Source organism: Lytechinus variegatus, chromosome 15 (assembly GCF_018143015.1).
Source record: "Lytechinus variegatus isolate NC3 chromosome 15, Lvar_3.0, whole genome shotgun sequence".
NCBI lineage: Eukaryota > Metazoa > Echinodermata > Echinoidea > Temnopleuroida > Toxopneustidae > Lytechinus > Lytechinus variegatus.
The window spans coordinates 5210522-5271410 of NC_054754.1; the positions used below are offsets into that span (position 1 = coordinate 5210522).

General features: G+C 36.3%; 1 protein-coding gene and 1 long non-coding RNA gene across 3 annotated transcripts; both read right to left on the minus strand.

Moving 5' to 3' along the window:
* Positions 1-2744: 2744 nt before the first annotated feature.
* On the minus strand, positions 2745-33300 carry LOC121428834. Of its 2 annotated transcripts, none has more exons than XM_041625700.1 (14): positions 33069-33300; positions 28057-28166; positions 27172-27289; positions 25917-26017; positions 24638-24729; positions 23303-23435; positions 22109-22181; positions 14850-15053; positions 12529-12592; positions 11651-11843; positions 8823-8952; positions 6727-6871; positions 5513-5596; positions 2745-3224 (listed from the first exon to the last, which is right to left on the minus strand). In XM_041625700.1, exons 1-14 carry the CDS (start codon positions 33182-33184, stop codon positions 2973-2975), a joined length of 1815 nt encoding a protein of 604 aa, XP_041481634.1. In that variant the 5' UTR covers positions 33185-33300; the 3' UTR covers positions 2745-2972. The 2 variants fall into 2 exon arrangements, with proteins under 2 accessions (XP_041481634.1, XP_041481633.1); XM_041625699.1 differs by having other exon boundaries at positions 14850-15128.
* Positions 33301-51091: 17791 nt separating this feature from the next.
* On the minus strand, positions 51092-54226 carry LOC121428305. Its single transcript, XR_005971765.1, has 3 exons — positions 54131-54226; positions 53156-53258; positions 51092-52629 (listed from the first exon to the last, which is right to left on the minus strand). It is a non-coding gene; the product is annotated as an uncharacterized LOC121428305 (long non-coding RNA).
* Positions 54227-60889: the final 6663 nt, after the last annotated feature.

Genomic DNA, 60889 nt, shown 5'->3' on the forward strand with positions numbered 1-60889 from the left:
AGAATCTATATAAAATAGGCACCGGTGTCTTACTGTAGAAATTCATAGGTATTTGATTGATCAAAATAAATGGAGGTGCTCTTTACAATAGAGATACACGTGTATGTATATTGTCCAAAAGTGAGGTCCAGTTAGGATTAGTTTTATGACAAACAGGTCACACAAATTAATCAACATCAAGGCCCGAATTCACAAAGTTGGTTTTGAAAACCAATGGTTGAATCCGTGGTTTATGCAGATTTCCTGTATAACTCAAGCTTAATTTAACGTGTATCGGGCGTGTGTATAAAAAATGTCCAATGCTAATGCGCACTTTTGTCACAGTGCGCCACATGAAGCCTATTACCATGGTTAGATACGCTCTTTTATTCATGAGTCTACTGATTGAAGATGCTTCATAATGATTTCATACAAAATACTTTGAATTGCATAAAACAAATGAATATTTCAATAAATATTTCAAATAATCATTTCTTTTCTTTATATTTGGTTGGGTTTTCTTAATGTTATTATATACATTCTGTTGTTATTTGAGAATGGAATATCATGTTATTGTATGTTATGTGTTCTTGGAAATTAACATAAACATTCAATTGCCCACCATCCTTCCAGTCCAAAATCTAACACTGAGCTTCAGACCCGAGCACAGAAAGGAACTTAGTAAATATTCCCTTCCCTAATATTGCTTCGAAATATGTCATCTATTGGAAACTCAACATCAAATTCAACTTTTGCGACCTTTGGCATCTATCTAATTATCCATATCGTTTATGCTCTTTATGTAAATAGCACTATATGAATGCAAACTATTTCAACTTTAATATCTCCTTGTACTTTTTTCATTTTCCTACATCATAAATGTAATCATTGTTATTACTATTTGTCATGTCTTATCATGATAACTATCTCTGTATCACATAATCATTTTGTCATTGCTATACTTATATACTTTTCTGACAAACAAGGGTAAAAATAAGCAAATTATCTCATGGTATTTCTATATATATTTCGACATTATAAAAACTACTTTTCAAAAATGAAAATTTACAACGTTAAATACTACTTATAGTATATTTCCACTCATGTTTTACATATTTTCTAGTATTCATGTGCATGCATACTATCAGCAAAAAGTTAATATTTCATATGAGACTGTACATGACGGCTTACATCTAAAGAGCTAAAATACAGAGATAAAAATCTAATTTGTATATCTTTATTTCAAATGAATTGTTTTCTTAAATTATTCCAAAAAGATGCTACTCAATCCAAAAAAAAATCAGAATTGTTATTTAACCCTATCTTAACTAGGCTATTTCAGACAAAGCATTTACAGGGGGGGGGGGTTCAATACCCCCCCCCCTTTCAGGTCAAATAAGGGTTAATATTTTCCATGACTTAAATTTGGTTTCTGCTACAATTTTCATACACAATAAAAATGTCCTTCATTCAAAACATGAAAGAGCGAAAGTTAACACGACCTTTAAAACCTAAAGATGCAAAAAAAAAAAAATTAACCTACTCTTTGGTACTGAAAGGTGCATATCTTTAGGCAAAAGCTATGTGAGGACAGGAGTATGCAGTAAAAAAATCTTCAGTTATAGGGATCGTTTCACCTTGTTAGGAGCTGATTTTTAAAAAATTCTCAAACTAAGATGAAACATGTGTATGAGGGCCTGCATTTATTCTCAAAACCCTGAAACAGACCAAAATATAGGATGAAACACTCTAATTTAGAAACAAGTAGCAATTTATTAGCCTGACTTTGAGAACCGTCTGTAAGACGCATTCAACTATATGCCCAGTTTTCTAAAATTGAAAAAGTCAGTTGGCTGTGATGACTCCCTTCTGCTGTGTGTATCTCCTATACACACACTATTATTAGCTGCACTGAACATTCAGTTTACATGTAGCTTGTACACACTGTATGTATAATGTAGGTCATGCTGGTTTCATCTAGAGTTTATGTGTTGTGTTGCACAGATTCGCTCTATACATATAGTAATTGAAACCAACCCCCAATTATTTTCAAACTTTGGTTTATATCTCAAAAGTTTTCAAATATTTAGATATGACACTTAGAAACTTTTGGGATTGTATTTTTACACTAAAAGCCCACCTTCAAAAACTAAAATAAGAATTTTCTGAATCAGAACAAAGTGAAACAATCACTTTAAATGTGAATTGAGAAAAATCAAACGCAGCTTAACTTTCATCCAATCAGAAGTTTACATTCTGTTTTGTGTTCAAACACAAGTTTTTGCGCAACAGGCCCTGCAGGTCACTTCAAAGATGAAGGCAAGAATTCCAATTCGCAGAGAAGGGATAATGGATACAAGACTCACCAGGTACGCTTCTAAAACACCGCATCGCACCTAGCAAGAGAATCAGAGAATGGCCAGCAAAAAAACTAAGGAAGCTTCAGTGCTTGGCTCTTCAAACCTTGTATCCCAAAATTTAAAACATTTTTAGGGCAGCTCTGAAAAGGATGGGTTTTAGCAATATGGAGTGGTGGCAACATCATATTGTCTGAAAACAAGTCTCCTAATTCTTGTAGAGAGCTCTTCTTAGGCAAAGGGGTGTTGCTACTTATGTCAAATCTCTAAAATCAAGCTATATCTGAGGTGTCCTAAAGGAGAATTTAACTCTGAAATACAGTGCAGCCTGTCTGTAGTGACAATCCAGGGAAACGCTACATTTGGCCTTTATAGACAGGTAACTGCTATTGGCAGACTTTTCTCCAAACATTCTGCCCCAAGGGAATCACTTGAAGTGGTCACTATAGGCAGGTGGCTGCTTTGGAGGGAGGTCTACTAACACAGGTTTGACTGTATGAGGTTTTATGACCCCAGCAACGACTTGTACTTTTGCCTCAATCAAAGACAAAAGGGATTATTTCATATTACAGGTACAGTACTCCCTAGAGGACTTTGGCAAGTGAGTCAGCATCGGCTCCATCAGCTGCGGTAGGGTCATAGTCCAAGGCAGGAGGACATGGGTGACCGAGGTTCCGCTGGGTTCTGTGGAGCGGAAGGGACGTAGCAGGCCCGATGGGAAGGGGACGGATTCTCCCTCATCACCTTCTCCTGGTCTCTCCTGATCCTCTCCACGAGGGCATGCGTTGCCTCCTCCACGTCATTGAATATCGGGACGCGCTCGCGGCTGGCGACGTCGGCAAGGTACTGGCGCCCTCTATTGTAGTCCTTGACCGCTCTAGGAGTAAGCTGGTGTTGGATAGACAGAAGGTAAAATAGAAGGTAAGACTCAATGGAAATTACACTGCTATGAAGATACTGGATTAAGTCTTCACTGAAATAATGGAATCTTAAAAAAAAAAACATGAGTCACAGCTAGATGTTTGAATATAACTACGATGAATGGAATAGTATATATTCTCTGATATATCATCATCATAATACATTATCCTGTAATTATTACGCTATGACTATCCACTAATTCTTTGAAATAAAAAAAAATATTACATCACTGGGGGAACAAGACATTGTATTCCAAATGTCTGGGAAATCCTTTTCAATTTAAATCCATCCATATTTTATTGCTAGAAAACAGATATCAAACACATAAATCCAATCAATCACGGGCCCAACAACCACTGTGCAGCGCCAGATCAACGTACATGTAGCTCTATCGCATGTATTGTTGAACGCCATTGGAGTTGAGTAGAAGCAACCCCAATCTTTTAGCGTCTTTTGGTCTGAGGCGTCCGGGGTTAGAACTCTCGACATCCCGGTTGTGAGATGGACGATCTACCAACTAAGCCAACACACCAAACAAAACATTGAATGACTGATACCTTGTACAAATCTTAATACTCTGCCTCAAGAAGATAATCCATTATACAATTCCAAAGGGAAGGTTATCAGAGATGCCAAGTTCAAAAAAAAGTTATGCGTGAGATTTTCATGACTCGGCGTCTCTGCGCGTGGCCAGTACTTACACTTGTACATTTTGAAAAGGCGCGCGCGAGAGATATAGGCTTCATCACGATATTGATCCATACTACAAAACCCTGCGATGCACGCATGTGATTTGTCGCATCATGTACTAGCTGTGCGCTGACTGCACTCTCGATTCTTCTCACATGCCCACAGGGGTAGACGCGATGGCGTGCGAAGGCGGTCGGCCAGTGTGTATAATCTAGCGAATAATGCTACTTTTTCTCTTTTGCGTCCCGATGCGTTGGAAAAATGGGTGTCATGCATGAGATCGTGAGACAGACCCTGGATGCGTGAGTCTCACGCACAAAGCATGAGACTTGGTAGCTCTGGGCTATCTCACTAGACACAGCGTCATGGCAGCCAGTAAATATTTTAATTTTGAGATGCAACTGTAAGGTAAAGGGTCTCAAAGCTACGCACCACTCTTGGCGCATGCAATTACATTGGCAAAATACACACTCTCAACACAGAACCTGTGACTGCAGTGTTACAAATGATTCCTATTCATACATGCATTTTGTACATAGGCTGCAATAAATCCCAAAATGCAGAGAAAACCCACAACTGACAGTAGTTTGGGAGAAATTGAGGCACAGGAAATACAATTTATTTACAAGATAAGTAGAATATGTAGCCTTAGGATACTTCCTAATCTGGTGCCAAAAAAAAAAGGTGTTTGGAAAACTTGGCAGGATTTTCATTTTTTAGTTTTGCAACATTTTCTTCTTGGGTTATGATCTTTATAATATTTCCCACAATTTAGAGTAAGACAACCTGTTCAAATATTAAAATTGTCATATGATGAAAACCTCCGTTTTGGAACACTATACCCCAGTTTTTCCATGGACCTACTCCATGGTTTTTCTCAATCAATTACTGCCCCAAGTAAGTATCAAAACACCTGTTTCTTGACCTCGGTCCGAAGATAACAAAATAGCCAGAGCGCGGTCCCCGGCAAAGGATGCCGCCATTTTTTATTCACTTACTTTCCTTATTTCGAGGTCGATTTCTTCGTTCAAAATTGAAAATGGACTAACATTGAATTTCTGAATACAATATGCCTTTGAAAATGTGATTAAATATCGAATACAATAATTTCATTCCGAAGGTCCTACAGGCAGAGAAGTCTTACGTACAGCTGTTGTTTATCATTTCGTCCCTGGCCCAACGCTCATAATCTGGCCTGTGGAGATAGCGGGGATTACCTGGCCAAGCAGGGTTGATCAGGCGGGTGTTTCAAAAAGCTGTTAGTATGTAAAGAACAACTGGTGATCCTGTCTTGCGGTAAATGGTACACACCATTGGCGATGATCACCAGTCATTTTTAAAGTCAGTCTTAACTTACGAACAGCTTTATGAAACAGCCCCATGATCTCAAACACGATTTGGGGTCTAATACCGCAGTTTGCAGTCTGAACTGCGGTCTTTCTCTAAACGGGGGTTTGACGTAATGATAGTTTTTATTGCTGTAAAACAAAGTGAAAAATTCCCACCCCCATCAAATACAAAGTTTTGTCACCCAATAATCAATAAAAAAACAGAAACATAATCACCTCCTCTCCATTGATGACCACTCCATCTTCGAGGTCCTGTATGCACAAAATCACATTTCGATCTTGGCCAATATAGTGAGCGACCTGAAATTTAAAACAGACAATCATAAGTAGGCTCGAGTCATACCAGTCACCAATACAGTACCCTAACAGATCAATAAAATAAATAGATAAATACATAAGTTCACAGTCAAAAACTTTGACAATTAACCTGTTCAAGAACTAATTTCCTAAAAGGTTATTATCGTTGGTGGGCTGATCAAATCTTGTATCTCAGAATTTAAATATTTTTATGACAGCTCAGAATAAGCTAGATTTTAGAGTTATAACATGGGTAGCAACCTTCTTTTGCCTTGAGAGTTATTCACAGTTATTGGGAGACTTTTTTCAGACAATAAGAGACTGCCACCATTGGTATAATTTTAAAATACAGCCTTTTTTTAAGCAGACCTCCAAAGTTCTAAATTTTGAGATTTTGTTTTATCAGCCTGCCAGTGTCTATAACATATACAAGCTTTATATAATGATATCTAACTTTCTTTACTGTCTCCTTTATCATTTGATTAATATGTTCCTTTGCATTTTAATTAAATTTATATGTATCATGCAATACAATAAAATATTGCACAGGTAGATCATGCATACCAAAATGTGTGTTTTTAACGTACAGCTAAAAGATCATGCATATATTACTGATATCCTATTCTGAACAATTCAATATAACAAATTTCATTTGATTTGATTTGATTCATTTATTTCCACATACCAATAACCAAAGAATATACAAGAGTAATCATTTTTTTCTTAGCATAACGTAACAATAAGCAAATGACATAATGACATAATGACTAACATATGCATATATACATTCTAACAATCCTATTGAAATACATTTATACCTGATAAATTTCTTCTTTTTTTATTATTAAAACAAATAGCAGAAAAAAAATATATATATACATATATGACAAAATACATTTTGAAATGTGAGAGCTCCATCTTAAGCTTAGAGCTTGAAATTGGGGGATTTGTATTCTGGTGACCCGGGTTCGATTCCCATTTGGTGCGCTAGTGCCCTTTGGTAAGGCATTAATCCTCAGTACCAGGTCCTTCGGAGAGGACCTTAAGCCATCAGTCCTCTGGTTGCTTGCTTACAAGCATTCATGATTTCTTAGCATCAGGTAAAAAAATCATCACCACCACCAAATATTTACCTCGACCATGGAAGCAGATGATCTGGATAGATTATTGATGACAAAGAAGAGGTAGTTACAGTTGTCCTTGGCTTGAGCCTCTAGAGGGAGGTACCTGAGATTCCAGTTGGGTACCACAGGATTAAAATAGGTCATGCCATTGTTCCTGGAGGTTGGAAAATCCAATCCATATTATATTGGTCAAAAAAAGAAATCTGAGAATAGAAATTCCGAAAAATTCATTTTGCCCATTTGATCATACGGGCCCGGCAGCCACTGTGCAGCACCAGACCGACGAGGCTCTGCCTCTTAAGATGTTGAACGCCAAACAGGGTAGCAGCAACTCCCATCATTTTATGTCTTTTGGTATGACGCGGCCAAGGTTCAAACTTCTGACCTCACGATTGTGTGACAGACGCTCTACCAACTGAGCCAACACACCGGTTGAAAACAGTTAATATCATTAGGTACCTGTCCAAAGACAGTGCTGTGTATTTTAGCAGGAATCCTGTACTAAAGGCACCAATGCGTCTTTTCATGGCAACTTTCCTGCATTCCCAAGTGCTTTATCCATGATGAAATAAAGAATAGGTGATGAAAGGCCCCTTGCAGGCTTCCTGCGGGGAAAAACACTGCTCTGACTTTTTGGCAAGGTACATTAGCTTGGCATCACCCGTGCATGGGAGGCAAAAAGAGGACTGAATCACTGTGACCCGCAGGTCTCTACTCCCGATATAACTCAAGTTGCGGGTGTTCAAGAAACTGTTTCTTTAAAAATTTATCATCCAACAAGTGGTCAGAGATGACTTTCCTTGATTTTGACTCGTTGAAAAGCATTGTTATTATATGGTAACTCTCAGATAACACATCTAACAAATCCTATCATGAAACACTCCCCGGATAGACTACTAGACCGGGGTTTCCCCCTCTCATACGAATCATAAAATAGGTTCTTAAGGTACAAAGGTTGCGACTCTTCTCAATCTGGGGCCTCCCCCTAACATCCTGAAGGACATGTTACAGTATATTAGTGTTTTCCACTGTAACATAGCCAATATCTATGAAACAGGAGGGCCATTTTAACCCTAAAATGCCTAGGGGGCAGAATCCATCCCCTCTACATTTTTCACGATAAATCCACCGCGCAAAATTTTTCAACAACACCGTTCGGAGGCTTTTTACATTCAAATCTCGTGCAACTTAAGAGACCAAATTTGCGATGCCCAGATGCGCGATTACGAAATTACTTAACATTTATATGTAGGTGCATGTCAGACCCAAAACTGCGCAAAAGCATGAATTCATGTACACATACAATGCAAATTGTGTATCTAGACAAAATTCATAAATGTATCATTATTTCTATTTTTTCACTGATTGAATTTAATAAATTTTGTCTTGTTTATGATCAAAATTAAGTCTGCAACAATTTCCATCGAAAAAACACTAAAAATCAAGTTGAAAAACAAAGTAACACATAAGAAATTTAAAAAACAATAAAATACATAAGAAAAAGATTGCAATACCAAATTGTTTTTTTTAAGTACATTTGATCGGGGTCCTACAAAGAGTCTGTGAATAAAAATTAGCAGTTTTGAGGCAGCATAATAGTTGATAGAGCAAATGTTTTATTTGATGAATAAATTAGCATAATTAATTCATTGAATGAAAAATCTTACTATTTCCAAAAAATTAACCATACAGCCTTGTAGACTATATCGTACACTATTACTGTACAAATTTTCGCGGCGCTTGCGGGATCGAGGGCCGAGATCTCAGGGCACAGCCCAAACATCAGAGACATTGTACAAACCCACTGTCAAGATTCATGCAAGACACTAGAATTAATTATGGCTTTTTCTAAGAACTCAAATTTGAAGTTCAAGCATTTAGTTCTCCTGTGCCAAATAAAAAGATACAATATAACAAAATCATTTTGAGACATACTGCAATAAATCTTTGATAAAATCTATAGATTGATTACACATGATAAAGAATACCTGAGTGTGAGGTACAAAAGTATTAAAAAAGCAGCGCTTGTAAAAAAAATGTAGTGCCTCTGTGATTGAATACAATTTGTAAGCCATGAATTTTGAAAGACGTACGGCAATACACACCTAAGGATTGGAATGACGATCTTTTCCCTCCAATGACTATCTCGACAGGATCCACCGAGGAAGACATCTCGCTGGACCTCAACCTCCTCCTCCTCCTCGGCATCGCTCCGCCCAAACTGACGGAAGAACCCTGAACAGTGACGTGGGAAAGTAAAAAGTAGAAGATAAAGACTTCTGTGATAGTTGGTTTTAATGTTTGTACCTTCATAAACAAATGCCATTTCTGGAGCACATTTCCAGAGCTGCCAACCTGTGCCGGCCACACAGAAACGTTGTTAGCCTACCAGGGCGCTTACAGTAAATCCAGTCACATCTTTCGGATTGTGAAGTCAAGACATTAATTTCAATGTGTAAGTAATGCATTTTTGTAACATGTAGGCATTGCTGCCACATTACCGCTTGCAACAGAGCCTCTGCTGTCAATATTTTCAATGCTGAAAATCAGTATTTTGCATGAAACCATCTGTATTCTTCTCATTCCTTAATACAAAATAGGAAAATCTGTACTACTTGGCAGCTCTGCATTTCATAAAGAATTTAAACTATTGTAACTTTGCCATGGTAACCAGTCTCAGAAGCCAATCATATTCAAGGTTTACGGTATATGATTGATACAATAATGGCCATGTTATCGTAGTTGAAATTATTTACAGCGCCCCACATGTGTCCTCGCATGCAATAAGCCCTTTTCAGAAAAGAGGCTCACGGATGTAGCATTAAAAATAGAATAAAAATAATAAAATAAAACAAATAATGTCAGATAGTGGTAAGTTTATTGAATATCAGGGATGTAGTCAAGGCTGGCACTTCTAGGTCAAAATAAAACAAATAATGTCAGATAGTGGTAAGTTTCTTGAATATCAGCGATGTAGTCAAGGCTGGCACTTCCAAGTAAAAAAAAACAAATAATGTCAGATAGTGGTAAGTTTATTGAATATCAGCGATGTAGTCAAGGCTGGCACTTCCAGGTCAAAATAAAACAAATAATGTCAGATAGTGGTAAGCTTATTGAATACCAGGGATGTAGTCAAGGCTGGCACTTCCAGGTCAAAATAAAACAAATAATGTCAGATAGTGGTAAGCTTATTGAATACCAGGGATGTAGTCAAGGCTAGCACTTCTAGGTCAAAATAAAACAAATAATGTCAGATAGTGGTAAGCTTATTGAATACCAGGGATGTAGTCAAGGCTGGCACTTCCAAGTAAAAAAAAAAACAAATAATGTCAGATAGTGGTAAGTTTATTGAATATCAGCGATGTAGTCAAGGCTGGCACTTCCAGGTCAAAATAAAACAAATAATGTCAGATAGTGGTAAGCTTATTGAATACCAGGGATGTAGTCAAGGCTGGCACTTCCAGGTCAAAATAAAACAAATGTCAGATAGTGGTAAGCTTATTGAATACCAGGGATGTAGTCAAGGCTGGCACTTCCAGGTCAAAATAAAACAAATAATGTCAGACAGTGGTAAGTTTATTGAATATCAGGGATGTAGTCAAGGCTGGCACTTCCGGGTCAAAATAAAACAAATAATGTCAGATAGTGGTAAGCTTATTGAATACCAGGGATGTAGTCAAGGCTGGCACTTCTAGGTCAAAATAAAACAAATAATGTCAGATAGTGGTAAGTTTCTTGAATATCAGCGATGTAGTCAAGGCTGGCACTTCCAGGTCAAAATAAAACAAATAATGTCAGATAGTGGTAAGCTTATTGAATACCAGGGATGTAGTCAAGGCTGGCACTTCTAGGTCAAAATAAAACAAATAATGTCAGATAGTGGTAAGTTTCTTGAATATCAGCGATGTAGTCAAGGCTGGCACTTCCAAGTAAAACAAAAAACAAATAATGTCAGATAGTGGTAAGTTTATTGAATATCAGCGATGTAGTCAAGGCTGGCACTTCCAGGTCAAAATAAAACAAATAATGTCAGATAGTGGTAAGCTTATTGAATACCAGGGATGTAGTCAAGGCTGGCACTTCCAGGTCAAAATAAAACAAATAATGTCAGACAGTGGTAAGTTTATTGAATATCAGGGATGTAGTCAAGGCTGGCACTTCCAGGTCAAAATAAAACAAATAATGTCAGATAGTGGTAAAGCTTTTTAAATATCAGCGATGTAGTCAAGGCTGGCACTCTCAGGTTACAAGGCTACAGGTAAAAGCCTTCTCACAATCTGCACTTCAAAAATTGACTGTTCACGTGTATGTTACTCAGGCGAGACCAAGGCCAAGGCTTGCAAAATGAGGGCTCGAGGCCGGTTCCAAGGCATGTGCTCCACTGCAAATTCCACACACTAATGGAATGACCAACCAACAATCCTGGATTTATCACTATACCATATCATAAACCTAATACTAAACCTAACATAAAGGTGTAGGGTCTAGCACCGTGGTGTTGCAGTTCTCATTCTCGCCTTGTAATCAAAGGGTCGTGTGTTCGAATCCCACCATGGCCTAGCGTCCATTAGCAAGGCGTCAATCCACAATTTGCCACTCTCCGCCCAGCTGTTATTTGGGTACCCGGTAGGATGCGAAAGCCTATGTAGTATGCCTAGAAATTGAGTCTTGGAACTCTCGTTGGAATGCTCCCCAGGGAGTAGAGAAGGTGCATACAATGTATGCGGGCATGACCGAGGTAATAATATATCTGTAAAGTGCTTTGAGACATCATTCTGATGTGTTTAGTTAAGCGCTATATAAATGCGGAATATTATTATTATTATAAAACCCTTTTGCAACCTTAACCCTATATTTTAGACGAAATAAAGCCCGGAGCAAATGCTGTGTCACCTGAAGGCCAGCCTCGACTACATCCCTGTTCAATACTCACTGTAAGTTGACTGGAAGAACTTTGAAAGGCCACTGCGGGCGGGTTGATAGAAAAGATACTCCGTCACAAGGCAACAGAACTCGTTGTAGTCAAATTCTGGTTTGTCCCCGGACTTGCTACAACTCCTGACGATCTGATCGTAGGCCGGGAAAGACAGGTCTTTCTGGGTCAGTGACCTCATTGCTAGCAGGGCCTAGTTGAGAGAAATAAAGAGGATTTAAGAACAAATTAAGAATTTGGATATTATAAATAATAATACATACATGTAAAGGCATTGGCACATCTAGCTTTGTTTAGTGCATGCAATATTATTACAAATTCTCTTTTAATCTCACGAGAAAAAAAGGTCAATCTCCACTTCAAAAACTTAAAATTCATATCACAGGGAACAATTTTTCTGGTATCGCATCTCATTTTGCTCCATGTTTGAAAGACTGCAATGCATTAAGTCTATTGTACAGCATATTTTTACATGGGACTGTATATTGTTGAGTTGAGAGCTTTTCTCTTATGACCAAAAATGATAATCAAATTTGCAAAGCAAAATTATTCCCTTTATCATACTAAATGAATAAATATCAAATCACATTTGTAAAATATCTATGGAAAAACAAATAATGCAGCAGCCACAGTACCATTACCATTTCATTGTACAACACAAAATTTTTCCTCCAAAACAAAATGATTTTGTTGCTCTTTAAGCTCCTTACACATGTTGGGTTTTTACACTAACCCTATGAAATAAGCTAAAATCTGATGTATTAAACTTAGGGCAAAATCCAGTCATTGTGTCTTCATTCTGACAGTTACAGGACATACATGTATAAAAAACAAGTAAGCCAAACAAATATTGTCATACATTGGGTTGATCAACTTACATCGGTCAATGCTATGTGGCCAGTCTTTTGAAGATCATATGTCCGGAAAGTCTCTTTCAAGTTTCTACAAATAAAACAACAACAACATTCAACAAATATTGCAGAATTATCAATTAAGGATACAAAGGGGAATAAAGACAAGGTTTTGACAGGCATATACAATAATAATAATGATAACGGTATATGTACCCAGAATAGCCACTCCAGGGGCCCGTTGCAGAAAGAGTTGCAATCAATCGCAACTCTAAAAATCATTTGCAACTTGATTTTCAACCAATCAACAGCGTGCATTTGAGACTTGCGATTGATTTTTTGACTTGCGTTTAAACGCAACTCTTTCTGCAAGGGACCCCAGTTCCGATAACTGTTCTCCCAGCGGGCCCTCCTATAATTACTACCCGGCTTTAGCTTGACTACCTAGGCACTCTGAGCATTCGAGGAATTTCTTCCTACCATTCACCTCGCATAGGTCAAGTTCTTGAAGGAAAAAACGCCAAAGGCTAGAAATCGAACCCACATCCCTTAGGAGAGAGAAAAACGAGAGTGATAAGAGAGGAAATATTGCCTTCCCACATACACAAACAATAATTATATTATGGTATATTGGATGGCTCAAAATGAAATACCAGAAATATTCCAAGAGTTTGGGAAAATATTGACCCTAATGAGTAGAATATTTCTGATATATCAATGAAATATAGCCATCCGATATAATTATTGTCATCTACACAACCCCCCCCCTCCAAAAGAAAAAAGAGGGAAAATTTGATCTGATAAGTCATATCACTTATCACCACTTTAGGGTCAATTTTTTAGTCATTGACTTGTAACTTAAATGTAATTCATTATGACGTACATGTAATTGAGTGCAATTGTGATCTATGCTGCGCATCACATTGCTTTCATTGTGGTATTCACGCATTCACACTTGACTGTAACCCAGGGAGCTTACCGTGTAATTGACCATACTTACGGGACAAGGGTAGATTATGGTCAAAATATCTAGCAAGATAAATTATGAAAACAGAATTGTAACAAAATGGCCGATCGAAACGGGGGTAGGAGCGAACTTTTCGTTTTTTGAGGTTCCAGTATGTGCCCAGATGTCAGGAAAACTGCCACTCGTTAGACCTTCATCCATATAATCGTGGTAAGTGCATAATTTCTGTTTTCATAATTTATCTTGCTAGATATTTTGACCATAATCTACCCTTGTCCCGTGAGTATGGGTAAATACACGGTGAGCTCCTGGGTTAACTTGACTGTTGAATATGGTCTTATGCTCAACGGTAAGCACGAACCCATGGGATATTCATCGGATTTCGGTAATTTTTAGGGATACGCTCTGACACTGCACAGGCAATTGATGCAGACCAAAATACGCATTTTTAATATATGGCTAAAACACTCTATATAGATGATACTATATAATGACCCTAAAATCAATGGAATTTGAAAGACTCAAACTGTCTAAAAGTAAGTCGACTTTATGAAAGTTTATTTCAAACAAGTATAAAAGGAATCAAGGATACCAACTGATCTAACCAGTTTTTAAGACCTCAAGAGTTCAGTGAAGACATCAGTTGCTAGCACTGGCATAAATCCAAGCTGTCAACATATTGTTCATGGGAGGGGTGAACTCTTGTTGCATCCCCACTATTGAATCCTATAGTAGTATGACGTCATGGATTTACACCCATGGTTGCAAGCACACGTACATGTACATGTACGGTGCAATCCCTTATCCCTCAGGGCCTCGTTGAATAAGAGTTACTATTATGGTAACTTTGCTCTCCAGTGGTTACTACCAATCAAAACCAAGGATTCCATGAAAGTTACCATTGCATGGTAAAGCCACCATAATGGTAACTTTTACGCAATGGCGCCCTGATCTTACTTAGAAGCACTTTTCTAAAACAAAAGAACATATAAAATCACAAAAGGCAAACTCATTTCCTTGTGACATTAGAAAATACAATAACTGCTACTAATAAAATTCAAATAAATTAATTTCATCAGTTATTCCCACAATAAAGTTATTAGCTCCATATTAGATCTGCCATTCTTTCCTACTGAACATAAGGCTCTGTCACATCTTTCCATGCAAGACTTGCATGGACTTGTGGGTGACAGTATCTGGCACGTATCTCACACGTGGCACAGTTGCCCAAAGGAGCGCTGTCAAATCTGATTTGCATGCAGATAAGTTTTGAACATAATCAAATCTTGTTGCAGGTGAACTGTGGGTGATTGCCCACAACTCAATCACCTGCAAGGCTTGCATGTGACAGGGCCTATAACACTGATATAAAGCCACTTACATCAGTCTAAGTCCTATTCTGACATCCGGGTACTTGACTGGCTGGGCCCCGTCGCTCAGGCCCAACTCCGGGATCGACACACCCTGGTTCAGCACCTTCGCCGTGCAATGGAGCGCGGTCTCCAGGTCGTCAAAGATCGGCAGACACTGTCTCTCCACCAGGTCGCAGAGGAAGGCGTGGGCCGTCCCCATGTCGGCCAGTTCCCTGTCGGGGTCATAGGGGTCATCATCATTACTGAGGTCAAAGGTTAAGGCAGCGGAGGAGGTGGAAGAAGTAGTGCTGTGATGGAGGCATGAAAGTTAGTTTTGGGTGCTGTGATTTCTATTCTAGTTACCATGGCGACAACAAAAAGGTCAAAGCAAATAATAGTTGGTTACCGTGCACGGTGAAAGAGAGCGTAAGAAAACAAAGGAGATCGAAGTACAGAAATAGGAAAAGAAATTGTTAGCCCAACACATTGATCAGAACAAATGCAATATAAATACAATAGCCTGATTGGCAGAATAATAATTTCTAAGCAAATGTTTGACAAAGAAACATGAAATAAATGTTTAATACATCGACCCATATTCTGAAGTCAGGTTTAACTTCGACCACAGTGTAACTCTGTGCTAGAATTATGGGAAGCCAATAATTCAACAATTTTTTTATAATGTATATCTCTTACGTTTACTATTTTGTTTCCTGTAGCATTCATTGGCCCATATTCTGAAGTCGAGTTTAACTTAAACTCAGGTTTAAAGTTGTGGTTTAAGTATGGACAGCCAAGAGTATCAAAATTTTTATTAAGTTGTATGTTTCTTATGTTTACTGTGCTCTTTCCTGATTATCGATGGTGAAGACAATCATCTATTTATAATTCCCACACAATTATGAATGATTTGAGAGCCAGATGAGTTCAAAAATGATATCTCTGCTGTTAGTGATTTATGTAGCAACTGGCTGTCCATACTTAAACCACTTTAAACCTGAGTCTAAGTTAAACCCGACTTCAGAATACGCGCCATTATGAAGAAAAATACTTCAGAATGCAATTTGAGTGTCAAATGAGTTAACAAATAGGATATTATTCTGGATTTGTACCCCAATTGGCTCTCCATAGTTAAACCACAACTTTAAACCAGGGTTTAATTTAAACCAGAGTTCAGAATATGGGCCATCAAATACAAATGATTTTTTACCCAAGTTTAGCAAATGAAAAATACGAGTGAATTTTCTCAGAAATTTGTTAATTGTGCACAATATTTAATATTGTTTTATCAAGTGAGTGGATAATCTCATATGAATATACATGTATAGTGTTAATTTTATTAATCATAATAATGATGGCTTAAAATAAAGAGAAGCTGAGGTTAATAAGGTGCTCAATAAGTTGAAACAAATAATACAGATTAGTTTCTTCCCCAAAATGTTAAGGTGGAGTTATGAAGAAATAATGGCAACAATTGTTTAGTGATGTTAAGAGCATATGTAAAAAAAATACTGTTAATTATGTGTGACAAGGTATACATGTAAATGGCAATCTTGACTAATAGAGGGTATGAAAGTCTAGGGGGGGTTCATGAAACAGTGGTTTTTACTGACAAATTTGCTCTGGGCAAATCAGATGCCAGGATTTTGGTAGCTTAGTCACTTAAAATAAATAACTTTTTGTTTCATGAGATGTTTCAGGATGTTAAGTAAACATTGAATAAACAGGACAACATTTAGGATTCAATAGTAATAATGAGTAAATTCACAGAGGCGGTTTGAAGACAATGGACTCTTCAAAGTCTGTGGCATAGGTAACCTTAACTAAGCGTACACTGAATAACAACATTTGGTAGAATTAATAAGCATAAACCATGATAGCTGTGTAGGAGTATATCTAGAAAAAATCCACATGTACCTTTTTCAGAAGTTATTGGATCTTTCCCAGTGTAAAGGATACCTATGTCACAAAACTGTAATAGCCCAAGGACTTCATTCAAACCACAGTTGTCAAATCCTCCTAATGGGTATCATTGTCCCTTCTATAATTAAAAGGCAAATTCATTACAGAATGACAATAATATTTATCAAACTGAATGCAGTTCTTATTATTTTTTTCTTTGCATGAACAGCAAAACAAGAAATACATAAATATACAAGAACACATCAATATGGGTGACACAAAATACATGTACATGTATGCTACTGTGAAATTTGACATAAAAAGTATATAAAAAAAGCATTTGAGAGTGATTATCCCTTCTTTTTGTAACACATCATTTCATGATCGTAAGCTAGTGTACATGTATATCAACAAAGCACTTTAGGCACATAATTTCTGTAAGAAAAACTGATGTTCAAGGTAAGATCTATTTCGACCATGTTATGCAGTCAGCAAGAGTAGGGCAGGATATCAAACATTCAAAGTTGTGGACGCAAAAGAAAGGTGTAACTCCCCATTATCATGTAATCATAGCTTTTAATATGGTACAGGTAAAGGAATTTATAAAACTAACCAACATGCACTTTATAGTTTCTATGTAGTTTTCCTTGTATTCTTTTATGCATTGTATCAGCATTACACTCACTGGCAGGGATTTTTGTGAGAATAAAACACTGGTTTTGTGTATTTACATGTAGGTTTTGTTTGGTTTTCAAAGTTGGGGGTCTCTTTGAGGACTGCACACCATCCGCGTTTACGGTATATGAAAACATTTTATCGTTCCCGTCACTAATTGCAATACCACACGTGTCACAACAACGGTACCAAAAATATGAAATAGGAGTACACCACTGCTTAGGTCTGAAATCCTGAAATATAAAGTGGACTTCACTGGATAGGGTACCATACATGTAGCTCGGTAGTATAAGCCTCTGGACTTTTAACCACAAGGTATTGGGTTAGAATCCTACGACAGAATTGTCATCCTTTGACAAGGCATTTATCTACATTTGCCACCCTCCACCCTGGTGAAGTAATTGGGTACTACATGTAATTCCTTGAATGCATGTTGAGTGTCCAATTAGGGAAGACATGCTAAAGCAGTGGTTATAGAGTACAAATTTCTTTATAGGAACATTGTATAAAGCTCTGTGTAAACGTTGCATATTATCATTAGTATTCATTTCTTTGTTTAGCATACCTTCTAGAGAGGAAAGTGATATATGGATGATGTTCAGTCCTAATTTCAACTCCCCCCCCCCCCTCCACACCCCCTCTATCCCAGAGGGTTCCATGGCAGACATTTGCATAGCATGAAGATTTTATATACAAGCAGGATTTTATATTTTTAAAGCAGGCTTGTTGAATAGCTGTATTCTGAAAATAATGTCATCTCTATATGCAAACTTGCCACAATGATAGCAATAATTATCTTAATTGAGTACAATGATACCAATAAACTGTATATGAATTGGCTACAACAATAGCAATAATAATTTCACCTCTAAATCTAAATATATACATTGATAACAATGATAGCAATAATCTATAATGATACAAAATACCATCTGAACTAGCTACAATGATAGCAATAATAATTTGGTTCCTATATTTTCTCGGAATTGGCTACAATGAGAGGGATAATATTTTTATCTCAGTATCCTATTCTGCTATTAATGAAAGTGATACTCTCACCTCAAAACCTGAATTGACAATTCTGAAAATATTTTCATCGACTAGTTTCTCTCTGCATCGGCTACAATGAAAGTAATCATAATTTTGCCTCTACATCTAAATTGCTTACAAAGATAGCAATGACATTTTTATCTCTGTATCTCTTTCACCTACATGTACAATGAAAGTGATACTTTCACCTCAAAATCTGAATTGCATACAATAATTTATAAAACAATTTCATCGTCTGGTTTTTTTCCGCCTCGGATACAATGAAGGCAATCATAATTTTGCCTCTACATCTGAATTGTTGAAAATTATAGCGATAACATTTTTATCTCTGTATCCCATTCGCTTCCAAAGAAAGTGATACTTTCACCTAAAAATCTGAATAGATTACAATAATGAATTCATCTAATATTTAATATCGGAATTAGCTACAATGATAGCAATGAAACTTCAAACTTGAAATATGAAATGGCTACAAAGATAGCAATGATATTTTCACCTCTAAATCTAAGTTGGCTATAATATTTATTTTTCTTTACAGTGTAATATGTCATTAATACAATAGCTGAGATGTCTACAAATATATGACCAGCCACCACAAACCAACAATAAGTTGACAGAGGGTTCTCTGTAAATAGCTAAAAGAATAATTTGATCTCCTAAACGTAATAAAATAGAATATCATCTTATCTGAAAGAGTAACTCTTCTTCTCCGTTTCTGTCAAAATTTGTCATTGAAGCTGAACAATCTACAGGAGTTTTTTATTACACCATTTTACCTGACTGATTGGAAATTTCAATGAGAGTGTACAGTGTTCACATCTCGTGCTTGAATGAACCCAGCTTTCACACCTTGCTTTCTCCTTGTTTTTGTTAGCTTTTGTAAGCTGTCACTGAGTATGTTTATTATTGTACTTTTATGTTTGATCAAAACTTCTGTAAATATTTTCCTTTATAGCATTTGTTTCTACATTATGTATTTTGTTACGGAAAAATGAAGAAATCTCAATTCAACTCTTATACCCCTTTCACGCTGCCCTCTTCATTTTTCACCGGCGAACTTCTCCGCCTCGCATTCCTCACTTCACCGGCGAAAAAAAAAATGTACCCTTTCGCACTGACATTTTTTCACCGGCGAAAGTTCAATGGGCGATTCGAGGGTATCTACTTGGCCACAGCATTCAGCTGAGCTTGCAAGTAGTTGCGCGCGGAATCTCGGTGCAGGGGACTTCGGGAGAGAAAAAATTTGACCTCTGACGTCATTAAAGAGGAGAAGTTCTCCGGTTTGCTTTCATACTGGCTGTTTCACCGGCAAAGTTCGCCGGTGAAAAGTTTCACCGGCGAAGTTCTCCACCTCTAGAGGTGGAGAAGTTCGCCGGCGAACTTCACCGGTGAAGTTTTCCTGTGTACCTTTCATACTGGACACTTTCCCCTTCGCTGGAGAACTTCGCCGGTGTAGTTCGCCGGTGAAAAGCGCACTGTGAAAGGGGTATTATTCAGTGAATTTCTTCTACATTCAACCAAGTACTTGCATGGATAATTTTTGTTCAATTTGGCAAAGCTATATATCATTTCAAAGCTTAGGATTTAATTTTTCAAGCTCACTTATAACCTAAAAATTCATTATGGATGACTTTTATTGGTTTGCGGGTTGCAGGTCACATACATGTATGAAAGCTATCTTATTTTATTTTGGGGGAGGCATGGAGCCTACCTCTGACTAAGAACTTCGTCCCCACACGGTTGACGTCTGCAAAAACACAAAAGTGACCACCCACATAAAAAATAACTACTTCTCCATTTAAAGCATACATTAATATTGATTTGACTTTCAAACATCTGAGCTGCGAGGTCCCACATGTCACCTGATATGTTATGAAAATGAAGCCCAGAAAAAATAGTGCCCGAAAGAAGGTGAAATGTTAAGTTTAATACCGGAAACACCATCTTCATTCCATCCCATACCTTGACATACATGTATCCTCTCTGGGCTGATAAAACCTTGTACCTCAGAATTTACATGTTTTGATGAGAGCTCAGAATAAGCTAGATTTTAGAGTTATAACATGGGTAGCAACCTTCTTTTTTCTCAAAAGAGTTCTTCACAGGTATCAGGAGACTGCCACCAATGCTATTTTTTTTAATACAGCCCTTTCTTTATAGCTTGCCCTTAATTTTTTTTCTTTTATATTTTGAGTTACAAAGATTTATCAGCCCAGCTAGGATATACAACAAATAATCTCCCCAGGAGATTTAGTAAATGATGATTTTTTTTTAGTCACAGATATCTTGAAAGTGTGTGGACAATTTTCTTTTTCTTCCTTGATGTTTTTTCATCCATACACTGTATGAACAATGTTACAGACAAGTCAGGCGCAGATCCAGGGGGCACAGAGGGTGAACTATGAACTATGGAGTGCGCTCTTTAGTGTGACTTACTGGCAAACATAATGTAAGCAAACCATAATATTTCACCAATATGGTGAGATTGTGTACAAGAAGCAACAAGGAACTTATGTGGAATTTATTCCTTAAGGGTTTTTTTAGTGCAATAATTCTCGCTTAGCTTTTGCAGCACTAATTACATGTACGGCTCACTACGGAACAGGGCCCCGTCTTACAAAGAGTTACATGTACGCGTGATCTGATCAACCACAACTATGGAAAGCCAGTAACATCAACATCTAAAATGCATGTTTGTTCAGAATATTTTCTGGATGTGAATTGTGATGTATAATCATACATACATTGCTCTCTTGAAAATTCAGTGTGCTTCTCTTTGTTTACAAAGGACATCATGCACATTTCCTGGAGAAAAATTATGACGTTGCTGGACTTCCATATAATTTATGATGATCAGATCGACAGTAACTCTTTGTAAGACGGGACCCTGATTTACAATCCCCTGAACTAGGCGACACAGATAGTATACAGATAGTGACGACATTAGAAAGAATTACATACATGGTCTACTTTTGAAACGTTGACTAGTTCAAAAGTAATGAGTGTAGGTAATTTTTCTAATGCCAGTACAAAATTATGTGCATTATTTGCTTTATAAGAAAAGGATGCGAAAACTTGTCATCAAGCCATCCCTTTCTCACCACCGTGACCAGTCACCAGTCATCATTCCTGACTTTACCTGTATGACTGGTCCATGATCCAATTTTGAAACAAAAAATATTTTGCTTTTTTATTTTTTTTTTCTGAGAATGTGAACAAAAGGTAATTTTTCTAATGCAGGTTCAAATTAAATGTGAGAATACTAACTGACATAACAATTTTGGATGATTGCAAGCTTTTATTTTGGAGTAAGGCTCAACTGGTTTCTAATCGTCGCCGATTTGAATACGATCGCCATGACACTGTTACGACTAGATATTCTATTCACTTTTGTTTTAATAATGATGGCTGCATGGTCACAGAATTGAACACGTTCCATGTTCCATGTCTCAATATTGGCATCAAATTTTATGTTTTATTCCACAATCGGGTCGCAGACCTATCGTAAAGTGTGCGGTGGCCTTTAATATGCAAATTAACATATACAAGTAGTCACGTCTGCCTATGCAAAGAATTGGTAAGGATCTACTTCCTTTATCAAAACTTATAAAATGAAAATGCGATGGCTACTGAACAGTTTCAAATAATTTCACAAACTTACTTTTCTGTTAATCTCTCATTCTCAACAACGGAAGGCAATCCTTTTAGCACCAAAATGAGTGGCCTCTGAGCACCTGAAAAAATGGGAATACAACGGAAAATGTCGATTGGGCGAAAGAAATCAGAAAATCTCAAGAACATGGACATTCTAGAAATTCCTGAACCTTTTGAGAATACAATAAATTACACAGGAGCTCGGGAAATTTTTGCCCCAGAAAGGCTCCACAGAGTCTAGGAAACTCAAAATAGGGGCTATAGAAAATCCTCATTTGTTGAAATGTTAAAGCTTATCTAATGTCGCCAGATTCAGGTAAGTCTGCAAGTACAGACTCATATTTGACACTTTACCCAAGAGCAGGTCTGGAGTAAAGACTAGACTCCAAAGACTCTGTCTGTGTCAGCCACAGTGCATAGTGATTCTAGTCTCACTACTTCAGACTTTTGCACAAAATACCAATTGCGAAAACCAAGGGTTTGTGCCTACAGTCTAGATTAAATTGCTGATGTGGTTTACGGTACACCATGTGGAGTGTCACAGAAAACAGTGGATAGAAGAAGAGAAGAAGTGGATAGGCGAGAAAGTGGAGATTGAGAGTAGAGTATTCTTTCTTGGAAGTAGTCCTGAAAAGGACTGTACACCAGAAGAAATGTTGAGCGAGAACAGCTTGAGTCGTAGAACTGATGAGGAGATGCTGGCTTAAGTCGGCGAGTAGAGATGATGGGTAGTAGAGAGACTCTCTACTCGCCGACTCAAGCCAGCATCTCCTCATCAGCTCTACTACTCAAGCTGTTCTCACTCAACATTTCTTCTGGTTTACAGTCCTTTCCAGGACTACTTCCAAGAAAGAATACTCTACTCTCAATCTCCACTTTCTTGCCTATCCACTTCTTCTCTTCTTCTATCCACTGTTTTCTATAACACTCCACATGGTGTACCGTAAACCACATCAGCAATTGTACATGCCACCATGGAAACCTTCAAACAACATCTGAGTCTAGATTCAGTTAGTACATGTAAAGGTAAGTTGTGAAAAGTACATGTAGCACCCTAAAATTAAAACTCAAATTTTTGCCTGGACTACATCAGGGTTGAATTGATTTTATTGATTTTATTTTCCATCAATTTTAAAAGAATTTTCAGTGTTTTGATTGTCTGATTCTGTTACAATCATATTGTTTTCATCCTGGAACAAACCTGCAAGAAATGAAGCTTCCACCATGGAGGCTATGCTACGGGTAGAATTATCGATGACAAACAGGAGGAGGTCAGCAAGTCTCTTGGCCTTGTCTTCAATCTCTATCAGGTCAGGACTCCAAGATTCTACTTGCTGGGAAGACAAGTGGCAGAGAAGTAAGGGGATGGAAAACAATATTTTATTTATTTTCCACTTTAAGATATAAACATTTCATACCTACACGAACAAGGTAATACATATCTCTGGTGGGAGGATCACGAAAAGTACATAGATATACAGTAGATGATGTAGATGGAAGGATGGTTGGATGGATAAAAGGATGGATGGATGGATGGATGGACTGATGGATTGATGGAAGGATTGAAGGATGAATGGATTAATGGATGGATGGATGGATGGACGGATGGTTGGATGGATGGATAGAAGGATGGATGGATGGATCGATCGATGGATGGATGGAAAGATAGATAGATAGATAGATAGACAGATATATAGATGGATGGATAGATAGATAGATAGGTAGGTAGATAGATAGATAGATAGATAGATAGACCAATACATAAAAATAAATAAATTAATATATAAATAAATAAATAAATATATAAATGAATAAATAAATAAATAAAACTGAAAAAATGAGAGAGAGAGAGAGATAGACAGACAGATTGAGACATAAATGGATGAATGGAATAGATAGAACAGAAACAGCAAAGGAGAAAAGTTACACAAAGATTCAGGATTATATACACATAACAATGGTTTTCCGAGTTGGGATTTACTCTATCAACTGAAAATGAATGCAAAAGGAAGTGATGTCACATTTGACCTTAGTACTCAGTCAACATCGATGAGTATGTATCCAGTATATTTGCAGAGATCAGCCCATTTGTGAAGTTTCCTTACAAAATTATACACTAAAAAAACAGACAATTTTCCAAAAGCAATAATATGAAGAACTTGAATCAACTGTTGCAATGCCAAGAGATGTTACCCTTCACCACACACACTGAAGTAAAATATATATATATTAAGTGTAAAAGTGACAGACTAAAAAAATGACAATTTTTAGTCAGAAAAATAATTTTTGTAACAGCAATATGTGAAAAATGTGTATCACTCTACTACATCACTGATAATGATATAAAGTATTATGAATTGAATACCACCATATCAAAAGATAACACTTCAATTCACGAAAATAAATTTCATCATATAGAAATTTAACATTAAAAAAATCCCATTGTCGCTCGTATCAAATAAAAAAAAAACCGACTGTTGCCAATTTGATGAATGAGTCCCTTAAATGATACGCAAAGATGGAAAGTATCACTTACTGGGTTGTAGTAGGTAAGGCTATACTCTTTAAGCAGAGGAATAGCTACATCTCTCCTCCACGTAGTAGGATTGCACGAGCCACCTAAAAATACTAGAACAGAAAGAGGGCAAATTTTACTTTTATTTTTTCGGAGGCTACTTTCACAATCCTACATGCATTTCTTAAATCTGCAACATAGGATAAAGCTTTAACGTTGCAGTGAAATGAGTGAATGCAGATTTGGGGGCTCTTTTGAGGGGTGAAATTGCCCCAAACCACTGTGCAAGTTTTTCTCTCTGCCACCAGACCATGACTGGTCCATGGCAGAGTCACGATGATATAAGAACACATACCTCAGACTTTTATTCTGACTTGTAATCGGTAGGACATTGTCAAAGAGCGGTTTGAATCCCGCTGGTTCCAAGATTATTCTGACTTATGTTTCAGATTGAGTATACGATCATATTTACTGGCTTGGTGCAAGCCAGAGATTTGAACCTTCAAGAAGAATGAGTTAGGATATTTCTTTTTTAATGTGTGACGTCATATGCGAGCAACTCTCCCATATATCTGGTAATATAAATTCCATAAATTTAAGTTATTTGATGGAACGTCATGAGGAATAGTAATAAAGGGAGTACTGCATGATGAGTCAAATGATATATCCATTGCAAAATTAACTTTCTATTTTAAGAAAATTGCATTTTTTTTTTATTTATATCACATGGCATAAGGAGGAGCAGCTCGTCTGTGAAGTCACAAAATAAAAAACTTAATGAATTTGTTTTTTTAAATCATGAATCTGTCGCTTTTTTACAGTTTTTCATCAAAACCCATCACCAATATATTTCCATATCTTTTTAATTCTTTTTGCAAAACAAATTAATTGTCTGGGTGATCTTCCCCTTTAAAATGAAAATTGTGGTTTTTATAGCAGAGTTGGCAAATTTCATAGAAATGTAGATATTTCCTGCAAGGGGAGAAATACTGGGAAATACTTGTAAATGCTGAAAAGTACTTTAGAAGTATCTATATCTAGGAAGGAACAGGGAAATGATAGGGTATGCTTGAGAAACACCTGGGCAATACCTAAAAATATCCAAGAAGTATATTTTATTGTACTTCCTTGCATTTCCAACTATTTCCCATTTTCCAAAAAAAGTTATTGTGAGCGGTATTTACCAGTATTTCTCTGGCCAACACTGTTTAGAATAGAGACAGGTGACCTTTTATATTCACTGAAGCAGGTTTTACTGTATAAATAATGTTCAATTAGTACATATTTGACAGATACTTACCATTGAAATTTGAAATCACTGATGAGCTTTGCTTCTTGGAAGGACTAGGAGGGATGGGTCTATATCTGGAATGTGAGGGTGAGGTAAGGCTAGGAAGAATACTGTAGGAAAGAACAAAAAATATTAATAATAATAGGCATTTGTATAGTGCCATAGTCTATTCCAAGGCGCATTGTTATCATTATCATCAAAAAATAAAGGGTGTGTTCAATATCCCCCATTCCCGGTCATAAAAGTAAACGTCTTTCAGATCGTGATTTGGAGGAAATTTAAACGCCAAAGAAGGGGTGTTGGAAACACGATCAGCTCAGATTTTACGACCTTCAGCATCTCAAATACAACATTGAAACGTCTTTAAATGTGCTCTCACAGTGGAATCCTACACAAGCTCATGCCAGAATTGACCTTTCTTATGATTGGTCAAACTGCGCTGTCCCATCGAGAGCGGGAAATTAAAAAACAATGTATAATCAGCTTTATCTTTTGACAATGAACGGTGAACCGCTGATTGTGTTTGTGTTCTGTGTTTTCTATTGCGTTTTCAATCATGATTCATGTTGCTGTTTCAATTTGGAAATCAACATTGAACACACCCTTAGAAGTCTAAAGGTAATGCATGGAGGAAGCTATGTGGACTAGCTAGGGATCAAATGGGATTTCTTAAGCTATCACATTAATTGTCTCACAATATCATGAACATGTGAGGTACACCACAAACGACTAGTACATAATACATGGACACCATTTTCGAATGTTCACATTAGCATCGACTCCTACTATTTACTCTTCCAATAATGCAAGCACTGAGCAGCCATTGAATATTTCTTCAATTGTTATCATTTTAAGTGAAAAATGTAAACTTTTATATATTAATGTATTAAGTGCCCTTCCTTGTTAATGACTTCATTATTATTTAAAAATGACCCTTTTACTTACAAATTCAGCCTGTGAATATCAGCTTAAGAGCTATACACAAAGAGTAAATCCTACAATTTTTCACTCTATTCCAATCTTGAGAAGTGGTATATGAAAACCCAGATATTTTGTTTTGGTTAGACACCCAACCAAATAAACTTTCATACAAAACTTAAAATCACAAAATTTATCTTCTGTTAAAAAGCACATCATATTTTTGCATATCCATAACTATAATCTAGAAATGAATTACATATTTGGGGATAGCAACATTCACTTTTTGGGACATACATATTTAGGCTCCCAAATATGGCTTTAAATATTACGTTGTTTTTCTTACCTTGGTCGCACATACTGTTGTTCTAATTCTGAGGCAAATATACAAAACTCTCCAAAGGTGATGTAATCTGTATTATCTCTTGGGCAACATTCAGCAGCAGTGTAAAGCATACAATACACTGAGAGAAAAAATGTAAAGAGAAAAGAAATTTATGGTTTCATGGTCTCATTCAACATATTGTGGAGCGTTGTGGCCCAGTGGATTGGTCTTCTGACTTTAAAACAGAGGGTCGTTGGTCCGAATCCCAGCCATGGCGTTATTTCCTTCAGCAAGAAATTTATCCACATCGTGCTGCACTCAACCAGGTGAGGTGAATGGGTACCCGGCAGGATTACTTCCTTGAATGCATGAGCGCTGAAAGGTAGCTTGAGCTTAAGCCGGGGTAATAAATAATAAGAATAACAATGCGCCTAGGAATAGAATATTTCTAGATATATGGCACTATAAATGCCTATTATTTTTATATTTTTTGTTTGATTACTATCAATGGAAAAAAATTATTTTCAATCAAATCATTAATCAATTTCACTTCTTAAAGGCTAAATTAAAGGCTGGAATAGACAAGTTAAATTTCGTTCGTTTCCTGGTAATGAAATTAACTGCAACTCCTTTTTTTTAAGAAACGAATGTTACAGAATATGTTTACATTTTATTGAATTGAAAGTTTAATGTTCAATATCTCCTTTTTAAAACTAATGGATAAATATTAAACTTAAACTTATCCTTATTATATTATACCAGTACTTGATTCTTTTTACATTCAATAGGAATAAAAAAAAACATAAGCTAAACACATTAATCTGAACAATTATCTAAGTACTATTAATCCATTCAGTAAATTTCAGTTTTTGATAAAAGAGGAGATAATTTCAAAATCATGCTTACCTTGTGATTTAGTAGGAAAGAAACCAATTTCATTCATAGCTTTCATCAGCTGTTTTTCTGTGATATGCTTGCCATCTCCACTGTACTTTTCAAAAGAGTCCAAATATCGTCTGGAAGATGGAAAATTCAGATTGTTGTAAAAATTAATTTCAGTAAAAGTTGAGCAGGGGAAGTTCAGGTACTCAGATAACGTTGACCACCTGAATATTTGAGCAATAGTCCACTTTAAACTTGTGAATTCACTTTACTCATCCACATCCTTACATATCACCTGGAAGATGGAAAGATCAGTGGATTGTTGTAAATATTAATTGAAGTAAATATTAACTGAAGTAAAAGTTGAGCAAAGAAAGGAAGGGTACTTGGGAGATGGAAAGATCAGTGGATTGTTGTAAATAGTAATTGAAGTAAATATTAACTGAAGTAAAAGTTGAGCAAAGGAAGGAAGGGTAATTGGGAGATGGAAAGATCAGTGGATTGTTGTAAATATTAATTGGAGTAAATATTAACTGAAGTAAAAGTTGAGCAAAGGAAGGAAGGGTAATTGGGAGATGGAAAGATCAGTGGATTGTTGTAAATATTAATTGAAGTAAATATTAACTGAAGTAAAAGTTGAGCAAAGGAAGGAAGGGTACTTGGGAGATGGAGAGATCAGTGGATTGTTGTAAATATTAATTGGAGTAAATATTAACTGAAGTAAAAGTTGAGCAAAGGAAGGAAGGGTACTTGGGAGATGGAAAGATCAGTGGATTGTTGTAAATATTAATTGAAGTAAATATTAACTGAAGTAAAAGTTGAGCAAAGGAAGGAAGGGTACTTGGGAGATGGAGAGATCAGTGGATTGTTGTAAATATTAATTGGAGTAAATATTAACTGAAGTAAAAGTTGAGCAAAGGAAGGAAGGGTACTTGGGAGATGGAAAGATCAGTGGATTGTTGTAAATATTAATTGAAGTAAATATTAACTGAAGTAAAAGTTGAGCAAAGGAAGGAAGGGTAATTGGGAGATGGAAAGATCAGTGGATTGTTGTAAATATTAATTGGAGTAAATATTAACTGAAGTAAAAGTTGAGCAAAGGAAGGAAGGGTAATTGGGAGATGGAAAGATCAGTGGATTGTTGTAAATATTAATTGAAGTAAATATTAACTGAAGTAAAAGTTGAGCAAAGGAAGGAAGGGTACTTGGGAGATGGAGAGATCAGTGGATTGTTGTAAATATTAATTGGAGTAAATATTAACTGAAGTAAAAGTTGAGCAAAGGAAGGAAGGGTACTTGGGAGATGGAAAGATCAGTGGATTGTTGTAAATATTAATTGAAGTAAATATTAACTGAAGTAAAAGTTGAGCAAAGGAAGGAAGGGTACTTGGGAGATGGAGAGATCAGTGGATTGTTGTAAATATTAATTGGAGTAAATATTAACTGAAGTAAAAGTTGAGCAAAGGAAGGAAGGGTACTTGGGAGATGGAAAGATCAGTGGATTGTTGTAAATATTAATTGGAGTAAATATTAACTGAAGTAAAAGTTGAGCAAAGGAAGGAAGGGTACTTGGGAGATGGAGAGATCAGTGGATTGTTGTAAATATTAATTGGAGTAAATATTAACTGAAGTAAAAGTTGAGCAAAGGAAGGAAGGGTACTTGGGAGATGGAAAGATCAGTGGATTGTTGTAAATATTAATTGAAGTAAATATTAACTGAAGTAAAAGTTGAGCAAGGGAAAGGTAGGGTACTTTGATAACTTTAACCACATAAATATCACATTTTTTAGCGATATTCCACTCTTAAAACTTGAGAATTAACTTAGATACTCATCCATATCCTTGTCTGAAAGATGGAAAGATCAGTGGATTGTTGTAAATATTAATTCAAGTAAAAGTTGAGCAGGGAAGGTCGGGTAGTCAGATAACATTGACCACCAGAATATTTGAGCAATAATCCACTTTAAATTTGTGAATTAACTTAGATACTCATCCCCATCCTTACATATCGTCTGGAAGATGGAAAGATCAGTGGATTGTTGTGTATGAAGTAAATACTAATTGAATTGAAAGTGAGCAAGGGAAGGCAGGGTTCTTCGATAACTTTGACCACATAAATATCACATTTCTGAGCAATAGTCCACTCTTTAAAATTGAGAATTAACTTTAATATTCATCCACATCCTTACATATCGTCTGAAAGATGGAAAAATCAATTTGATTGTTGTGTTAATAAATTCAAGTAAAAGTTGAGCAGGGGAGGGTCCTGGGGTACTTTGATAACTTTAACCACCTACAGTAAATATCACATATTTGAGCAATTGCCCACTTTAAACTTGCAAATTATATTCATCCATATCCTTACATATGTTCATTCTTCAGTCAACGAAGTTGAAGTGAAGATTACTACGGCATTGCAAAATTTGTTAACTTTGTTAAGTTGGTACGGTAACTTAAGAAAAAATTGGTCTTAACATTGTCTGTACTAGCAAGCAGTGTATAAAGTTTAAATGTACTGCCAATGATTTCCAATGATGGATGTTTGACAATTGGGTAATCAATAGAGGTCATTTCAACTTCGATTCCAACACAAACTGCCAACTGATCTGGGCATGAGGTTATCGTCTTTGGTCTTAATAAATCATGATAAAGTTCATAATTTGTCAGAGGCGTCGTACAAACATTCAAGGAGAGCAATGTCCACATTTACTGTTGAAGTCCCTGCATTCAATAAGTTTTTAATGAAACTACAGAGTCCTGTCACTACCAACAAAAAATATATAAGCACCACTTGGAAAGTAAACTAGCAAATACTAGTATACATATAATGCAAACCATGAAGACACATACTTTATGAGGAAGTGTTGCTAACGTAATGATAGTCTGATAATTCAGACACAATTTAAAAATCATAATTGATTATTTTTCTTTAGAATAGAGCTCTACAAAAAAATAAGGTTGATCAAAATAATGTAAAACAAAAAATAATGTGTGGCAAGGGATGGTCATAAATTCACTAACTTCTATCACATCTGTGCGCAAATGATAGATATGCTGAATAATGCATGAGTGAGATTTTTTCTAAAGTCAAAATTGTCAAGTTTCAATTCATAACTCATGATGCCGGATGATGAGGGATATTTTTTAATAAGGACCTTAGATTTTCCTAAAATTATGTTTTTAAGTTTTGCATGTTTAAGAGCTACTAATCATACCTTTAATTGACCCTGACTTCAGGGCTCCACACTTTTTTTCTACTGGTCCGACCTGGGGCCCGTTGCAGAAAGAGTTGCAATCAATCGCAACTCTAAAAATCATGCGCAACTTGATTTTCAACCAATCAACAGCGCGCATTTGGGACTTGCGAATGATTTTTTGACTTGCGTTTAAACGCAACTCTTTCTGCAACAGACCCCTGGGGTCATGTTGGACCCCTGGGATCATGTTGGACGAGTACATACCCAGTTTTTCCATTTTTTACTGGACTGAACCTAAAATCTACTGGTCCCAAAAAATAAAGAAAAATGTAAAGACTTCAAGTTTATTTTGCTGTCTTTTATTGCTTATTGTTATCCCCCACCCCCCCCCAAAAAAAAAAAACAGAACACACAAACAGCATAATTCATTTCACGAGAGCCATTTTTGAGATGCCAGGTGGCAAGAGCCATTTTTAAAATTTATAAAAAAGAAAATATATTTTGTATCATCAGTGAGAATCATAAGATATAATCTTACTCGTCATGTCAGACCAGTAAATCTGGCTTTTTCTGAAAAGTTTGAATGACCCGACAGCAATTTTTTCTGGGACCGTTGGACTAGTGCCAGTGTCTTGCGCTGCCCAAGTCATAGTAAATTGGCGTATGAGTTATTTGATTTTGTACAAGGCCTACTTAGCTTGTTGTACATGAGCAAATGGGAGGCTGAATGTCAAACATTCGTACCGTTGCATACAAGACGTACCATCTAAAATGTACCGTTGCACGGCTTTAGGAGGTGACATCATAATACAATTTAATTCATTGCGCTCAGTAAAAAGGGGCAATACGCGTATAAGCCTGCTGGCTAGATGCGCAATGCTGCCCAAGGTCATTTGCGCTCATGGGATTTTGCTTTTTTCGCTTTCAATATTTTTGTTCTCTTTTCATAGATTACTGCAGGGAAAAACTTTGTTTTTTCATATTTTTGCTGAATTCCGAGCCTGAGGCATTGTACAACACAAATAGCAAATAAATCTTATTTCTTATCCACTCTGGTTATACCAGTGAATATACATTCCAATCCTCAAACTGTTGATAGTCGTTCTTATGGCTAAAACATCATACTATGGTATAGAGCGATGCAGAGGTAGAGAATTTCTGTAGAGCAGAGTATTAATCAAAGCCTTCTCTTTAGAACAATTATTAATTGCCGAAATTGTATCATTCTAATCACCAGGGTTTAAAGCCCAATCTTGATAATTAAATATCAATTGATTTTTTTTAGTGATAGGAAACATACATTAAGATTAAGAACAAAACAATTGTGTTTTTTATTTGATATCAGACAGGACAATAGTTAATTTCAACATTGACCATGTCCATGAGTCTAAATTATTCAGATTAAATGACTGGGTATAAAGCTAAAGTGCATAACAAATTTGGCCATCAACTCTGAACTCAAATATCATAAATCCATATTTTAAAAAAAATAATAAAAATCAACACCCTACTCAAGTTTTACTGGATTAAATTCAAGCCCTAGTTTCTACAGCAGTCTGTTCAAGAGAGACTAGCTACGTATGATGCACGAATCAATGACATCATAATCTAAAAATACACATTGCATTGCTATGATTTTATAAAAATCATGATTTTTAGTATTTCAAGCTGTAATATTAATAGAATCATGTTGATGAAGTTAAGATCAGGAAAACACACCCAATAATCAAGGCAAATAGACAAAACAGCTTATTATACCGCATAAATTGAGCCTTTCAAGTAGAAAATTCATCTGCGTCTAAATAACCAACATAAAACTGCATGTATGGGACTGCTTACCTTGTCACTGGCCCGAAGACGACATTTGCTCCTCTAATCCAATTTAGTACGACATTCTCGGGTTCAGGTTGAAACCATTGACTGATCCTCCGAAACGAAGACATTCTCCTAAGCATTTAAACTAAAATTGCTATAAAACATCAACTTATTTCATTGTTTTATACATTTTCGCTCAGCAGAGCCCAACTCAGTCTCGCGGAAGCGGGTAGGCGCAGGCAGCAGCGCTAGCGGATTCAAGCGGAAGCGAAAGCGCGGGCGGCGAATGATTAGACTACTGTTTATGTGATGATGTACGGAAGGAACCATTTTTCATTATTATCTTTACTCTCTAGAACTTGCGTTATAAAACTCAAAGATTAGAGCAGGAAAATTATTACACTCCCGGATTTCAGTCATAACATTCTTTTGGTATATGAGGTAAAATGATTTATTGCGCCATCGATCCCTCATGATGGAGCTTTCTCTTGGTATAAAACTCCCGGGTAAAACGAACCGAGTCTTAGAACATAAAAAAGTGATGATGGTATAAATATATATATATTTATTTCTGTTTTTACTATAACAAATAAAAATCAATTACAAAATTTACAAATGATTATTAGGTGATTGCAAATCACATAAACACAAGTTAGTTACACAAAAAAAACCAAAATATATTTGACGTGATGGGGGCGACGATCCACTCTTGAAGCAAAAAGAAGCAGAAGTATTAAGAACCCCCCCCAAAAAAAAAAAAAAAAAACATGTTCTTTGTCTCATTCACCTTTAAAAGATCCATTTTCGGAGTGCTCCTTTGCATTTTTATAAGTAGGCCTATCCTTTAAAACCGCTCGGATGTCCAAACACGTACTACCCATTTTTTATAGCATTCTGTTCCCTCTCTGCCTTTAATAATGGCATAGCTGTAACAGAGAAAGAGTGACAATAGATCCTAGAGCAGTGCAGTGGTAGATCCGGGGGGCACATCCCACAGGCCGGATGAGCCCCCTCCCCCTTGAGAGACCCCAAAATATTTTACTGGAATCATGCACATTTTTCGTGGAATGATATTTCATAGATTTGGTAGTAATCGAGATTTATATATATATATATATATATATATATATATATATATATATATATATATATATATATATTTGCTTGTCAAATTCTTCCTGGAACAAATGATCTCGGTTTGGTAGTGAAGACCTTTTGGGAATTGTCAAATTTTTCCGTTATAAGATTTACCTCCCCCCCCCTGGAAAATCCTGCATCCGCCCTTGCCCCAGAGGACACAAACTGTAATTTGGTAATTGGTGCTGTTTGCTACATCAATGGCGTAAATCGGTCCAAGTCAAGGGACAGGCAGGTCATGGGGGCGTCTATTTCTCAAAAGCACTAGGCCTACATTTATTATTTTGTATTGGCAGTTTCGGCATATTTCGAAAATATTTATCGGTCGATATTTGGGCCTAGGCCTATAGGAGTGACATAAATCATGACTTTGGGATTGATTGCAGATGTAATCGAGCGAAAGGAGCGAACAACATTGCAGTTAATTTGATATGGCATTCTTAAGTAAAGTCTTTTAAGGGGGTGAACATGTAAGATATTGAAAATGCCGCTACCAAGGAATTTGGGTCTTGCTCCCATTCTCCTAGTCTACCTATATGATTGCCAACAAAAAACCTATGAAAGCACTGTTAATTTGATAATATAAAGTATAGAAAACCCAGAGTTTGATCTTATTGATATGGTGGTTTTTACTGATGAGATGAGCTGATAGCGAGTTGAAGATCCGACCGGAGCATGTGTGCATTCGTCTAATGAAAGGTAAATACTGCACACTTTATAGATTATAATTACCTTGTCAAACCTTAAAAAATAAAACTTAATAATAAGATATTGATTGATGAATTCGTTTTCATCTTCATTACAGATATAAACAGCTTTGTGTATTAAAAGTTATAATTCATGTTGTATTATATCATTTGACTATTGAAAAAAAAGTTATTCATATGTATTTATGTATTTTGAAAAAGAGCATGTCCCCATGGGGAAAGTGTCCCATTGCTTTCCCTTCTGGCCCCGGTTTAGCTGTCCCTGCAGAAGGGGGGCTATTTACAATTACCTTACATGAACAGACTGACAATTTGGAAGCAACGACGAAAAAATGGGGATTTATTTTAAGGCATATCAAAACGGAGTTCATAAGAGGCGAAAACGGGGCACACTCACATCGCCACAAGTAATAGTTACCTCTCTATAGCTCCCTTTTGGAGCTTACGTGTGCGTAAGATGGTATCTCTGACTTTCTTGCACTGATCCACTCAGTTGCTCTGCAAATAGAAATTTGACGAGCGCCATCTGTCGTTGTAATCGCGTTATCTTGTATTTATTTATTTTTCTCTATTGTTAAATTGATATAAAAGAAGTATTTATATAAGTGTTTCAGTGTACATTCACAAACAGTTAGTCAAAACGTGTTTTTTTAACTCTATTTGCGTTTATTTCATTTCCGATTGAATATGTACATTATACAAGATATAAGTAATAATTAACAAGCAAAATGAAGTGGCTTCCTTGGGTAAATATACCTTTATTATTATTATCATAAAATGAAAATAAAGGAAATAAACAACATATGGATTTCTTGTAAATCAGTGAAATCAATCAGTCATGTATCATACATTCCCTTTAAAGATCAATCTTTTATTCTTTTCCTTTAAGCAATTCCTTTATTCTTTTATGGGGTAAGAAATACCATTTAGAACATAATCTTGAAATGCGATTATTTCAACCCGAAACTTTATGAATGTTATTGCAAAACAACCTGTAGGCCTATTTCTAAATCAAAATTTTCGGGGGTTCATGTTACCCTCAAGCAGGTATCGTAAATTTTAAAAATAATAATGAAATACCACTTTCTAAAAAAAATGATAATGGGTTTCATTGTATAGATCAATACAAACTATTTTACTCCCACTCCCAAAAAGAGAAATCTTTCAGTAATTATGAACCATTAGAAAATTGAAATTTATGCATTTTATCTTTACATAACATTATTTAACATATGGGGCAGCTGCTCGTATGACATCACAAATCAATAAAATTGAAATTCTAATCATTTTTTTTCTTTAATCTTTCATGAATTCTCCTCAAACCTTCACCAAAATCTTCATTTTTTGTGTTGCTATTCTTGCTATTCTTATCATAAACTTTTCGTCAGGGTCAGATGCAGCATGGGTAAGTACTTTACCCTCAATGAAATTACTTCGGCCTATTTTACGCTTAAAGAACATTGACAGGTACCAGAGTACAAGGTGTTTATTTGAATTCATGACCCACGTCTCTGCATGCCTGGTGATTTGGGGAGAAAATGTGGCTACGATGCCTCGCTGGGATTTGGCCGAGAGTAGCCTAAACCCCATGCATCGAATGGCAAGTTCTCCTTCCGACGCCAAAGGCAACTAACATTGCCCCCGGGGGAGGGGGCACCAAGCTTGGTCTTTAATGTACCAAGATGGACCCATAACAACAACAACTACAAGCGCCCTAAACAAGTATTTGCCATGCTTTCCCTGGCCTTATTAAATACATACTTTCTCATTATGCGGTTGAAAGGTGTCATTCCCTCACCCCGAGATTGGGGTAGTTTTGTAATCGCTTAAGCACATTCTTTGGCGAACAATTAAAGATCGAAAATTTAAACTCTTTAAACATTTATTTTTAATAATGTTTACATATTTTTGTATTACTTTGATATTTTTTATGCTTAACCCTTGTTTTTGTAATTACCATTTTACTATTTTTCGACACCAGGACCAAGATGCAAAATAGTGATCTGTGATCTTGTCAACCTTGTTCCATTTTATTTACTAACAATAGGTTATGTTGGTTCTGACTCACGCCTTTGATTGTATTCGAGGGCCTCGGGTTCCAGCCATGGGACTTCCATCAGCAAGAAATTGATCCGTAATGTGCTGCACTCGATCCAGGTAAGGTTAATGGTTTACCGGAGGGAGGTAGTTCCTCCAAAGGCGGTACAGGGTGATAGAGCGCATAATTGGACACATAAGGTGGATATTTGCCCATTATTAGGCCCTATTCATTGAAATTATCATGGAACGAAATTACAATCAGAAACAAACCGATGCTCAGTTTCCATTTCAATGGCGCCAGCAAAGGTGTATAGGGAGCAAATCCCCCCCCCCCCCCTACTCCCGATTTAGAATTTGAGGTACACATGGGTGTTTTTTTTGTCTCGCCTGCGTATAATCGCGTAATGCAGACGAGAGGATGTCGGCTAGAGGCATTCCAATTGCTTATAAATATTTGTTAATTTTCCACCCAAGTATCTTTTACTTTAACCCGCCATTTCCAAAAACTTACCTAGTTTAAATATAACAATAATAATAATAATCCGCTTTTATATAGCGCTTAATACATCAAACGACGTGTCTAAGCGCTTTACAGATATATTATTACCCCGGTCATCGGATTCAATCAGTCATTCCCACACACAATGTGTGCGCATCCTCCACTCCCTGGGGAGTATTTTAGTCAGTCGCCGGTGAGGTGCACGCAGTACTGGACACGCTATGACTTTCACATCCTACCAGGTACCCATTTTGCACCTGGGTCGAGAGTGGCAAAGTGTGGATTAACGCCTTGCCAAAGGACGCCAGACCGCGGTGGGATTCGAACACACAGCCATCTGGTTTGCAAGGCAAGAGTCAGAACCACTACACCACGGCTCCTCCACTAACAATCCTGCAGGCCTGCGTGGTGCCATCAATGCCTCAGAAATGTCAGCATTGCAGAAGGGGAATTGTTTTCTTTTTTAGGAAGACTTCTAAATCATTGAATCAGCTATCCCTCCCGGAAATGTGCTAATAGATTGAGGACATAATATGGGACTTTCTTTTCTTTCCACCTAGTCTATTTACTCTTTGAACGAGAGATTGTGCTCATTTCTTATCAATTCAGGGGATTCCCCTCCCTTTTCTCATACTATTTCTATTCTTAAAATAAGAACAGTACAATAGAACCTATTGAGGATACCTGAGCTAGAAATACTTTTACATTTTTTCTTTCATTTTAAATACTTTAAGAAAAAAAATCGAATCGTCCATGGTTAAAATCACAATTTAATTCCGGAGGGGCTTACCAATGCAAGCTTTACTTTTTAATAAGTCCCTCATTTTCATTTTCATTGTCATAATGAATTATGACCTGTAATTTTTAATTATCAAGATGTGTTTTGGAACTATACGACTTATTTATTTACCAATCACTTTTGTATATTGTTTGTAACTGAAGTATCTATTTATGACGTTTATTTTTTGTAAATTATGTCATCATGTATGTTTATATTAAAGTTTATTATCTGAATATGAAAATGAAATAAATTGCTTTGAATTGAAATGGATAATAATACCACTACAGTTCCTTTTCTGCAGATGTGACAGACTTGTAAAATGTCAATCCACTTATTTGCTCGAAGCTCTGCTCACGGCGTCCACACACAGCGAGATGTGAATATTAATGACAATGAGCATTGTTACATTTCAATTAGCAGAATGGTTGCCTTGGTAACAAGACGGGGATTAAACAATCAGTGGGTCTTCGCTCGTTCCCACGCTCCGCGACGCTCGAGTGCGCTGATGACAAATACTGACATCTATTAATTTTTCAATAAATAGAAAGGAACGGGATCATAGCCTTAGGCCGCATACTGTGATCAATAAATAAACTTCGTGTTGGAATTTGATTTAAAAGGACCTATTTTCACTCCTAATTATTGTAAATACATATGTGTTGTTTGCAAGGGATGAGCGAGATCAACCGGGGTCAAAGAATGAGGATAATTGATAATGAGGTACAAGTCTTCATCGAGTTCCATTTTTTATTTTCAATTTATCGATGGTAAATTTACAATTCGTCCACTTTCAACTCGGCCACTCACCACATGGTCTATACCTTCATTTAGTCTAAAGCCATTCCGTCCATTACCTTTTCGTCTAACAACCATTTGGTCCAATCATCACTTCGTCTAATCACCAGTTCGTCTATTACCAGTTCGTCTAATTACCAGTTGGTCTAATACCCATTTTCTTTTCATTCATTTTGCACAATGAACGATTTAGTTTAATTAGACCACATGGTGACCAAATGGCTATTGGACCAAATGGTTATTAGATGGAATGGTATTGGATAAATGAAAGTAGGCCATGTGATGAGTGGACGAACTGATGGTAGACCAAATGATAGTAGACGAAATGGCAATTGGACAAATTGGCATTAGACGAATTAGAAATAAAACTTATCGATCATGTGTAATTTTTGTGTGTATGATTGTGATCGATATCTGATTACCTGACAGTCACTTATTATTTTCCACAATATTTTATTTCAGTCAATATCTATACGCCTTTGTTATGATTTGCTGAATTAATAATATTAATAATGATATCGATAATAGTGCCGTGGCCGAGTGGGCTATAAGGCGCCTGGCTATACATGAAAAAGTCCGGGGTTCGATCCTCGGCCGCGGCAGCTATGCCCGTGAGCAAGGCATTAAATCTACAATGCTCTTTTATCCTGCTTTCAAAATAAATGGAAATGCTATGCGCATTATTGGTAACTAGGTGTGAACTTGTTTTAAAAAAAATGATATTAATAGTGATATTGATAATATTAATAACAACGAAACCACTACTACCAATGATAATAATAGGAACAAGAAGAAGAAGAAATAATGATGATAATAATAATAATAATATAATACTAATAATGATGATAATAATAATTGATTTTATTCATATATATACATCATTTTCAACATTACATGATATTCATATTAGTATAATCATTTTTTTTTATATATATACATGATTGGAGCATCTTAAGCTCTATCGGAGCTTGAGAATGATGTTCCATGAGAAAAAAGAATACAAAGATACATAATTATACATTGGCTAAAATAATAAATTCAATGATGCGAACATCAACAAAGAGTAAAAACTGAGAAGAGCAAGAGAGATAGAGTAAGGAGTGAAAAGAACAGAGTGGGAAAGAAAGAACTGAATAGAAAGAGAGACATATGATGAGAGTTTTTAACAATATAATGATAGTTACATTTGTATAGCCCATGATAGTTTGTGTTTCTAAGTGTTTTTCATATTGTTACCCATCCCAGTCCTTGAATCAATCACTGTTTCACAAATAAAATGCACCTTCTCCACTCCCTGTGGATCATTCTGGCCAGGCAACTTTTTTTTTCTCTCTCTCTCTCTCTTTAGAGGACAAGTCCACCCCAACAAAAACTTGATTTGAATAAAAATAGAAAAATTCAACAAGCATAACACTGAAAATTTCATCAAAATCGGATGTGAAATAAGAAAGTTATGGCATTTTAAAGTTTCGCTTATTTTCAACAAAATAGTTATATGAACAAGCCAGTTGCATCCAAATGAGAGAGTTGATGACATCACTCACTATTTCTTTTGTATTTTATTACATAAAATTATATTCTCGTCATTGTCATGTGAAATGAAGTTTCATTCCTCCCTGAACATGTGGAATTCCATTATTTTAACATTTTGTGCTTCAGGCAAGGAGGTCCTAATCGTCAAATTCGTAAAAATTGAAATATTGTATAATTCAAACAATAAAAAATAAAAGAAATAGTGTGTGACATCATCGACTCTCTCATTTGGATGTAACTGGCTCGTTCATATAACTATTTTGTTGAAAATAAGCGAAACTTTGAAATGTCATAACTTTCTTATTTTACATCCGATTTTGATGAAATTTTCAGCATTGTGCTTGTCTGATTTTTCTCTATTGATTCAAATCAACATATTTCTGAGGTGGACTTGACCTTTAACCAGTGCCCACATGCTAATCTAATCACAGTGACGTTTACATCCTACCCGATACCCATCGTCTTTCATAAAGCTGTTCGTAAGTTAAGAGCGACTTTAAGAACGACTGGTGATCATTTCTTACGCGCTAAATAATCACCAACATAATATGGTGAACATCATTTACCACAAGAAAGGATCACCAGTCGTTCTTAATCACTTTTAACTACAAACAGCTTGAAGAAACATCCACCTGGTATGAAAGCAACAACAGAAAATCAGCGAATACGATCAGTTAAACTGTGAGAACAATTGACAAACAATGAGAGAGTTAGGAGCATTTGGATGTTCAGATCTCCATAGAATGCCGTGAAGATCCTTTGGGTGGCAATGTTGAAATAAATATGTCAATAAATCATCATTGCTCATCCTAATGATAGTGTAAACTCTTTGTCCTTTATGAAACCTCTATAGTACATGTCCTCCCATGAAAACAAAACACAAAAAACAACACCTGGGCCCCGTTGCACAAAAGTTACCATAATACTCACTTTGTCACTTTGTCATACATTGGTATCTTGTATGGAATCCTTGATTCTGATTGGTCGCTTAGCATTGTTACCCTGATAGTTATCATTGGATGGCAAAGTTACTTTAGTAGTAACTTTTATGCAACGGGGCCCATGCAGATCTATGGTTAGACTTGGTAAAAGTGACAGTCATGTAGGAAAGTACTTGGGGGATGTGGGATTTTACAAGTGTGGCATCATACTCGCGTTTCCAATGGAAGAATATCCATGCCATAAGACGAGTGACCTCAATATTCCAAATGCTCCTAACTTTCTTATCATTTATCAATTTTTTTTTATCAAACTTCCATTGATTTGTTTCTTTGCTGTGATTTTTGACACACTTTTTTCCAGGGTCTTATTACAAAACAAAAACAGATTTTATTCAATGTTGTGTAAGTTGTGTAAATATTGCAAAAGCTCTGGCTGACTTGAAACGGTCGGATCTGAGAAGGCACCACTTGGGAATAGAAGGGGCATGCATGGGCCGCGGAACAGGGTGATGGGTGTGCTTCTGCCCCCTTCCAAAATCATGTATAAAAATTACTATCTGATTGTGATTTTTTGAATGGTCATCCCCCACACTTATGGCTCAGCACCCACCGCCCCCCCCCCCCCACTTTTTAAACCGTTCCGCGACCCCTGAGGGGGATGGGGCAGAAAACGGCTACCACCCCCTGTGATTTAAAAACGAAGGAGAAACGAACGAAGAAGAAAATGATATTTTTTTAAGTTGAAAAATAAGATTATAAGGAAAAACAAGAGGTCTGAACCAGATACTGTACTTTATGCCCCGAACTTTATCCCCGCGGGGATTTGTTTTGGAAATGTATCTTCTCTTCCATTGCCTTCCGCATGGTGGTAGCCTGGTAGTATAGTATTCTTTTTGAACACCTTTATCTATTCATGGACCTACATGATCTATTGAAATGAGGTCTTATACGCCATCTCCGTAACCCCTTTAATTCCTCCTAATCCTTCGCTAATAATGGTCTCGAGTCTGCAGTAATTAGCAACGGGTTTTTTTTTCTTTTTATTATTATTTGTTGCTGTTGTTTGCCGTTACTCGTCGGGGTAATTTGAACGGGATTTGAAATGACGCCTCCGTCATCAGGTTTCTTTACGACTTAATAGAGTTTTTGCAAATCGCTTTTGGTTTACTCGAGTATTTTGCTCCGAAAACTAAATAAGAAGTCCTGATAAGCTCCTTGATCTATTCATTTATTCATTCATTCATTTGTTTGATTGTTCGTTTAAGCATGTTCATAATGTTTGAATGAAGAGGTGGGGGGGGGGTTGACCCCGAAATGAGCAAATGTGCGAACTTTTTAAAGGGCCCAATCGTTACATGTGGCACATCATCAAAATCATAAGTATTATATTAAATGTGTGTGGGGAAGCACTCTGATTGAAAGTTGGATCTCAGAATAATAAATAATAGGGAAAATGTGAGAAAAATAACAATGATGCTATGAAAGCATGCCGGCCTCTTCGGTTTATTTCCAATTCGTCCAATTGCAAATTCTTATACTATCATTATTTGGTCTACCATCAGTTCGTCCACTCACCACATGATCTACGTTCATTTAGTCTGGTGCCATTCCGTCTAATAACCAGTTGGTCCAATTGGCATTTGGTCCATTTAACATTTGGTCTAATTAGACTAAGTGTTAAATTGTGCAAAATTAATGAAAATGAAATGGATATTAGACAAAAAAATTGTTTATGAGACGAAATGGTCATAGACAAAATGGTGATTAGACGTAGTGATAATTGGACCAAAAGGGATAGAGCTATGGGCCAAATGGTTGTTAGACGAAATGTTGAGGGACGTAATGACATGAAATGAAAATAGACCATGTAGTGAGTGGACGAGTTGGCAGTAGACGAATGGGCAATTTACCCCCTATTCTTCTTCGATGATTAAAATAATAAAAATCATGAAACTAAACATATTAATCAGGCCCAGTGGAATGATTTTCAGAGTGGAGGCTGAGCTAAAGGTGGGGGGTTAAAATGCATAAAATAACAAATTAATGGTAATTTTCACCGTTTTTTACACATGCACGTTTATCAAAAAAAGGTGCAGCTCCACAGCCCCCCCCCCCCAAAAAAAAGGGGGAAATCCGCAGAGTCCGTGGCCCCCATCTGTTTACCATGCAGTGCTTCGAAATACATCGATCCCGCATATTCATTATATATAATTGTCAGGTAATTGAGAAGGCTGTCCATGTGATGAAACAAAGCTTTGGAAATGACGATTTCTTTTTCGAGATAATGCAACAAATGGGCCTATTATAGAAATTATAGGAATCATATTCCATTTGCGAATAAATATTCACATGAATAAATGTAAATGTGTTCAAATTAACCATTTTTCGGAAGGCAATTTATATCCTTTCATCTGTTAGTTTTCTTACGCTCATTTGAAGATATTTGTATTCTATCATGGACAAAACAAAAATTTATTTATTAAATATCACCTGAAAAAGTATCGTTCCGTTCTTCCCTGCATGCGCGAAAATGTAATTCATTACTAATCCCGCTTACAAATAAAATGTATAGATTCGTAAAACCATGGATTCTCTAATTTCTGTGAGTATATAGGATCCATGACTCTTCATTCTTATATCAATATTAACTCATCCTTTGCCCGTGGGTTTTCATTAACGCATATTTTATTTTCAGGAAATGGAAGATCAGAACATCGCATCTCAGTTAAATAACTCATCTTCGTTTCGCGCGCAAACGATCACATGTATCTACACTAATACGCCCAACAGGATACGAGATGTATAATGTTACCATGGCCTTACGGTATACACTGATGCGTTCCAGGCATTTCGTTCGAAAACCAACAGTTTTTAATTATAACCCTGCTTGTTAATCCTCTAAATGTGTTGGGCAGGGGCGGGGGTATTATCGCCGAGCGTGTTTCGGGGAGGACGCGCAGAGCGTGGGAAATGGCTGGAGGAAAGGACGGGGCTTCACCATCCAGCTGCCAGACGGTTCGTGAATGGAGAGAGCGTGAATAACCCTGGATATTGGCTCATGGGCTTTGGCTCTTGCCTCTTGGCTTCAAATGACAGAGCCCCCCCCCCCTCCCTCGTATATGTTTATAGGGAGAAAATCAGATCGACCCCTCCCCCCATCCTGATAGCTAAAGGGCGTCAAAACTAGTTCTTCTGAAATTAGTTGTGAAATAGGCCCTTGATACGAAAGATTCCACGGGACTGACCACATCTGCTACAAAATCTATCGGATTTGGATGTGTTTCATATACACATACCATGCCGGTTATCAAGGGAATTCGGTTTGGTTTCATAAATTACGCTCATCATTCTTATCGAAACTAGTTTAATCTATGAAATCTATTTTTTTAAGAAAAAGGGAGAAGAATGGTAATTAGAAATGAAACTTCTTTTTTTTTATAGGCATGCACGTCTCTTTTGGGAGCATAGCTTTCGGGTGAGAGACAAATCCATTCATGGCTTTTTGGAGACATATAACATATTATCAGGGTCGTCGCTAAAGGGGGTGAGGGGTGCGACCCCCCCCCCCCCACTACTTATTGTCGGTAAATCTGCGATGCCGTCGGGAAAAATAAAAAAGGGGGTGAGAGGGGGGAAAAGAAGGGAGAAAAAGAAAGAAAAAAGGGAGATAAGAGAAAGAAAAAAGAAAGAAAAAGAAAAAAAGGAGAAAAAAAGGAAGAAAAAAGAGGGGCAAAGAGAAAGAGGAAAATAAAGGAAAACAAAAGGAAGGAAAACATCAGAAGGAAAGGGATAGACTAGGTTTGTGTCTGTGTGATCAATGATACGGAGTCTGAGATGTTTTTTTTATAAAAACGTGTAAAAATATGTAGTTTTCAAATCAATATATCCAAAATTTTAAACTAGCGCTTGCATCATTCATAGATACCTTTTCTTTTCATGATTACAAAAACTGTATGGAATGTCTCAATCTAATTTTTTTAAAAGTCTTGCGCTTCGTGCTCGCTTTACTTGTTTGATTAGATACCCATCGTAATCATGATTCAAAAAGGGTTTAGAATGTTCAATTTTCGGGTTGTAAAATAAACAATTTTTAGCTCGCGCTTCGCGCTGGCAACAATAGCTTCGTTCTATGCCCATCCTATTCATGATTACATTGCTGAGAATGTCCTGTTGTTTTAGTTCTAAATCTGAAGAAAAATTCATCTCACGCTTGATTACTGTGTTCTGTATTAAAAAGGTGCTTAACCCGTCCATTTTAGGTCGAATATCTCACTACTTTGAATATTGTCGGTAAATCTGCGATGCCGCCGGGAAAAATAAAGAAAAGGGGTAAGAGGGGGGGAAAGAAGGGAGAAAAAAGGGAGATAAGAGAAAGAAAAAAAGAAAGAAAAAGAAAAAAAGAGAAAAAAGGGAAGAAAGAAAGAGAGGGGCAAAGAGAAAGAGGAAAATAAAGGAAAACAAAAGGAAGGAAAAAATCAGAAGGAAAGGGTGACGGGATAGACTAGGTTTGTGTCTGTGTGATCAATGATACGGAGTCTGAGATGTTTGAAAATGATCAATTGTCTGTTACGCAAGCACATGAATGCTGTACTGACGCCTGTCGGGAAAATGACAAATTGTCAGGTCACGTAGGACTGTTCCAACTGCTCCATGTACCGTGTTCTTGCTCGGTTTTTTAGTTCCATTATTTTTTTGTCGATTATTGTCAATTTGCATACTCTAATCGTTAAAATGTCATTTTTCGCAAATGCGAACGTGGGGAGCTCTCTGTCCCGACAGTGATTAGAATGTCCCGGTTAAAGGTCTAAATGTCATAAAATTTTCAGCTCGCGCTTCGCGCTCGCATCATTTGGTGAGATCCATGTCCTTTCCACAATTGACATCATGTTGGACAGTGCTTTAAAAGTTCACTTTCGAGTCAGTATATCAAAAATTTCAGCTGACGCTTCGCGCTCGCATCATGTTTGTTGAAATACACAGCTTGTTTATTTACATTTGCGGAATCTCAGTTTGTTCTTTATATAAAAACGTGTAAAAAATAAGTTTTCAAGTAAAACATATCCACAGTTATCGTTATCAGTTAGTACTGATATACCGACAGTGAATAGTATGTCCCAATTTAAGGTCTGAATGTCATAAAAATTTGCAGCTCGTGCTTCGCGCTCGTATCATATATTTAGTGAGATCCATATCCTCTCCACAATTTTCCTCCAAAAGGTTTCCTTTCTAGTCGCTAAATCAAAAATTTCAGCTCGCGCTTCGCGCTTGCATCATTTTTATTGAGATGCGCAGCTTGTTCAATTACATATGTGGAATGTGAGTTTGTTCTTTTTATGAAAACGTGTAAAAATATGTAGTTTTCAAATAAATATATCCAAAATTTTAAACTAGAGCTTACATCATTCATAGATACCTTTTTTTCATGATTAAAAAAACTGTATGGAATGTCTCAAGCTATTTAAAAAAAAACTTGCGCTTCGCGCTCGATTTACTTGTTTTATTAGATACCCATCGTGTTCATGATTAAAAAAAGGGTTTAGAATGTTCAATTCTCGGGTTGTAAAATAAGAAATTTTCAGCTCGCGCTTCGCGCTCTCAACAATAGCTTCGATCTATGCAGGGGCCGTGGAACGGTTTTCAAAGTGAAGGGGGGCTGTGCCAAAAGTGGGGAGCTGATATGGTCATTTTTACGTTTTTTGTACACGGTTTTTGAAAAAGTGGGGGCTGAAGCACCCCCCCCCCCTTACGCATGGTATTTGATATTCTGGCCACATGAATACCTTATCTTGTTTCTAAGAAGGAAAATTTAGTTAAGGACTAATCCCTTAAAAATGTAATGTGAAAAATCGGAATTCGGAGGCAGCGACGGGGAAAATGTGAATAAAATTGATGAAAGCTGGATCTGCCCCCGGGTATGATGAAAACAAAATGTGACTGAGGATAGAACTCTACAAGTAACGATACATTGCAAAATGTAACAATATCAACAAAACACACTGTTCACAAAGACGTAATTATTCATGATACTTAGTATTTTAACATATTCTTTCATCAGGCGGATAATTTTCGTCATAAAACATGTAAACATTGGCCATTTATAACTAATATATAAATTCACAAAATCATGTTTTAATAGTTATGTTGAAATTTTATTGTTCAATGTTTACTGAAACGTAATGAAGGCTATAATATAAAAAGAGGATCGAGTAGTTTTTTGTTGAGTTGTTATTTACTGAATTCATTCAACACATCAGCACAATTTTATGACTTTTTATTAAAGGACAAGTCCACCCCAACAACAACTTGATTTGGATAAAAAGAGAAAAATTCAACAAGCATAGCACTGAAAATTTCATCAAAATCGGATGTAAAGAAAGAAAGTTATGACATTTTAAAGTTTCGCTTAAATTGACAAAACAGTTATATGCACATCTCGGTCGGTATGCAAATGAGGGAAATTACATCACTCACTCACTATTTCTTTTGTATTTTATTATATGAAATATGAAATATTTCGATTTTCTCCTCATTGTCATGGGAAATGAAGTTTCATTCCTCCCTGAACAAGTGGAATTCCATTATCTTAACATTTTGAGAATTGTAGAGTAAATGCCTTGCTCACGGGCATAGTTGCCGCGGCCGGGGATCGAACTCCGGACTTTCCATGTATAGCCAGGCGCCACACCACTCGGTCACGGCACCTCTACAATAATTTTATATCGATATCACCATAATTTTATATCGATATCACAATAATGTCTGTTGGCTAATATTGAATAAGAAAGATGATGACTGGTATAAACACAATATTTTGAAATAAAATTCTTATTTAATCTTGGGGTACCTATAGTATATTATCACATTTCTTTTAAAATGGGCCAGAATACCGGCTAAATATTACTTCAGCCAAAATTTCTCGTTTGCTTCATTTAAGCCTATACAAAATCGGTATTGGTTTATTTCTCAAAGACGTTTATGGTCGCTTTGATCTTTGATCATTTAGTGAAACATAATCCGTACAAAAGATTATTGAGAGGTACAATTAGCTTTCAGGTAGGTGTGAATAGATTTTTCCTGGATTAGTTAATCCTTTTTTAATCGGCTTCCCTGATTAAGCGCAATTTGAGTGATCTCTTTTGTGTCAATATAATGGCGTCCATACATTAAGAAACGGCCCGCTGTGGTGTATTGTTGTCATATAGAGGACCACGCGAGTATATACTCTGGTGTTTGTAGGTCAAGTCCATCCTAGAAAAAAATCAATAGGGGAATCAAATGAGCATAATAATGAAAATTTCATCAAAGTTGGATGTAAAAATAAGAAAGTCATGACATTTTAAAGTTTTGCTTGTTTTTTGTAAAGCTCAGTGATGTGCAAACGAGAGAGCCATGGAGGTCAATCACTCACTCAATATTTCTTTGTTTTTGATTTTTTTAATAATTCGTCCCTGTTTTCACGAAGTGACGGATGTGCGCGCAACTTTTTAAAAGCCAGTTTTGAGTAAATCGCTTGCAAAGGTTTAGACCTCAATCTCAACCTCTTTAATGTATGCAGGGTGAATAAATATCATATTTTCGTAGAGGGCATATTCTAGACAATCTTCGATTCCAATCATTTGCATTTTCCTTTAGTATTTAAGATAATGAACTATAAACAGAACCATATTTTCGTGAAAAAAAAATATTACGGGACACGCTTAGATTTATTTTCACGAAGTGACGGATAGTGCTCCGCGCGCATAACCGTCACTTCGTGAAAACCCGAAATTCAAGGACGCGCTTCAATTTTGTTTTTACGAAGTGACGGGAAGAGGTTCCGCCTTGGTCCCACGTATAGCCTTGTGGATGCAATTCCATACATATGTTTTAGATATACACAAACTCTTTATTTGCTATTGCAAACAAAATTAATCCTAAATGTGAGATTAATAGGGCCTGCAGCTTCCGCTAATAAGTACAAAAAATCACTTCTAATACTGTTTTCTTTTTTTTTCACGTAATAAAAGGGAAGCCCAATAGACACACGTTTTAAATTCTTAGGCCTATTTTATTTCAATATCATATTCATTTTTGATAGATGAACACTGAAATACGAAAGCTTTGTATAACAGGTCATGAAAAATGTGACTACAATGTAGTCGAATTGTCTTTTGTCTTTGTAAATTTATAAAGAGTTTAATTATATACCCTTTGTGTGCTCTGACTCCGTTTGGAAATTGAAAATTCAACATTATAAACTTTTGTTAGTTTATTAACCTCCCTACCCCCTTCATAAAATGAAATCCCGATTGAGTGTCTCTTAAATGTTGTGTGTTAATTTTTTGTTAAGGCCTAGTTAGTGATTCAACATTATTCTTTGAGACTAATACCTCGAAAATTGTACTCAACTAAATTGGGACCTATTTTGTCAAAGGCAACAAGAATTGGTAAATTATGACTAATCGCTACCCCCCCCCAAAGAAATTAGAATTTGTCAAAATAAAGCTAACAAATTTCGAGTTACATATGCACTCTCCCCCCCCCCCCCCCCCCCCCCTCTCATTCTCTCTCTACTCCATTTTTCCTTTATCACAATGGTCATGTATTCTCTCCTGAAAATCCTATTGAAATATCTTTTCATGCAAAATGAGAGTTATGTCATAAATCATTGAAAATACTAACGATATAAAATAAATTCTTCAAAGTTAGCAATGTGAATAAATTTAGAAGAACACTTTTAATTCTATAACATATAAAATCATAGCAGCAAGTGACAAATAGAAAATTAAAATATAACATTTTTTTTCATATCAATCATTTCGATAAAGGTATGCTTAATAAATTCATAAAAGTATCATCTCCATACAATGTTAACAATGGAAATATATTTTTGACAAATTTTTAAATTCAATAATATATAGGACCATAATCGCTAGTGACAAACACATCGACATTCATAATTATTAAAATTAATTTAATATTGCACTGTGAAAGGTATAGGAAATGAACCATCAGGTACACATTGTCAGAATTTTGTCATTTTATACATTTCATAAAACTTGAATATACCGTTATGCAACAATATATTTATTTGTATATCATACCTTGCTCAACACAATCAGTATAATCCTAGTCTGGGAATGCCACATTTAGAAATACAGAATTGCTATCAAGTACCCAATTCTACATTCAAAACATTCCAATGACAAATTAATAAACTTTCAATTACAAGAATACTGAAAAATAATCAATCCCAGTGGTGCAGGAAAGATGTATTCTCTAATGTATATTTGTATTAACATACACATATACAAGTATAATGGCCTATTTCTTTTCCATCAAAATAGAAGTAACATAGTCAACATTACTTATTACATTCACTACTCTTTGGAATTTTTTAATGAAAAGAATGTCATAATTAAATCAGTCGACACAATTGCCTTGAGAGTTATTTCATGTTTTTACACACTGTCAAGGACTAAAAAGTCCAATAGTACAAAAAGCTTATCTTTACCGAAGGAAACATGCAAACCTTTGAATAAACAATTATAAACTATGATGGTCAAAGAAAGAAATATAATTTTTAATAATTTAACGTCATAACAGGATAATTTTTTAAACAAATTTATAATCAAAATCCCAAACGACAGCGACAAAAGCAAAAAAAAATGCAATGATAAAAAATACGAATGACTAAGTAGATTTGTATTTTTTCCATCATTCTCAAGTCATTGGCTAAATAACATTCATCAATACATTTTCCAATCAAACACTTGTTTTTTTTAATTGCAAATTATTATCAGAGTCCAAAACAGGAACATGTATTAAAATACACCTTAGTTTCTTCCAAATCTGAAAACTTTACAAAAAATCGTCTTCATGGTTTTAGAAAATAACATCTTTGATCTAGTGGGATTAAAAAAAGAGAGTAAAATTCTTACTACAAATAGACAGAAAAACATGTGCTGCAGTGTATCTTTAACCTCAAGCTAAAAATAATCATGTATTACTTCTTTCCTGAATAACAATCATTAACAAAATCTAACAGTTGGATTTTCTGGAATAAAATTACGACACATCGACTGCATGAACCAGGTGTGTGAGCGATGACAAATAAAGACCTGAAAATTCTGTAAAGAGTTGGGGGATTAAATTGAATGAGCTCTCAAACTATTGTACAGAAAAGGGGGATATCAAGCTTAAAATAAAAAGCAAAAAATAACTAAAATCAGCTTAAGAATTCTCACACCCCTGATAAACCAATAAAACATTACCTCATGGAAGAGGGGGGGGGGGGGTGTCTGTATTAACACATTTGGCTTTTGAAAATGAATTCACAAAAACCTAATATGATTTTCACCCCTACATCCTTACTAATAATATATCATGCAGCTATCGAGTTTCACAATGCATGTCAGTCTAAATTGTATGATTGTTATTATTAAAGAATATGAAGTATTAACACAATACATTTAAGCACAATACAGCTAATAACATTCAGTTTTATTTTAAATATAGAAATATGCAGTATTTCTCTTTTTAAGATATCACCAAGCAAAATGAAAACATGCGAAACAAATGAAAAAGGGTAATTATTCTGCATCCATATGTGGACGATGTGTATAAGCAATTTTAACATGTAAGTATAGCAGATAAGTGACTATTCTGAACTTTATATTTGACTGTATATATAAAATATTTTTAAAGGAGTTCATAATCATATCACTATAAGAGCAGAGACTTATAGTTCAAGCAGTATAGTTTTTTTTATATAATACACTGATCTAAAAATGAAACCAGATTTGAAAGTCCTATCAAAATTAAAACTAAATTTATGTTGAAGTCAAAATCTCAAGAAAATTAAAATTGGTATCAGTTACCCAGCTGGAAAAAGAAAAAGTTAGATGAGAGCACTGAACCTGAAAGGCCACGAGGTAGAGCCAACTCCTTCACATTTTCACAAGTGTAGACAGAGTTTCATCATTAGAATTGCAGTCAGAGTTCTCAGAAGATGTTTCTAGTTTGGTTACTTCAATAGTTCAAAACCAGGGCACACTATAAAAATCCAGTCACTACCAATTCCACTGTCGTGTCACCAAATCAGATCATATCTGCGATGTTCAGGGAATCATCAATGACCCATCTGACAAGCGTGTCGGCCCCTGGATATAACCTATGTGTGTGTAATGAAATAATGTACAAATTATCTGTTTGTTTTCAAAGTTTTTTGTCAATCCAATATCAAGTTTGTAGAATAGATAGCAGACTCAATATTTTAAATTGCCCTTACCAAACATAAACCTCCCCAGTCAGTATGGTACAAGAATATACTTTATACACTCTATTTACCACTGATAATTAAAGCAAATATTTCAATTAGATGTTTCCAATTTATAAGAAAGTTTCAGCTGAAAATATGATCACATGTCAAATTTGTAATGCTCTAGGGCAGTACACCAAGCATCTGTTAAAATGAGAATAATGTTCTTTTACAACTTAGAAATACATGTATATCTGCTAAATTATAACGTATTCCAAAATTAATATTTTCTGATTATAACTTTGAATCAACGTAGTTTTATAGCTTCATTGTTTACTAGATTTGCAATTGAAATTAATTTTGGTAGTGAGTGAAAATCAATGAATTGCTTATACTGACAGGATGTCATTTGAGTTTATAACACTATGAAAATTCTCACCTGGAATTGTATCTGACCATCAGCATTGTTAAATAGCAAGTGTACCAGTTCCAGGACTTCTCTCATTTGTTCTCTGAAACATCGCTTATTGTATATACTGCATCTGAAAAAATGAAAATATCTTCATCATCATGATTATGATCAAATCCGAGGTGCAGTTATTTATGTAGATTCTTTCAGTTTCTGTAAAACGTTATAGAGATAAGGGCGAGGAAGTGGCCACCAAACAACAAAGTATAAAGCTCTATCTACATTAGATGTAGACCGAGTCTGGACTTGAGATGATTTATTTAAAACATAAATCCCCAGTAATCTTCAGTTTAACTAAGGACTCAACTTATTTGCCCACATAGGTTGGCCACTAACTTTACCAAATTAATTCATGATCTCAGCATTCATATTGTTATTTATAGACCCCCCCTGGGGGGGTATCTTTCCATTACATATTTTTTAAAGTATGTAATTACATGATGAGTTCACTATAGCAAAGCAGACAATAAAATCTATGTATTCATTTGTGATTTTTTATGGAAATTTATTGCAAATACTATTCATATGGCCTGGGAACTTGTGAAGACAAGTTAGAACTTAACGAGTACGAGTTAACACAATGGCAATGCATGTAAATTAGACTAGATCTAGGCCTAAACTAATGCCCCTATATACGATTATTTCACCAAATCCTCAGCCTTCATTAAATCTATTTAGTCTTGATAAATGTTATAAAATATTCTAACCCTTGTGGTTTGACTAAATTTACATTCAAGTTCGATTGAGTGACAAAAAAGTACACGCAATACTCCGTTCAATTTTCACTGACACGAAAATAAATATGTGGGGCAATGTATGTAGAGATTGGACGTTATTTTAAGGATTTTTGCTATCAGAGACGTTTAAAAAGGGTTGAAATCACTCGAAATGACTTTAAAGGCTGCATTACATTTATTTCATTTCCTACATTTACAAAAAACTCACCATTTCATGGTCTTCGGCTGTTCCAAACTGTAAATATTTGCCTTCCGTCCCGGGCTTCCGTCACTTCGTGAAAAAACTCTTTGAGTGCAAAGCGTATTCGTTTGTTTTCACGTACTGACGTGACGGCTGCTTATCCGTCACTTCGTAAAAACAAGAAATCCTTTTACCCGGTATTTTCTTGAATGTCATGTCGTCATAGCAACGTAATTAGACATTATTGTGATCTGAAACTTTTTGAGGTTCAAGATATAAGTCATAGATGTCCAAAAATGCAAAAAACTCAAAATTGAAAAAAGTGTCAATTTTTCTCTTATCCGTCACTTCGTGAAAACAGGGACGAATTTATGCATATATTTCAATTTTCACAGATTTGGCAATAAGAATTCTCTTGATGGAACCACAAAATGTTAAAACAGTGGTATTTTCACATTTTCAGGGAGGAATGTAACTTTGTTTCACATGACAATGAGAATAAAATTAAAATATTCCATATTCACATGATAAAATACAAAAGAAATAGTGAGTGTGTGATGTCATCTGTTCTCCGGATCGGTCCCCTAATTTGAATACTACGAGATGTGCATAATATCTGTTTCCAACTTTAAAATTTTCTTATTTTTACATCAGATTTTGATGAATTTTCAGTGTTTTGCTTGTTTATTTTTCTTTTCTTCATTAAAATCAACTTTTTTGTTAAAGAAGACGTTTCCTTCAAATGAACAGTCATTGTTCACCACCCATATGCTTTATCAGGGGCGGATCTGAGATTTTCGAAAAAAAGGGGGGGGGCATTTTGTTGGAGGAAACATTTGACAAGGAAAAAAGGTTCCTCACTTGATTATGAACGATATTATATTCTCATAAAAAAAGTAACGACTCTGGGGTGTTCGGGCTGGATGTGTCCACCCACCCCCACCCCCCCTGGATCCACTACTGTGTGATTGAAACACCTTATACCTCGGTCACATTTGCCCTACGGCGGCCGTACGGCGAGTCGAAAATAGCCGTTTTAACATTTTTTGTACACTGTAAAAACTGTGGTGTTAAAACTGACACCAATTGACCACACCCTGAGGTGTTAAAATAACACCCTAGAGATTGAACACAACACCAAAGAGTGTAAATGTAACAACTAAAGGTGTTGTAATAACACGTATAGGTGTAAAACTAACACCACCAATTTAACACCGGTGTAAAATAACTGGTGTGGTCCTCTATGTACACCGGTTAACACCACAATTTTTGCTGTGTACCAGCTACATATAGGTGGTTTGTATTAAAAAATGAATAAAACGGCCGTTTTCGACTCGCTGTACGGCCGCGGTAGAGCAAATGTGACCAAGGAATGTTATCGTGGTATGATCTTATAGGGACACCAACCGGTACACTGCACTGTTTAACTCCAACCGGTGGCATTTGGTGAAACTTTGAGACAAGAGATCCATTCTGAGACCACTATTCCAGGAAGAAATCCACTTCGACAGGTTGGTAAACCAATAAATCGAGCTGTAGAAAACAATTCCGGTTTGGGTTTAAAATGATTGTATACATAATACCAGGATGCTGTGGTGATTGTAATTTACTTTTGGAAACATCTTTTGAATGAAGCAAAAGAGGAAAGTATATTTCAGGTGTGATACCGGTTCCTTACAAGTCCTGTTTACGATATTGAAATGCTGGAAATGATTTAAGAACAACCTGAAAAGGGAAAATGAGGCCCGCCTACATAAAGGCGGGAGGGTTCGTCCCGATCTTTTTCAAATTAAATAGCTTTACTTGGATAACCTATCCACAATCCTATTCTATTTCACAGAAATCCGGGAAAGAAATACAGCATCTCTAGTAATGGTTTCCCGGAATGGCTTGCGTGTGTAAGCCTGTTTCGTCATTCGTGGAAGGAAAAAAACAAACAGAGCAAGCAATTGGATTATTTTATATTTCTCCTGAAGGTAGGGCGCCATCTCGCACGTCATCTATTACAAATTCTGGTGTCCCATGAAACCACTGCTAGATCTAATTTATGTACGGGGGGGGGGGGAGTTGTACGGGGTAAACAAAAATATTTTCATAAGGCGCCCAAGGGACAAAACAATCTTCGAACACCTTTGTGGGGGCGTCATAGTCGGGTAGTTATGACTCTCGTCTTTCAATCTGAGGGACGTGGGTTCGAATTCCACTGAGCCATAGCATGTTTTCCTTCAGCAAGTGAAGGGCCCATGTTGTGCTGCACTCAACCCAGGCGAGGTGAATTGGTACCCGGTAGGAAGAAATTGCTCCGAATGCTTCAGCACCCGTAGCCGTGCTAAAGCCGGAGAAATGATAAGTAAAATATGCCGTTGTTGTTATTAGCATCATTTATTATCTAAAAACAATTAGTGATTGCTTATCCGAAGGCCATACAGATTTCGTCTTATTCCAGGCCTGAGAGAGGGTTTCATACAAAAAAAAGAACAAAACACGCACCTGTCATTTTTATACTGCTAGTTTCTCCCATTATCTTTTTTTCTTCTTTCTTTTCTCCTCCCTTTTCCTCCTCTTTTTCACTGCTTTAACAATCATAAGTGCGGTTCAGCCCTAATGTAGCCCTCTTAAACCTGCTCTGATGCGGTTTTTTTTTAATAGATAAAATAATATTCACCGAGCTAAACGCCCGAAAATATCATGAAAATATCAAATATAAAATATTGAAAGTTTAGCACTATTTTGGTGAAACATTTATATCAATTGTCCATAGGGGGGATCTTGTCATGTCCCCACTTTCATTTTTCTTGTGATTTCTAAGTATATTCAAAGGCAGATTTTGCTATTTCACTCCCGGAGAATTGGCATAATAAGAGGTCATGAGATGTTACCATTTTTGTGTAATTATTCTTAGCAAGATGAAGCTCGATGATGGGGCTCCTTTCAAACAAATGAAATTACTTTTGTATTGGATTATAGCATGTTTGCTGATGATAGGCACCCCCTCCTCCAAAAAAAATTGTTGATACCTTTTTTTTTGCTTGTCAAATATTGTTGATGTTCCCCCGAAAATTTTTGGTTTTAGTTTTAAGTTTTCTGAGAACGCACGCGTACGTATATGCAGGGTTAGTTTACTGCATATAAGAAGGTTTTTTTCAGTTTTAACTGATTATCTCCAATGAATCTCGGATAATTATTTGTTTCATTCTGTTTTGTGAGAAAAGAAATGATCAACGCATTTGCAAAGTTCTACTGCGATTAATTATTTTTCTTCATTCAATATTACCGCTAGCGCAAAGCGCGAGCAGAAAGATTTAATATACGTTCTGGCCTAATCGAAAAGCGACCTGTAAGGACTGTTTGCAGTGTACCGATTATCATGATTATATTCTCTTTTAACAAAAGGGAGATAGAGTAAGTTATCTTAACTGTCTGTTTTATCGCCAACAGGCTTCCAGATGGGAGAGGGGGGGGGGGCAGTGCTCCTCAAACTATCAACGACCCGGAAAATTAGGGAAGGCGAGGAAAATTGTGATACTAAACACTTTTTGCAAAAAAATGTACTTTTCCATTAAAAAAAAAATAAAAATCGTCGCTCGTTCGCTTTCGCGTATTTCATTTCCAAATTTTGGCGGACCTCAGTGAAAAATAACTAAGAACCCTGGGTCGAAAGACCCGTCTTCAGCAAGAGAACACGTGCAAAACTAAAGATTTAGTAGATTTATTGTTAGTGGCTCATAATCATAGCAATCAAGCTTTAAATACCCAGAAAATTAAGGGGATAGTTCACCCGTAAGAAAAGTTTGTTGTAAAGAGCAGTAAAAAATTATTCAAACAAATACAAGTGAAAGTGTAGGAAAATCCATTAAAGATTAAGAAAGTTATTAGAATGTGAAGTTTTGGATTTGCGCCTTAAAAAACGAGCAAGTTCACCATTACATATCAAATTCATGACATTTCATTCACTTTTTATCATTAAGATATGTAAGAAAGCTGCTCGTATATGACGTCACAAATCAAATGATTAGAATTCTAATAACTTTGTTTTATATTCTTTGGTGGATTTTCCTCAAACCTTCCGCAATATTTTGTATTAGTTTTTTCTGCTATTTTTACAATAAACTTTTTGTCAGCGTGAACTTATAACTTCTCATTTAAGAAGGAATACACTCATGGTGGGTCTCAATTCCCAATTAATTATACCGAGTGCCATATTAATTCAGTAATTTGCCAATTGCTGATTTGCGATAACTCTCACTTCCGCCGTTACATTGCAATTGTTTTCCAAGTAGCTTTCTGGTGTCAAAACCCGGAAGAAATTAATGATCGTGTGAAATACAACACCTTTCTCAGGAGAGACTCCATTGGGGTGTTCAAGAAAATATTTGCGATCAATTGCAAATATTCCGTCGCAACTGAGAGATCAACGTTAGCTATAGCAAATCAGATTAAACTTCTTGTTTCAAGGAGCAGATTAGCAATCAATCACTAATTTGCAATTAACTGCAAGACATATGATTGATTTAGGGACCAAAAATTGACTTGCAATTGATCGCAAGTTTCTTGCAACAACCCACATATCTTGTAATCGAAATTATTGCGGATTAACAAAACTGAATGATTAAGGTCTCTCTGAACTGTATACGGAGAATCAGCCTTGATTTCTGAGATGGATATACATGCATAATTCATGGAAAATTTTGTTTTCTTCTTTTTTTTTGAACCTCGAGATGATGGGATCTGTAGCAAGCCAAGTAATCATGTTAATGAAAGGGAATGGTTATGCTTTTTTAGGCCTCTTAATTGCCACAATTCGTTATTTTACACTTGTTGTCCAAAAAAGGGGGGGGGGCGGGTCCTTAAAAAGAAGGGAAAGAAAGAAAAACGAAAGGGATGAGGATATAATACGATACTATTTCTTTCGAGTAAACCAGATTTACAGTCCTCTCTCGCTTCGCTCGCAACTTGAAATGAATTTTGACACATACGCCAAACCCCATTTTTCGTCATATTTAACTTCATACCAATTTTGACACCGTTTTACTCGGATTAAATTTGTATTTTGAAGAGGGGATCATGTCAATGCGATAATTCTTCGAAATTCGGGGCATTGACAGAAAATGCATGTCTATTCAAAAATAGAATCGAAATTTGGTAGAACCAACTTTGAACCATCGGAATTTTACAGGGTATATGTCAAGTTCTTGAACTTGATTCCTTCAAAGATTAGCATGCAGAGTCGGGCGTTTGTGGACGATTAAAGATGCCAGAGGAATTCGGGTTTCAATCGCCCCAGGCAACTTCATAATTTGTCGCAATATCTTATTTTTCCTCTTGTTGCAGTTTTGTCACCATAAACCACCACACGTGTGGGCCAAACTTGTCAGTGGCAAACGGACGACGTCCTTACAAACACCAAAAGCCTCAGACAGTTTTGTTCGGGATGATTTTTGTTGAGTCGGTATATATTCCAAGATGAAGAAATATGACTGTGTCGCCTTACTCCTGGCACGTGTTACCCTTCGGATGAGCAGGGTAGAGCTCGAGGGGGTGAGGGCGTCGCTGATCCCCTGTACACGCGACCTCCTTCCTTCATGCAGACTTATCGCCCCTAGGGTACCGTACCCTGCACCCGGTGTTGCCTAACACCCCTATAAACGCAGGAGCATGCGAGCAAGATACCCCATACCTTTGCTCCCATAAAACATGAAATATTGAGAAATGAGCAGCGCCGAGTCCGACCTTTGAGTCCATCTCCAAATTTTGATCAAAATCAGACATTCTTTCTACCAACGCGAAAGACCCTATGGTTACTGGGTAATTGGAGAAGGGAATGGGTCGGCGGGGGATACTTCCTTGGCATGTGGATGCCCTCACCGCATCACTCCTTCAAAACCATCATGAATTTACTGGGGTTTTACTTGATACCGATTCCTTTTCTTTTAAACATCCCTGCTTGACCAGTTCTATGTAATTCCCATCTTAATCCATAGAGCTCTGGTTTTATCAGCTTGACCACTTCTTTTGTGTCGTCTGGACAGAGCGTGCGGACAAAATGATAAAATTTGCATGTGAATAAATGGTCTTGGGCGCAACAATGCCATCGGCGTTAACTTTTTTGTTCAACAAGTTGAGCGCGGATGAATACTGTACCATGGCGTGCGCCTGTTTTACACAGCCACACGACCCAACTTTTTTTTCTCGCTCTCTCCCCAGGAACACAAAAGAAAAGACCCATACGTAATACACGCCAACGGCCCGGCCTCATGCGAACAAGTGACTGTGTGTTCGTGTGTGTACCTCATCAGCACACGGCGAGCAGATCCCACAATTCAACTTGGATTGTACATACGGAACATATAAGCTTACGGAAGCAGATACCAAACTACCCAACGAGACATATATGTGACTAAAAAATAACTTTTTAGGATAAAATGATGGTTTACTCGTGATCAACAAGACTCTTGGATTGCTATAATTTGCGAATTCGAAGATGAGGCGGACTACCCACTCAGGAATTTCAATTTTTTGTCTTCCCAAAGTTGGATTATTTCTGGTGGTGGTGATCTCAACTTTGACGAGTTACGGTGCAAGTGGTAAGTTGGTCCGCGCGAGTCGTATACTTTTTGCCATGGGTTTTGTACATGGTGGGTTAATAGAAGAACCCTCTTTACCCCAGTCGATCTTCGTTTGCGACATTGGTATAGTTTTAGTATTCCTCTGTTTAAAATATGCTTGCAGTATTAAGTGTGTCAATATTCAAGTAATACGAGTTTAAAACTTTACTCAGTAACAGAC

What these genes read in the sequence shown, in the direction of transcription:
- LOC121428834 (XM_041625699.1), bottom strand. Translation starts at nt 33,184, where the DNA reads ATGCTTAGGAGAATGTCTTCGTTTCGGAGGATCAGTCAATGGTTTCAA. An exon ending in AGTGATTTCAAATTTCAATG is followed by an intron (nt 24,730 to 25,916) that starts GTAAGTATCTGT and finishes TTTCTGTTCTAG; the next exon opens with TATTTTTAGGTGGCTCGTGC. An exon ending in GTTCTTCCAGTCAACTTACA is followed by an intron (nt 8,953 to 11,650) that starts GTGAGTATTGAA and finishes GTCACTGTTCAG; the next exon opens with GGTTCTTCCGTCAGTTTGGG.